Here is a 70767-nt window from a genome sequence, read left to right as displayed (position 1 = left end):
AACTCAGTCTCCTTCGTGCTGCTTTCGCAGTTGTAATCGTCTTTGTTACGTGTGAAATAATAGTAGGTGTGCTCTGTCATCGTCACCTTGTGGACATCAGAATCCGGACACAGAGCAGTTGCTTTCGCAGCCTCCCGTCGAGATTTCTTTTAAGTTATTGGAGGATGTAGCCATTAGAATCGAAGCCTTGTGGACTAATAAAGTACGATCGAGATAGCAAATGGAAATACTCGTCTTCTCGGCAAAATTGGCGGCCATCCTCTTAATTTCCATCGATCGGTCTAGTTCACGTCGTTGAAGTACTGTCTCGAGGAATGACATGTCGCCTACTCTTGCCGAATTTGCCCGCGACCGACACCTGCCTCGTCCTCCGTATCCTTCACCGTCGCAGCCTCCGACCTCCGCGTCCACGCCACCAGCCCACCACTCGGCCCACCTCACTCACAGTTCGAGCTGATCTGGCCCTTTGCGTCGCCCTCCACCGCTGTCCACTGCCCACTGGAGTAGCATCGAACCGCAAGGCCGCCGAAGATTGTTGAAGCTAACCACATACCAAAGTGGCCGCATGAACAAGGAGGAGACGGTGGTAGCCTTCCCCTCCCTCTACAGTAGAGAGTGGGCGAAAAGCGAGAGTCTTCGTTCCGGTGCCGTTTCTCCCGAGTTCTCCCTCCTCTCTGGTAGCTTCCCAGTACCGATGAGGGTAGGGAACCCAGATCTGCGTCCAGCTGCTTGTATAGTCTAGCTTCTAGCTGTATTAGGCTAGTTTAGTTAGTTGAATAAATGAGCTAGCCATCGAGCCGCGGGCTCACCTGCAGTGGTGGTGCTCTCTTTCGATGATTCCTGGTCATCGAGAGGTCCAGGCCCTGCTCGCGCGTGCGATCGTGCCTTTTGTTCTACTCGACGGGCACCTCGTCGGAGCGGTGCTGTTGTTCGTGTCTGGCCTGATCCGACGTCTCCTTGCCGGCGCTGTCGGCTGGGTCCCGGTCCTCAGTGCGACGACCTGCTTTGAGTTTGATCCCCTCAGCTTCTCTTCCGACTACGGCAGTGTTTGCTCCGGCAAGTTGCTACGGAGGGGTTTAGGTAGCTAAGGCTTAGGTTTCCTTATGATGTCGGCGTCATTTGGGGTGATTTTGTTCCTCCTTAGCTTCTCCGGCGATGGCAGCGATGACAGCGTCTTCTTTGGTGTTGGACGAGAGAGGTCTACCTTTTAGTGGAAGGTATGGAGCTAGCTTTGCTTGGCCTCTTTGCGAAGGGGTCTGAGCTTCCTGTCCGGATCGACAACGTTCTTGTTGAAGACGCCGGTTCTCTCTCCTGCGTCGTCGCGTGCTCGACGGCGTAGAATCTCTTTTTACCCGACGAGGTTTTTCGGAGCGTTTAGCGGTCTTTACACATCTCTGTGGCGGCTGTCAAAAACCTAATGGCCTTCAATTGCCCCTTCTCGTCGGTGTGATTTGTCGCTTCGGTTCTCCCGATCATGTTTGGCGACGATAGATCGGAGAAGAAGCTTGGATGTCTGTAGCAGGCTCTATATTTTTCTTCGTTTTATCCTTATCAGGTACTGTTGTCCTGATATGTATATGGTGCTTTTGTTGTAATGGATATCACCCCTTCTAATAAAACTTACAAAAGTGGCCGGTGGCCTCGGTGCGGAATTGGATGGTCATTGCCCGGGCGCAGGGGTCCCGTCCATCGGGCCACACGGCACGAATCGATCTGTGCATGAAACCAGCGGTGAAGCCAAGCCACATTGAGTCGAGGCATCAGGTTAGAAATAAGTTTTAGCACTAAGTAACTTATTTTGATCATCTAAAATAACTAAAATTGACAATGTCATTTCGAAATTATACATATGTGCGTCAGTACGGATTTCTTTCTAGCTTCGCCCGTGCATGAAACACAAACACGCGCACTGCTACGCCGGCCCGGCCTGCCCCGTCGTCTATTTGACTATAGTTCCTCTTCCTTTTCACAACACGCGCGCGCACTAGCTACGGACCTGAGCACATTAATTTCATGGCTCCACCTAGGTACGTGCTGACGAGCGGTACAGAGCATCATAAGGCGTCACTATGTGAAAAAAATATATATAGGCAACTAGCGTAATCGTTATTATTGACAAATTCTGTAGTCGTCACTCTGAAAAATTATAGGCGACGAGCGTAATCGTTATTATTGATAAGTTCTGTAGTCATCACTCTGAAGACGTCACCGATCAATGTCGTTATTGATGACGGGTAAAGATATATCATCAATAAAATTATATGTGATAAGTTATAATTTGACTCGTCACATATTTTTAGACATGAAAAAATCAAAAAACAACCCGAGCCACCTAAATACAAGGACCCATCGTTTATGCCCAACAAACCATACTATTTTTTAAACTGTTTTTAGTCTTTACGTTTTGTGGGAATAGAACCTATAACCTCCCCTCGCGTGCGAACATACTTATCACCTCAGCTATCATGTTATTGTGATAGAAATAGAATATTTTGTCCTTTTAACCTTCATTATCGAAGATTATATGTGACGGGTCACAGTTATGACATGTCACTGATGACTATTTTTGCCGAATTTTGGGTACTAAATGGTTTGATATTAAATTGAGTGAATTATTGATCACTGAATTGTTGATTTACGTATAAATTTTTTCTTCATCTAAAGTTGTACAAATATTTTGTGAAACGAAGTGACTTCGGTAAAACGGACATAATTTTTTCATATGGATATTTAAAAAAAAGTTACATCAGCTTCTTCCCGCTTTGTTGGGTTTAACGAATTTTTTGAGGCTAAATTTAGTTTGGAAGATTGAGTTCTCGCCCTTAAATTTCTGCACCATTTTCAGAATACGCGTTTGTGTTTATAGCCGTCATACCTTACATCAAACTTGAGCAGAAATATACAATAGTTCGTATTCTAGTGTTGCTGAGTTGAGAAAAATAAGAGAAAAAAATATTCATATCATAAGTTATTGGTGCTGCACGAGAAAAAAAAATACCATCATCAGGGAAGGTAATGACTGACCTATGACGACCTGTCACTAATAAGTTTGACAGATCACAATTTGATCCATCACTAATGACTATCTAAGAATAATCTATCTCTAATGAGTCATCATAGGTGATGAGTTACAATCATTATAGGTGACAGGTCATAACTGTGACCCGTCATCTACGACTGGCTAAGATGACCTATCATTGATGAGTTATCATTAGTGATATATCATAACTAAAAATCCGTCACATATAACTGATATAGAATAACTTGTCACTGATACATTATTAGTGATGCATTACAGCTACGAGACTCATCATATATAACTAGTATAGAATAATCCGTTACTAATAAGTCATTATTAGTAACATATCATAACTGTGACTTATCACTATTATCATAAGTGACGGATCATATTACGATCCATCACTAATTTTATATTTTTTTTATCTGTTTTTTACGTAGAGTGTTGATAACAACGTGGAAATGTAGTCATCAACATGACGCTGGTGGCAAGGGACAGCGCCCGATATCTCTCACTAAACATATGACTCATGACACTGCCGGGCAAGGCAAGCCTGCGTGCGTGCTTCCAAAGACAACGCCGTCGCCGCACGAAAGCGCCCGGAAAAGCAACGGTTCACCGCGGTTGCTTCGACGGGCGGGCAACGACGTTTGCCACCTCCAATTTGAGATGCTGATTTCCTAGTGTGATCGGCATCGATCTACTGATGAAATCATCACACAAACTACTCATGGCTGTGGCCATTGCGCATATAATACTAGCTAGTGAAAATCATCTGACTTTTACTAGGAAAAATCATACATACATGCATGAAGCATGCGTACGTCTCGGTGGAAGACGGACAGGTAGTTCACAGTTTCACACGATCGAATCAGCGCTAGCTTCTCGTCCTAAAAAGAAAAGCTAGGTTTCATGTGATGTGTTTTGGTATGATGAAGATTAGTGTCACAGAGGTCATCAGGTTTGGTTTCTACCGGGTTCTTTGGAGAGCCAAGTTTTTCCAGAAATTCACTACCGCAACAAACATTCTAACACCGTGTGTTTGTTTGACATGTTCTAGTAAAACAAATAATTAAGGACGTCGACGCTATTAGAGGGCACGGTGTTGCTTCCTCAAGAATCAAGATGGTTGGGTAAGGACCGGTCGGTGCAGCAGTCTGCAACTCTGCATGCAGTATGCACGCCAACTTGTAGCCTGACCCTTGAGATGTCTAAGGACCAATTCATGTGGACGATGTTCGGAAGATGTAGCAGCTTGGGTCGTCGGCTGCTCTGCGCGGAAACGGAAATGTATGAGACATTGTCATGACCGGCAACAGTTTGTGAATGCACCGCATCTGATCAGTATCGTCGTTACTTCGCTGAGTACATCTTCGAACGTAGAGGCTGAGATATGAAGTATTCCATTATCTAAAAAGTATTGTCGGTACTTGTCTACAGCTTTAGTTCTTTTAATGTCAGTTTGTCATGGACCAAAAACAACTATTTAGGCCAGTTTGGAACGATCCATCCTAACCCAATTCACGTGTGGACTGAGAATTTAGCTCAGATCCCCGGCCCATCCACGTTGATTGAGCCAGGATTGGGTGCATCCGTACATGCTCTACCAATGGGTGTTTAGAGGATGTATTTATGAAAAAATCGGATTTTTTTTCTCAACTGTGCTGTCACATGTGTTTAGGTGAAGTATAAGGTGCTTATTTATATACAAATATTTATATTAATATTAATTAAATAGTTAATCATATTTAAGTATGTATAATATTTATTTATATTAAAAATTATAATTTTTATGTATGTAACACTAAGCACCTAGCTATAAACACTATCATTGTTCATGCGCTTAAGAGAACCGTCCCGTCGGATGGTGGTAGCACTTGAAACCGCGTTTACGCTTTAAAAAAAAATTACCCGCTTGCCGCTTGAGTTCCAATTTCCAAAAGCCTAAACCCCATTCGCGATGAGCTGACGATCGAGTGACTGATCAACGCCTCGACCAGCGTGACGCGGCCTGTCGCTGACGGCGAGCGGGGGATGGAGGCGAGGCGGGTCTCGGCGAACCCCCGGCTTTCGTGCGCGAGGCAGGTGCACGCGAGGAAGCGGCCTCGCGGCCGAGGCCGGACGCGTCGGCGAACAGCGCGCGGAAGCTGCAGCGGAGGGAGATCGCCGCGGGGCCCGGCCGCGCCTTCGCCGCGACCTTCACGAGGGAGCGGTTCCGCAACATCCAGCTCCAGGTCCTTGTGCATTTTAGCACTAGTGTATTGGACGACTGTGGTAGCTTAACTAGGAAGGGAAGGTAATCGTTAGAACTGTGCATTTCTAGGTGTTCTTGCAATATTTGGTCACCCCACCCCTTGTGATAATATGTTGCATTCATTAGAGGAAACATGTTCTGTAAAATCTCTATAGAATAACTTAGTCTCAGTGGGATGGATTTCTAAGCTGCAACTGGTGTGGTGGAGCATGAGGATTCGCTTTCAACTTTCAGTACCCCAATCTTGGAAAAGGTTGAGAATCGGCAGGCTCTGTCGTCATGACTAATAATCTTTAGGACCATATTTTTTGTAAACTACATTTGATGGTTTATTTGAACAGGTGACTCCAGCTATCCAGTACCTGCTCAGTTTGGGTATATGACGTAGCCACTTAGTTTTACCAAGCTTGACTGCTGAGTTGCCTGGCCAAAATAAAGGCAGGGGACCTTTGCACACAAAAGAAGACATTCAAGTTCCAAAGTACACCTTCGGAGCATCACAGCCTTGTACTATGACGAAGAGTGTGAGGAGATATACACTGGCAACGCACAAGGCCTTTTTCATGTGTGTTCAAGCTGACACCCTTGCAACAGTCGCCAATATGTTTGTGTACAGTATCCATCTTCAGCCTAAGTTGTCACTTACGATGTATTTTGGAATGATAAGTGTAGCTTCCTAAGATTTTTGTCATAGGTTTCGCCTCAGATGTGAGGTTAGTTAAAAGTGTAAGGGCCTACTGAAAAGAGTGTGTTGGGATCCAAAACTCTAGGATATAATACAAATTTGAACTAATTCTTGAAATTTCCCGGAGTGAACCCCTCTTCCAAGTAGGCCCCTAAAGCTATGATGTGGTTGTAATCTGAGTTATCATGTTGCGGTGCCTGTCATTTGGCATTTTTGCTCCCGCGTGTTAAAAATCAAATGATCAACTGCCGTCATGACTGTTTACTCGCCCGTGGGCATCAAACGCCCGTTCAGGAGGGATGCCTCCTGAACGGGCACCTTTGTACTATGTATATATTCAATATCAATCAATGAGAAATGAAAAGTTTGAATCTGTGTTTTTTCCACTATCTACTTTGCAATCCAAATTACTTTTAACACGTTACCACACACTTGATTTCCACTGAGTGATCAACAAAGAAGCACTGGAGGCACGAAGGCCTCCATCACAGGTGAGAGCAATGGCAAGATGGACTTTACCTTCGATTGCTTCTGCACTTCTTCGTGTCCTGCGCCAAGATCGTCGTCGCCGACCCTACTTTGGTCGTCGCCATCATGGCCCTCACACGGGTGGTCAATGGCGTCACCACCGCACTCCTCTGGATCGCAGGCACCATGGCCGCTGCTCCCACTGACATGGTGGCTGTGACCCACGCATGCCTCACCATTCTCCGGTGGTGAGGCACCACGCCAGCCCGGGCCACCTGTCTCCGACTCCGACCGCGGCCAACCATGGTGACCTCACTCCTCCTCGTGCCCTCGGCTTTTGCCCAATTTATGGCCTTGTGTCATTTTCCTTCTTACCAACCGTGAGTACGACCACCCTTTTGCCACCGGAGGTTGACATCTCCGTCGATGTTGTCTCTGCGCCATCGTCCCCAACACCTGTGCCGACTGCTCCGACGGCGCCAGGACCGAGTTGCCCTTGCTGTCTTGCCTCCACCACGGTGTGTTGCATCAGCAGCGGTGCACCTGCTCCTGCGCGATTCCCGCCGGTGACCCGTGACTTCATGCCGACACCCTCAGTTAACCCCAAAGGCATGATGGCGGCTCATCGAGGACTGCCCCCTACTTCTACACCTCCATGGTGGTCGGATGCTCCTCTCCTCCACGAGGTGTTGGCTCGACCCACACCCCACCTCCTGCGCAGGCGAAGGGACCTCAACGACGTCCTCTACTCTGGCTCACCGCCTCCTCTGTCGCTTCACGACAGCGGTGGCGAACCGCCAGCCCAGCCTTCGCCTGGGATCTTGAACCTCGCCGTCCTCGGGCTTCCGCTTCGGGCCCCACATCGATGGCAGCATAAGCGACCCGACCTCCTCCTCCGACGGGGAGGAGTACACCCTGCGCTAACGGTGAGGCAGCGCGATGGCGTGGTGGTGAAGCAAAGGAGGTGGTGCGGCAACGTGGCGAGCGAGGCGTGACGGGCGGGCGGGGTGAAACCCTAACCACCGAGCTGCGCTACCCTTAAACGTCACGCTTCGCCCCTCCTCCGAGCCGGCTGAAAGGCCGCGCCGACCCAGGCCCATGCTATGGCCTGCTTCCCTCTCCTCGCCCGGCCGCACGGGCCGAAAGGCCTACTGGGCCTCGGCCTAGGTTGCCTGGCCCCCATGAGCCAGCGCCAGCTACAGAGGCCATAGCCCATTTTGCAAAAAAAAAACCCAGGTTCTCACAATTTGCAAGATGGTCCAACTACTAGTAGTGTGTATTATATACTTTTTATGTTTAGACCCTTGATGTTTACTATAATTACATTCAGTATTGTTTGCTGTTGTAATTTAACATTTCAAATCCTTTTTTTTTTAAGAATATTGGGCACTATTCAATGTGTTTGCTTCATGCAATCCCTATAACATGCAATTTTGTTGTTTGACCACTTTAATTTTGCAATTGAGATTCATTTTCTTGCAAGATTATACAATAATTCACCTTAATTAGGCCCAAATAATTTTTATGCCAAAAAGTGCTTAATTCAAGCAGAATTACAATGCAAAATAAAATTAAGTGATTATCTCGATTTAATATTTGTGAAACACAAGGTAATGGAGATATAGATCTACTGCATATTTGTAGATTTTTCACCATTACTGTGAGGTCAACATTTTATCATCTTGACAAAATAACTATCTTCAATGTGCTCTTCCAAATATTATACTTAGCATAACACAAGGTAATAGGAACATAGACATCTAACAAGTATACCTCCTACTACTGCGAGATCTACACCATATTCGGTGATTATCTTCAACATGTTAGTTACATATTTGAGATCTACACTATGTAATTCAAGTCTCAACTAGATTTTACATATTTTGCATCATTACTACAACAATATCATGATGAATTTAAATTAGTCAATAGTAAATTAATCAAATCTATGGTTTAAATCCATATAGGTCAAGATGACCAACAAAGAGTTTGATATATTCGCACTCGATGGTCACAACTATCCGACATGGGCAATAGACATCAAGGTTAGCCTTGCGTCACACAAAATGGTAGCGACACTCCAACCTCCCCAAAAGGGAGATCCACCACTCACAGATCAAGTTAAATATGATGCATTATACATAATAAGGTACCATATCCATTCGAATCTCAAATTTGAGTATCTGATGAAAGAAAATCCGAGCACATTGTGGCTAGCTCTCAAAACAAGATATGAATAGCAGAAGATAGTCATTATGCCTGATGCAAGTTATGAATAGGCTCATCTCTGACTCTAGGATTTCAAATCCGTCAGAGATTACAATCATGTTGTTCATAAAATATGTTTCAAGTTACGTTTTTGCAAAAAAGAACCAACAGAAATGAAAAAGATAGAGAAAACTTTATCTACTATGCTTCACACTGATAGGATCTTACAACACAATGTCGTGCAAGAGAATAACAAGTTTATTCTGACTTGATACATGTATTACTTAAGGCTGAAAAACATGATAAACTCCTTCTAAGGAATCATCGTCAGCGTCTAATAGGCGCTGCTCCATTTTCTAAAGTACATTCTAATATCCAGGATAACAATAAGTTCGATAACTCTTCTAGAAGCCAACCAATGAACTTTAAAGGTAAGCACAGACGCAACAAGAAGCAGAAGCCATGTGCACTGGAACAGGGGAAAGACATATCTAAACCCATATTTAACAAATATAATGTTTTCCGCAAGTGTGGCTGCTACAAGCACACTACTAAGAAATATCAAACCCCGAGACATTTAATTGATCTCTACTTACAATCCGTGAGACGTAACCAACCTGCTCAAGGACAAGGATATGAAACACACTTCAATCTACAAACTGAAACCGCCAAGAAGACTAGTTGTTCACAACAAGTTTCACAAGAACCAAGTAACAACTAGACTCTTTAGCTGCCAGAAGAACTCATGAGAACGGAAAACATGATCGTTGAATTTGCTTCGCATGACATGTTTGGAGACCTTATTTAGTCTCACAATTTCGAAGATACTATGTTATCTACATCTATTAGTTGTTGTAATAATAAGTTGTCATCAGTATGTATTATATGTCATAATACCATATCAGCACTTATGAAACTAAATAAAGTTTGTATATATTCTATATATTTGGTAAAGAATTTCATATTAAATTCTTGAATTCTATATAAAGATTTCTACGAGAGTCAATCCAATAGAGGAGGAAACGTACCTTATGGACAGTTGCACCATAAATTCTATACTTAGGGAAACAAAATATTTTCAAATTCTTACTAAGAGACAAGAAAATATTTTGACAATCGTTGGACGTGATGCAGTGATTACTGGCTCAGGTCGTGCCATAATTACTCTACCTATGGGTACTCAAGTTATAATCGATGATACTTTATTGTATATTGATTCATTATCAGAATGGTTTTCATATTGAAACCCATGATGACAACAAAGAGAAATATCTTATCTTAACGAAAAACAATGGATATGAAAAATAAGTACTTGAGAAAATTCCCCCTTTATTGTTAGGATTGTACTATGCATACATCAAACCAGTAGCAGATATTACGTACAAGGTAGTTTTTCATAATGTCAATGCATTCCAAACTTGGTATGATCGTCTTGGCCATCCCGGCATAGGGATGATACGAAAAATTATTAGCAATTCCATTAGTCATGATTTAAGTGATGCTAAATTCCCTCAATATTTGGATTTTATGTGCACTGTATATGGTACAAGGAAGCTAATTTTAAGGCTATCTTACCTTAAAATTCAAGTAGAACCACCCAAATATTTTGAACGCATTCAAAGCGATATATGTGGTCCTATCCAATCATTAACTGGATCATTTAGGTATTTCATGGTTCTAATAGATGCATCTACATGATGGTCTCATGTGTGTCACTTCTCCAAGCGAAACCATGCATTTGCCAAAATAACGTCTCAAATTGTTACATTACGAGCACATTATCCTGAACATCGAAATCAATCAATTCAAATGGACAATGCTGCAGAATTCTTCTCACGTGCCTTCAATGACTATTGTATGGCCCTAGAAATTCAAGTTCAGCATTCTGTCCCATATGCCCATACTCAAAATGGTTTGGCAGAATCACTTATTAAGAGAATTAAGCTCATTGCACGACCCTTATTACAGAATTGTAACTTACCAACTTTTTGTTGGGGTCATGCAGTTTTACACGTTGCTGATTTAATTCGATTGTGACCTACTGCATATCATAGTAGTTCCCCTCTATAATTAGTATGTGAAAATCCATCAAGTATTTCCCGACTACGTAAATTCAGTTACGCTACATACGTACCGATCTCACCACCGTAGCGTACATCTATGAGCCCACACATGAAATTAGGGATCTGCATGGGGTATAAATCTATGTCGATCATTAAATACCTCGAGTCCCTCATAGGGGACCTATTCACGGCCCGATATGCTAATTGTATATTTAATGAGGACCATTTTCCGGTATTAGCGGAGATTTCAAGTATCAGAAAGAATGCCAGAAAATCAATTGGAATGTCCAAGGCATTTCCACCTCAGATCCATGTACTCAAGAATCTGAACTCCAAGTTCAGAAAATCATCAATTTGCAATATACTGCAAATAACCTGCTAGATGCATTTATTAACTACAAAGGCGTCACAAAATCCTATAATCCTACCAAAATGTGCCTAAAAGAGTGGAGGTACCAATAAAAATCACTCAACTCCCTGTTCAAAATAAGAGAGGGAGAAATACAGCCACAAAGGAGGATACAATTTCTTGCAAGCTTCGTAATCCTATATGGTGGAACAACTATTTCATGGAAGTCTTCCAAACAAACTCTAGTGGCTACATTCACCAATCATTCTGAAATAATTGTATTATATGAGGCATCACGTGAATACGTGTGGCTTCGCAGAATGATAAACCACATACAACAGTCATGTGATATTGGTTTCATTGAATTACATACCATTATCTACGAAGATAATGTTGTTTGTGTTGCTCAATGCAAACAGGTTATATAAAGAGCAATATCACTAAGCATATTGCCCCTAAATTATTTTATCCTCATGAGTTACAACAAAGTGGGGAGATAAACATCGTGCAAATTAAATCTTGTGATAATCTCGTAGATTTATTCACAAAGTTCTTACCAACTTCGAGATTTCAAAAATATATCCATGGTACTTGTATACGACGACTTCGAGATTTGCAAGAATTAATGGAAGTATCCTCCTGAATTTAGCATGTTCATACATCATATTGCATTCTTTTCTCATTATGAGTTTTACTTAGAAAGTTTCTCACAAAATATTTTTAATGAGGCAATATCTACATAAGATCATATATCATACCTCTTATTTTCCCTACCGAGGTTTTTAAATGAGGTATATAAGACATATCTATTGTTCTCTAAACTCGCTTATGGGTTTTTTCCTTTTATAAGGTTTTCTATATGAGTTAACAAAGAGATAATAATCAATATATGTTGTATCATTTTCTACTTATTTTTCCACTAGATTTAAAAAAAATAAGTTTTAACAACATATTACTATTACTCTCTTTATATTTTTCTCATAGAATTTTTGGAGTTCTCATGATATATATCTATAGAGAAAGAAATCAAATGATCAACTGCCGTCATGACGGTTTACTCGCTCGTTGGCATTAGAGGCCCGTTCGGGAGAGATGCACATCCCTCACGAACGGGCACCTTTGTACTTTATATATATTCAATATCAATCAATGAGAAATAAAGGGTTTTAATTTGTGTTTGTCCACTATCTACTTTGCAATCCAAATTACTCTTAACACCGTGAATAAGACTTCATTATCAATCTTTCACCTCCATTATAATCAGTGAAATTTAGGATGGGACAAATAAGCACCACCTGGTGTCGAGAAGACGTTGAATCAGCGTTGCGCGTGTACAATGTCGCTAGAACGGGTGATTCATTGCATGACAAGGCCAACAGGATCAAGTACTCAAATGGAATTCTTATGAATTGCTATCTCAAGAAAATTTTGCTCCCAAGCTCATAGCTGAGTAAAAATGGTTAGAGGTGACAAATGGACTCATGGGTTTGAGTACACATAGGTTCTGCGTCTGACGGGTTCAAGTTCCATTTTTCACTCACGGGCTAGTCAGTTCAGGCTCGGGTTTTAATTTTTATCAGTGGGTGCCTATTGAGTCGCCCAAAATACTAGGTTGCAGTGTAGCCCGCTCAGTCAGCCAAAACCCCAAACAGCCGACGGCCTAGTAGCTGTCCGCATGACACACCCATCCCACATCCCACTAGCTGTGTCCGCATGGTGCACAACCACAAGACCACAACTCAGAAGTCTTCCATGCTCCAACCCCATTCGGCCAGGCCGCCACCGCCACCATCCTCCACGCACTACCACCGTCGTCGCCCCTAACCCCTGTTCGGCCAGGTTGCCACCGCTGCCATTCCTCCACGAGTTGCCTCCTCTGTCACCCCCGTCCTCATTCGGCCAGGCCACTGCTGTCATTCCTCCAGGACAGGGACGGAGCTTGTGCCCGACCAACCTGGGCCATGCCCCCCCCCCCAGCTTTTTGCAAAAAAAAAATGTAGATATGCAATTTCTCTGACTGTTCCTCTCTGCGTGTGACCGTGCTCCGTCCGTCACTGCATGCGAGACTGCCGGCGGCGGATGGCACCCTTCTTGACTGGTGGCTACTCCTCCAAGTTCGAGGTTCCAGATCAACAGGACGGCAGATCCCGCCCCCTGGCCTCCCCTGCAGGCTCCTTCGCTCCTGCTCGGGTGCTCAGCCTCCCCTGCAGGCTGCGTCAACTGGATCGGCAACGTCATGGGCTAGTTGAGGTATGATTCTGATTTCTGAGGTACCCTGTCTGAAATCCAAGCTTCAGAGATCAAAAGCTAGTTAGTACTTGTTGATGCTCATGGGCCTTGCATACCTTTTCAACTGCAAATTTGCACTTGCACTAGATGCTGAAACTGGCAGTACGGTACTACTAATTTAGCTATTGTCTGGTAATTCAATTTTAATTTGCTTTTCTTGAATGAACACTATAAATTAAATTGGTATCATTGTACTTCACAATCCATATGTATGTTGCTTTGCTTCATGTGATTGCGAAGAAATTGATGTCTCCATTAGTCTTTCCCTGCATGTTTCTTCTTCTGATATTTAGTTCTTCAGATTGGGGCATTTGCTAATTCGAACATATAGTCAATTGTAATGTATTATGTAGGTAACTATGGTTAAGGATAAAACCATTGATTCATTTTACAAAAGAAAAGAAGTTGAATCGGCTGATGAAGATATCACAATTCATCCTTCACCTTTGTTGTTAGTAGAAGTGGAACCTCAGACTCAGAGAGAACAAGATGAAGGGTAAGGAACAAATGAAGTCACATTTCGAGGTATTGAATTCTTGAAGCGGGATCCTGGATTACGCCCACAAATTTGGCAATATCCACTTAACCAAAGAGATGATGTGGTGCAGGCATATTTGAAGTTAGGTCCTATGCAACCCCTATTGTAGAAATATAAACCATCTGGAGTACATGGGCATCAGCGCCGCTTTCAGTATAATTGGTTTAGTCTTTTCCCATCATGGTTAGAGTACTCAGAGAGCAATCATCATGCATATTGTTTCTTTTGCTTCCTGCGCAGTACGAATAAAAACAAAAGAGGTGGTTCTGATGTCTTCACAGTACCTGGTTTTGATAGTTGGAAGAAGGTCAATGATGGAAAAAAATGTTCATTATTAACCCATGTAGGATATGATCCTTGCTCTGTACACAATAATGCAGTCACAGAATGCCGAGCTTTATTGAATCAACCAGGCCATATAGAAAATGTCCTAGCAGTGAAGAGCAAGAAAGCGATAGAAGAAAATCGTTTACGACTTAAAACATCAGTTGCAGTTGTCAAGTGGCTCACAAATCAGTCTTGTGCTTTTAGAGGTAATGATGAGACACCTCAATCAAGGAATACAGGTAACTTTCTTGAAATGGTAAAGCTTCTTGCAGAATTCAATCCTGAGATTGGAAAGGTTGTATTGGAGAATGCTCCATACAATTCAAAGTACACATCACCAGAGATTCAGAAGGAGCTACTAAGTATTTTCGCAAGCGCAGTTAGGAAACACATCCGCGAGGAAATAGGGGATTCTAAGTTCTCTATTCTGGTTGATGAAACTTGTGATGCGGCAAAAAGAGAGCAAATGGCACTAGTTTTCAGATTTGTTGATAAAGATGGTATTTTGCAAGAGCGATTCTTTGACTTGATACATGTGACAAACACCAAAGCTTTAACACTTAAAGAGGAGTTGTGCTCTGTATTGTCCGACCATTCTTTTGATGTTCAAAATCTTCGTGGTCAAGGATATGATGGGGCTAGCAACATGAGAGGAGAGTTGAATGGATTACAAGCCTTTTTTTCTCAAAGAATGTCCTTATGCATATTATGTTCATTGCTACGCCCATCGTTTGCAACTTGCACTAGTTGCTGCATCCAAGGATGTGGTTCCTGTTACTCAGTCTTTTCAGAGCTGAATTTTATTATCCACACGGTTGACTCCTCCTCAAAGTGACATGATGAGCTTCATGATGCCCAATTGGTTGAACTAGCACGAGCACTAACTATTAACGACATTGAGGCTGGTCAAGGGGCAAATCAGATACGTGCACTAAAACGAGTTGGAGACACTAGGTGGGGTTCTCACCTAGGTTCTATCTGTAGCCTTCTGGATATGTTTGTTGCAGTAAGTTCTGTTCTTCATACTATAGCTGCTGATGCATCAGCTGGCTCAGTTTGTGCTGATGGAAACACTGCTTTTAGCTACTTGTCTTCTTTTGAGTTTATATTCGTCTTATGTATGATGAGAGAAATATTAGAGATAATTGAAGATCTTGGCCAAGCTTTACAAAGGAAATCACACGATATTGTAAATGTTGTTCGTCTTGTGTTCTCTACAAAAGTGCGCCTCGTTGAACTGAGATCAGATGATGGATGGGAAGATTTTTTTTTTTTTTTTTTGCAGGGTTGTGGAGTTTTGTGTTAATCATTGCATTGAGATTCCAGACATGCAGGAAACTTACATCATGCGTGGTGGTCATGCCCTTCGTTAGCCTGATCAGCTTACTAAAGAGATTTATTATCGAGTAGAAATATTTCGGGCAACACTTGATACCCAACTACAAGAACTAGGTCTCAGATTTAATGAGAAAGTAATGGATCTTCTATCCACTAGTGCTACATTGATCCCAAAAAATAAATTCAGATCTTTCAAAGCTGGTGACATATGCGAAATGGTGAAGAAGTATTATCCAACTGATTTTACTCAGTCAGATAGATATGGTTTAGAGCAGCATCTAAAACATTTTGTTGTAGATGCTTCCAGAGATGAAGAATTGAAGAATGTGTCAACCTTAACTGCACTTTGCCAATGTCTTGTCAAGACAGGACGTCACACTATCTACAATTTCATTGATAGATTGCTTCGCTTACTTGTTACTCTTCCGGTTTCCACGGCTAGCGCTAGGCGTGCATTTTCTAGTTTGAAGACCATTAAGACAAGGCTACGTAACAAGATGGAGGATGACATTCTTACCAATAGCTTGCTAGTACACATTGAGGGTCACATTGCAGATAAGTATAGCTATGAAGATATCATGAAGGATTTCAAGGATGGAAAACGTCGAAGAGCTGATTTGTAGTGGCTATCAGGTCGAGATCATGGTTAGTTGTAATTTTGGTATATATATATATATATATATATAATACTACATTTTAGAGTTATTTCTAGGTATTTTAATCTATTAATCTCACTCGAATACGTATTTTGAACCAATTATGAGAAATGTCAATATGCTACTCTCTTATGGCTATAAATTGTGCTATATATTAGTTTAATAGTGTGGCACTTAAATATTTTCGAATTTACTTTCTCTTTGGCCCCCTTGAAATTTTGGTCAAGCTCCGTCACTGCATCAGGAGTCATTGCCACCATCACCCCTAACCCCCATGCGGCCAGGCCGTCGCCCCCTAACCCCTATTTGGCCAGACCGCCACCATCTCTATTCCTCCACACACAGCCGTCACCCCTAACCCCCGTTCGGCCACAGCCATTCCACCACACAGTCACCAATCTCCTCTTAACCTCCTCCGGTCCTCCCTTTCTGGTGATGCACCAACTGATCCAACAGAACATGAACTGTTGTGTTTGAACTCGATGAGTATGATTTCGCACGCCAATTTTCACACGTTTGCTATTTTGGGCTCGGGTCACGTTAAAGCTATTGGGTTTCAAGTCAGACATGATTTTACTCCACCAGACCTGACCTATTGCCACCCCTAAAAATGGCTATCGGACGAGTCAATACAGGAGACAATGCCAAGTTATGAATAGAGCATCTAGATGCAAGTCAAATGCACTTCTCTCAATGTATCGTTTGAGTTTATCAGCGTGCTTGCTAACATAATTATTGAATGACATGGCGATCACTGATCCATCCTCAACTGTAGCAACAAAATTGGACCCTGCAATTTCGACTTCAGACTATGTTTAGTTGTCAGCGACTTCAATGAGGGTTGGCTCGTAGTCAGCAGGAGCCTCAAAGCCATGGAGGTTCATCACGGTTGCAGCAACGTTGGCGAGCCCAGGGGTCTGGATGTCAGACCGGAATTTCACTCCAGGATGCAGACCAGGGCCACCAATGGCAACCGGGACCTGCAAGTTTTGCAGAGGCATTAAAATATAAACCTCGTGCACTTTACAGGGAGACTATCAGGGGCCTAGGATCGTACTCACCGGCTGAAGAGTATGCGAGGTGAGAATCTGGATACCACCACTCTTGTCGAGCATCGGCTGACCAGACTTGTTCCTTTTCACCATGTCCTCCGCATTTCCATGATCAGCAGTTACAAGATAAATACCACCAACTTGCTCCACAGCATCCAAAATAATCTGTTCCAAAGAGGAGCCAGTGACTGAACTAGGTAAGGCACATAAAAATACTATTGTAATTAAGATACATATCAAAGTGCAAATGGCAAGTAAACAACTCAAATGCAAGTAGCAAGTGCCCTTTCCCAACAATGTAATTGTTCACACAATGCAGGTGATGAAGACGAAAGACAGAACATAGTAAATGTGTGTTGTTTGTTCTCACCTTGACAGCTTCATCAGCGGCCTTGCAAGCAACAACAGTGGCCTCGATATCACCAGTGTGACCCACCATGTCACCATTTGGCAGGTTGACACGTACCTGTAAGAACAATATGCTGAGCAATGCGCAAACAGTTATAAACTCATCTACAAATTTCGAAATTGTTTACCTGGTCGAACTTTCCGCTGAGGATAGCGTCCCTGGCTTTCTCTGCAATTTCAAGCGCCTTCATCTTGGGTTTAACATTGAATGTGATACCACTATCACTAGGAATTTCCACATACTCTTCCTTGGTTTCATCAAAGCATCCTGAACGGTTACCGTTCCAGAAAAATGTGACATGACCGAACTTCACTGTCTCACTGTTACACACGAACCAATATTAAAACTGCCAAAAGGTAGCATTATGCAAATCATGCATAGAAAAATGCACCATTTTATCGGCCAAACTTAGTACAAGAAAAAGGGCAGCAACTATATCTCATTATCAAGAATTTGAACGACCTCCTATGCAGCAAGAAGATTATGCCTTCGAAAAGGAACCTAGCCTCTATGAATGGCAAACTTAAAAACAGAAATACATAATAGTATGTGCCTAAAGGTAACAAACAACTCCATGTGACTTCTATGGACACAGTTAGGTTTTGTTCATCTCATGCCCTATTTATTTAGAAATTAGAATAAATTGCATTCTCGTAATATGGATATTGATCCAACAACAGGGGATAAAAATGCAGCACAAGGAAATGGAGATAAGTAGCAGCAATATCTTTCAAGAAGGTACAGTAACCCTGACTGGTACATGCAAAATTTTACTAAGTATGCTTCATATGAGATCAATAGTAATGAATGAGCGAAATAACTAAGGCTATTGAGTATTGACCAGTATCCATGGTACGGAGATGAATGAATGTGATGAACCAAGTGCTTTGATATCTAATCTAAGTTCTCAAAAAGTGCTTTCACATCTAAAGAGTATGGAGAATAAGGTTGTCTTGCCTGCAAGCAAAAGTGCGGATGCCATTTTTCACCAAGTATTCGCCAGATGTCCTCTCTATCTCCGGTGGGGAAACAAGGTAACGGCTTGGAAGCTTCAACTCGCCATCATACTGAAGCATCCCAGCATATCGGATGTTTGGGACACGAACACGGTCAAATTTGTCAAAATCCGCATACTCTAGTGCTTTGGCAAGCATAACCATGCGATCAGCTCGGAAGTTGAAAGTGACAACTGCATCACCATCAATTATAGGCCCAACTGCATTGCCACTCTCATCAACTATCACAAATGGGGGCAAATACTGATCATTTGCATTGGGCTCTGCTCTTAGTGTTTTCACTGCTTCAACTGCACTCTTGAATTTGTAGGGTGCTTCTCCAAGCACCTGAGCATCCCACCCACGTTTGACCACAGTCCAGTCATTCTGGGGAGTATTAAATAGTACAAAACTGTAACCCAGTGTTAAACAATAAACATTGATGGCTGACTGCAATGAAGGAGAGTTTACCTCATAACGGTCCATGGTAACATACATCCTTCCACCACCAGATGCGATCCTTGCATCAACACCCTTCTCTCGGAGCTGCGAAAGATCATTCTCTAGTGTCTCAACGAAACCAACACTGCTGCCATCCAAAACATCACGCCCATCGGTAAGAATGTGAACACGAATTCTTTTTGCTCCCCTCTCACTGGCACCTTTCAGAAGTAACTGAACATAGTACAAAAAATAGAAGAGCAAATCACTTCAAAGCTCTACAGAGTAAATCACTTGTGAAATAATTAAAGATAAATCAAAGAAAGCTTTGCAAACCTGCACTTGATCAAGCCTGGAGTGGACACCTCCATCACTCAACAACCCAATAAGGTGAAGAGTACCATTATCTAAAGATTCTTTGATGTACTTAAACCCCTCCCCTTCATAAATTTTTCCAGAAGCAAGAGCAGAATCCACAAGCTTAGCGCTATGGAAAGAAGACAAGCAGCATTAAGTTAGGTTTAGTGTGACAGACTGATGGTTATATTATACAACACAATGACAATTGTGAAAACGTATACAACTGAGATAAATAATGCAGTAAGTACAGTTTCTATTTTCTGGATTGCTTTGAATATGAAGCATAATGTGACAAAAAGTACACTGCCCTAGCAAAAGAAAGCACAAACCAGCACCCGCAAGAGATGTGTCTTAGTTAGAAATTGCTCAAAGTAAAATTAGTAAAATTGTTGATGTATCAAACTATCGATGAAACTAGTCACTAATGAAAATAAGTATAGGAAGTTTCAGGCTCCACTCTGGTTAACAAGTACAAGTTGGTATAACACTCAGTACGTGTCCGGTTTCCACTTATACTTGAGCCACACACATTTTTGGACGTTTATGGATTATCATAATTCTTGATAGCTTCATCAATTGTTGAGCTTGACATATTTGGGCAAAAAAATATATACTTGTGGGCATCCATGCCCCAATGTGGTCTCGAAATCTAACAACATACCCTTGAGCGAAAATGCGACCAGCACCAAGAGCGTTGTGGCCAACTTCACTGTTACCCATGTCATCATCAGATGGCAGACCCACAGCCGTTCCATGGGCCTTCACTAGTCTCCATTTCTCTGGAGCACCCTATTGTTGCAAAAAAGGGGTAAGCTCAAGCATAATCATTGTAAACCTACAATTTGAATTATGCAGACAGAACAATATTCTACAAGTTGTCAAAAGAAATGCGTACAAGTTTCATGCAAGATCCAAGTTATTTATGTTAAACCTAAGTACAGACACATCAATTAAATGAGCAACCGAACAGAAACACTTCCTAATGCATCACTAACTTCACAGTGCACAACCATTTTCAGAGAGTTCTACACAAAGAAACTCAGAGTACTACTGCCTAACGATGCAAAGACAGGTCAATGCATAAATAATCACATCAGATTCATCTCCAGAAGCAATCTGGATCTCGAATGGAATCTACACATTGTTGTTGACCTTAATACAGTGAAAAGTACCAATAATCACATCAGATTCATCATCGCACTCAAACTGGAGCACCCCAAATTCGTAGAACTAGAGTTCCACGCGCAACATTAATTCGTAGAACTAGAGCACTCAAACTGGAGCACCCCATTTTCTATGCAATCGCAAACATCAACCCTAATCTACAAAAAATAATTGTATATATGCAATCACAATAACTGAATAAACACAAAAGATTGTTGTCTTTGCAATACAGGGTCAAGCAGAAGGGCGGGTGCAAAGAAAAGCATACATACATTCTTGAGCGAGTCCATGACGGGCGTCTGGGCGACATGGATGCAGTTGTACTTGTCGGGGTTGGCCTCGCCCCACCCGTCCAGCACGACGACGGCCACCGTCTTCCCCTTGGGAAGCTTCGAGTGGTCGGGCAGCGTCCACGAGAAACCCGAGCTCGCCATCGCCGACGAACTAGAGACCTACCAAATCATGCACCGCACCACACAACGCAACAACAAGTTAGACGGCACAGCAAATCCGCAGCAGAACCAAACAGATCTGCACCTGGCCTCAGAATTCGCCACACGGCATCGTTAACCAGCGCGAATCTTTAGATCGGTTAATGAGCATGGTCAATTGGAAACAAGACGACCGGCACAATAAATCTAGTTCGTAATCGGGTGGGTTTAACCAATCAGATATTTTGTTCAAATAAGAAAAAAAAAATCAGATCTAGAGGAGTATCCGATCTGACGAACGAATTGAAACAACCAAACATCGAAAAATCGAAGACTATGCCACATGAATGAGGAATCGGAGATGGCTTTACCTTCTCCTCTTGCTTTTGCCTTGCCTAACACGAACACTTGGCGAGAAATGGGACGGTGGAAGCAGCAGCCGCTCGGGCGATGCCAGGCGGCGGCGATATTAATAAGGAAGCGACGGACGTGGGTCCGAATACGATTATTCTATTAAAGATGGTGCGTCGAATTAATTTTACACCTGGACGGCGAGATCTGCGCTCTGGAGGAACGAGATGGGTCATCCGACGGCTGAGGTTCGTGGCGAAAGGTGACTTTACTACGAGCGGCTTCGCCCGATTTGTGGATCCAAACGGCGGAGATCCGCCAGTTTTGTATCCTGCCCCTGGTATTGGACGGTCACGATGGTGGGCGGCTATCGCAGGGGTAGGTCCGGTGGGATCCAATTCCTATGGCTTGAGTGGAGTGAATGTATAGTGTCCTAATATTAGTACTGTAGCAAATGTATTGTTTATGAGAGTACTGTAGTGCCGTAGTGATGGTACTGTATCACTAAATTGGATACATCAGTTTACCTTCTAACGGCTCGTAGCGAAGTGAAGTGAGACCATCTTCATCCGGTCCGATATGGTCTATTTGTCGTCATTAGATAGATTTAAAATAAAAAAATAACTGAAGGTTCACCTTCATCCAATTAAATTAAAAATAAATAAATTAAGGACATATTTATTTTTATTCTAACAATTTAGATTTTAATTACCATAATCTAGAATCTTGATTGTTATAATCTAGATTATACAATCTAAAACAAACAGCTCTATATTACCCTCTCTCCTCTTCCCCTACAGACTCGCTCTTTATAAGCTCTTTTGTCGGCGTCTTTGTATGACTGCATGTGAGAAAATAAAAGAATGAGGTTAAGAAAGAAGAGAATGTTATTATGTAATAATATGGTGGGTAAATATGTGTCACGATCTGTTAAAAATAGATTTTTTTCTGGATTGTGGATTACGACATAATCAAACCCATGTGAAGTGTAGAATCGTCATATTTATATTATATTTTGATTTTAGAAGTTAGAATCAATAATTAAAATAAAAAACAAACCTTAATTGATGACTCAGGACTACTCATTAAATTAGCGTGCCTACACCGCGCTTGTTTTTTTTTCATACTCATTAAATACCAATTTATATCAACTGACAGAACAGTAGTCCACCGAACGGAGGGCCACGGATGCAGGTTTGAACGACGAGCTAGAGCAAAAGGGGGAAGAAAGTCTGTGAACGGCGGGCGGAGCTTTTGAAGTTCGCTCGGCCGCCGGCGGACGGTCAATAACGATGACCTGGCCGGCGGACCCGAGAGCCAAACCGAGCCCCGCGTCATTGCCATTGCGGCCGGAACGGTCCACGCCAATACGCCATATACGCCCAATGGCTGTGGTGGCATTGCTCGTGACGCACACGGACCGAACGGACGAAGACCGCCTTGTTCTTGGGGGACTGGGGTCGTGGTCGTAGCTCTCGAAGCTCCGACGGAGTCCTTGCCTTTTTCGGGTGTTTTTCTTTCCTGATGGGGTCCTCATTGAACAGCGAAAACTTCAAGGCAGAATAAACTGCAAGGCGTACTTAAAAGAAACTCTACAAGCTTTGGGCCTTCGGCTCGGCCTGTCTACTAATCCTTCCTGGACACAATGCAAGATCCGCTGGGGTTTCCTTCGGAAAAACAGTCTCATTGGGCCTAAATACAGGGGGCCCTTTCTGACAGACCAGCATGAGGCAAATGTTGAGATTCACTTGGCCTTTCTGCGAACGTAAACAAAAGCCTCCATACAGGTGGGCTTCTTTCATGGGCCTCATCAGACCATCCATCAAGACGAGATGGATTGTCGATTACTCCTTCCAATGTCTCCAGGCTGCTCACGCTTCGTCGGAGTCCATTCCAGTCCGTACGATTTTCTGAAGCCCTGCGATACATGCAACTCGTGACACGTAACCGAGAGATCAGAGCATGACATAACAGACCCTAGTCTCTTTAAATCCCTGTAAACCTGGCGTCCAGTTTTCGCTTCAGCTAACCTGCCCTGGACACTGTGATGCAAGAACTGCGACAAGATCGAGTAAGACCTGCATCCGGCGCGCTAGCCCGGTTAGGAAGGATGGTGCTCCTCGCCCTCTAGCCAGCCGTGTTTGAGTCCGAGCGCTCGTATGGGTATGTACGGAGCAGATACGTACGGAGCAGTCTCGTTTGATCCTATCTAAAAAAGATTATAAAAATAAATCTCACTGTAAAAAAAATCGAGTAAGATCAAATACTGCACATGACATACATGTAAACACAGAAGAGAGGAAGCCACGATCTCTCTTTGCAGGTTCAAGATACAGGGTGTGTATCTGCTTATCTTTCGGCGTCAGGGTCGGGCATGCATCGTCATCCTTGGCTGGACGCCTGGACCGACTCATCACCTGGTATCTGGAAAGCGGCAAGGCACCAACCCTGCCTTTTTTTCAGCTCTCAAGTTCCACCGGAATTTCTCGCCCCAGATGTGTGCGTCTCTCCAGGATGGCAGGGTCCCTGGCTAGCAACGCCCCGGTTGTCCTGTCTCGCCAGCCCACATGCAAAAGCAAACAAAAATGTTTCCGCAAGTGTGAGATGCTCCATATCTCTGTTTACCGCCGGAGTAGAAGAAGACGCAGATGCTGTCTCTTTTCCTTTGGTTTTCTATCATGACGTGCCCAAAAATAGCACTCGAGTAGACGAAGACGCAAAGACGAAGATTGGAATAGTTTCACAAGGGACAAGATGCTATCTTGAGAAGGCAATAACAGTACCAAAAGAAATGTTATTTTGTACTCTTTTGCTTCTTTCTTCAGATATGTGCATCTCCGTCTCTCTTTACAAGATTCATCGATGGATTCTGGTGTGAAGACCAAACAGATTCAAGAGGGACTTCATGTGATGCACCAAAAAACAAGCAACTCAATTGGCCAGGCGATTGGGGCAAGCTGGAACAGGATTTGCTCCCATGCCGACGCTGATTGAATTCACCATTCACAAATTCACAACCCCAAGAAAGGGGCAAAAAGTTGACTAGATTGGGCTAAAATTGTTGGAGTATATATCTACGAGGACCAGCTCCCGAGGAAAGACGGCCTCCCAAACATCTGATCGAGCACCACCACCACGGCCATGGCGAGCGACACGTCGACACCCGGCTGCACCACCAGCCGGAACACGTCCGTGCCGACCGCCTCCTTGGGCTGGACCTCCGCCACCGCCCGGCGCTGGCCGTCGTACACCACGCAGCGCCGCCTCGCGTACGACCCCTCCACCTCGTAGGACGCCCCGGCGCCTCCCGCGCACGGCGCCACGCGCGCCACCGACTTGCCGCCGCCGCGCTTGACGGCGTGGACCGGCCGGCGCGCCTCCTCACCCGCGTAGACGAGCCACTGCTCGCCGGCCAGGCTCAGGCGCTTGCGGCGCACGGTGAAGGCCGGGCGGCCGACGGGGTCCATGAGGACGACCTCGGCGCCCGCCGGCTCGGCGTCGTAGCTGTCGACGCGGTAGGCGAGGTTACCCTTGGCGTCGAACACCGTGAACCCCTTGCAGTTGAACAGCAGCGACTTGCGCCACACCGTCAGCGTCGTCGCCTCCTCGGTCGCTGGCCCCGCCGCCGCTGCCGCTGCCTCGCCCGGCGACGGCATCACGTTGGGGTGGACCTTCGCCATGCGTAGGTGGCCGGCTAGCTCGATCGGCTGGCGGAAGGAGCTAGTTGGAGGCTCTCAGGTGGTTGCTGGGTAGCAGTCAGGCTTAGCTAGCTAGCCAGGTAACTAGGTCTTGTTGGCTTTGAAGCTGTATATATACACAGGCAAGTGAACAAGCATGTTGCTCTGACGTGTGTGGGGCAGGGTGACGGCATGGGATGCTGGCTAACGGCCTCCGAATAATGGCGTCGCGCTTTAGCCAAAGCAAGAGCTAGCAACCGGCAACGGGTGCATGCGTGCACAGTGGCGGACACAGTGATGAAGTGTAAGGTTCTCTTCTTTCTTCTTCTCTATCTTCTCTCTTCTTCTTCCTCCATCTTTCATCTTCTCCTCCACCTCTTTTTTCTCAATAACGTTCCACCCCAGCCAATAGGGAAAAATACAAGTTTTTTATTTTCTAAATCATTGAATTGATTCAAAACTAAAAAAATAAATTAAGTTAAGAAAAAAATAAACTAAACGCTGATAAGGGGCCTGAGCCTGCGGTCCATCCTTGTGCATGCATGATTCGGATACTGTTGCAAATCCGTTGGGGTAGAGCACGAGAAACAGTCTAATTAAAAGCGACGAGACATAAAAATGTTATAAATTTTATTTGGAAGCGAGCATATCAACTTGAAACAGTTCGGCGAGCGATCATGCATGATCAGTTTGATCGAAAGCGGATTTCAGCCAATGCCGAACGTTTTGTGCGTGCTACATGTGGTGGTAGATTACGTCGATCTATCAGAGTTGTGTGTGTGTGTTTTTGCAGTTTATCTTGGGCGATACATAACACGATTACTCTCAGCGAATGTAGACGTACTGCCGGCTTGATTTAGACGCCGTTTATTCATTATGCCTGCAGATTGCAGCTGCACCGTAGAAATTAATTGGACTGGGTGGGGCCGGGTCGGACACGCGGCAGGAGGCCAAGCTTTGGGCGGGTAGAAGTTAGCTAGAACTACAGAGGCGGCGCGCGGTTGGGGGCGGGGCGGCTGGCTGATCGAGACGCTCTCCTTAATTTTTTTCTCTGTATCTCTGACGGGCTGATCGATCGAGAGATGCGCAGTGGTAATGCAGTTCCTAGCCCTACGTCTGGTCGCCTGAAACTTATTAATTGTAAACGACTGATTACTACTAGCTTATTCTATTGGTGTATGATGAAGAGCACGGTGTTAATCTCTACTGGATAAGCGCAGGGACTAAGCATGATTATTAACAAAGCGGGATAGTGGATAAGGACAATGGTGTTACCATGTGGTATGTGAGTTATAATGGTGTTACCATGTGGTATGTGAGTTATCTTCTATATATGGTATGGTTAAGGACAAGGAGTACCGAACATTAGTTTCGGCTGTATTCGAGATACATGTCTCTGGCCATTTTAGCTTGCAGCAGCCAGACTACGTGGGAGCAGGTTTAGTTCGTTCGAGGGAAATTGAACTATATTTTCAACTAAGTTCAGAGCCATCTGCACGTACGCTACTGGTTGGTCTCATCCGTGATAAACTAGTTAAGCTGCATTGTCTTCATACCAATTACGTTACTCTTGTCAAATGTCATAAGGCTAGATAGATTAGTGCAGGCATAAACAACGTTACTCTTGTCATTAGGCTGGATAGATTAGTGCAGGCATAAACAACGTTACTCTTGTCATTAGGCTGGATAGATTAGCGCAGGCATAAACAACGTTACTCTTGTCATTAGGCTAGATAGATTAGTGCAGGCATAAAAAAAGGCGGATGCTAATAACCAGGTGACTAATTTTTCTTAAAAAAATCAACAGGCGCCCTTACTCCGTCGGTTTGGAATCCAATAATAAATCTTCTTTCTTCAACCTCCGTCTTTAGTGTCGTTGCGAACAATGGCAGAGGCGAGCTGACAGGAACACGAACAAGGCAACCAGAAAGAGAGACAGGGTGTTTCTGTGGTGTGTGCATTCCACCGTTCAGTTTCTTCTTCTCTTTATTCTCGGGTTACCAACTAACCTCAGCTAAACATGGATGTTGGACCGAGTTAAACGGCTGCGCCATCCCACAACCACTCACGCCATAACTCCTTACATGCAGCCAACGATCATGTCAACGTGCCATCCCACGCTTAAATCTCAGCTGCCTGAAACTACGCCTAAACTAACTGAAAGGAAGAACTCGTCAGTGTTGTGTACAGGCACACAATCATGACTCATTATTTGCTAACTGAACTTATCTAAACAAAAGTGATGCGACAAGATTAATATGGCTAACAATTCACCCCCTTAATCCTGTTGCATCGGCCTCACCTCTTCAACTCCGAGCTTCAGTCTCATTTCAACAAACTTGACGCGCCCAAGTCCTTTGGTGAGAATATCAGCCAACTGAAGTTCAGTCCTGACATGATTGACATCCATCTTGCCTGTCTCAAGGCATTCTCTGATAAAATGATGTCGTACCTCTATATGCTTGCTTCTGTCGTGGAAGACCGGATTCATGCACAATGCTATGGCCGATTTGTTGTCCACTCGAAGTTGAAACTTGGCCGGTTCAGTGCCCCTGATTTCAGCGAGCACTCTTGTGAGCCAGAGCCCTTGACAGGCTGTGGCTGATGCCGCAACATATTCGGCCTCACACGAAGACAAAGCAACAACTTTCTGTTTCTGTGAAGCCCACGAGATAACGCTTGAGCCTAGGAAGAATAATATACCAGTAGTGCTCTTGCGTTCATCCACATCGCCAGCGTGATCGCTGTCACTGAAGCCAACCACCACCGGTTCGCCTGATCCAGCCCGGTACACACACCCGTAGCTGATTGTGCCTCGCACATAGCGCAAAATTTTCTTCACCAGAGCCCAGTGTTGAGTTCCCGGCGCCTCCATGAAGCGGCTCGCGATCCCTACTGCATACGCAATGTCTGGCCGGGAGTTCACGAGGTAGCGCAAGCTCCCGATCACGCTACGATAGAGTGTAGCGTCGACTGGATCACCACCGTTGCGCTTCCCAACCTTGCTTCTGGTTTCTGCTGGAGTATGACACGGGTTGCAGCTGCCCATGCCTGCTGAGTCAAGAATTTTCCTTGCGTAGCTTCCCTGATAGATGGAAATCTTCCCAGCTTCCTGTTGTACTTCAATGCCAAGGTAGTATGACAGAAGACCCAGGTCACTCATACGGAACAACTCCTGCATCTGTGTCTTGAAAGCTTCGATCTCAACAGCATTGGTGCCAGTGATTACCAAATCGTCAACATAGACACCTACCAGCAAATATGAAACTGCATCTCCTCTCCTGTACAAGGCATGTTCCAAGGGGCACTTCTCGAAGCCGAGCGACACCAGAGATGTGTCCAGCTTGGCATTCCACGCTCGCGGTGCTTGTCGAAGACCATATAATGCCTTCTTCAAACGCAGCACCTTGTCCTCATTTCCGGCGTTGATGAAACCCACCGGCTGCTGAACATAAACCTCCTCTGCAAGATCTCCATTTAGGAATACGCTCTTGACATCCATATGGTGCACTTGCCATTGATTGTGAGCAGCAAGAGCCAGCAGCAGTCTAACTGTCTCCATGCGTGCAACTGGGGCGAAAACCTCATCGAAGTCAATCCCATAGCGCTGGGCATAGCCCTTTGCCACTAACCTGGCCTTGTGTTTCACAATTTTCCCGGCGGGATCCTTCTTGACTTTATATACCCATTTCAGACCGATTGCTCGGTGGCCAGGTGGAAGAGCTGTCAGTTCCCATGTCTGATTTTCAACAATCGAACTCATCTCCTCATCCATTGCCTTCTTCCAAGCCGGTGTACTGAGAGCCTCATCGACAGTGGCAGGTTCTTCAGCAGCGAGGAAACTGCAGTCATAATCCTCATCAGTGTATTTTGGGTTGAGCTTCACAATACCGTCCCTTGCCCGCGTTTGCATCGGATGGCCTTGGGCCGGAACTTCCTCACCCCCTAGTGCAGGACCATCCTCTTCAGTGTCTGACTCTGCCCCATCATCTGGGGTGGAACACTGAGAGTCACTGCTGCCCGGAACTGCTGCTGCTTCTCTGTCAGGTGTGCGCGACTGAGCTACAGGTGCTAGTTCAGGAAATGATCCACGCACCTGTTCTTCATCATAGTTGTAGACGACAACGAATTCCCTTGACTGCTCCAGCTCTTTTCCAGTTGCTGCCCAGTCCCACTGCCGCTCTTCCTCGAAGATCACATCTCTTGTAATGTGAAGACGCTTCGTGGCTGGATTGTATACGCGATATGCTTTCGCGCCATCCTCATACCCGACGAGTACCATGGCCACTGATCTGTCATCCAGCTTCTTCACACCAGGCCCTACGACCTTGACATGAGCCACACAGCCAAAAGTCCGCAGATAGCTCACATTCGGCTTTTTCTTGTGCCAGACCTCATATGGTGTGACGCCCTGCAAAGCACGCGTCGGTGATCGATTCAGAACATGGATAGCTACCTTGATCGCCTCAGCCCAGAACACTGTCGGCACTGCCATACTCTTCATCATGCATCTGGCCATCTCTACAACCGTCTGATTCCGACGTTCTACAACACCATTTTGTTGCGGTGAGTAGGGGGCTGTGGTGTGTCGGCGCAGACCATGCTCGCTGCAGAATTCAGTGAACTCAGTTGATATAAATTCACCGCCGCGATCGGTTCTGAATGTCTTCATTCTGAGACCAGACTCATTTTCAGCCAATGCTTTGATCCTTTTGAAAAACTTCAGTGCTTCATCTTTGCTTTTCAGCATTTCCACCCACATGTATCTGCTCGCGTCGTCGACGACGAGAAGGAAGTACCTGTTGCCAGCCAGTGTTGCAGGGGTGATGGGGCCGCAGAGATCCCCGTGGGTGAGTTCCAAGCGCTCTTCCGCCCGATACTTCGCGGCGCGAGGGAATGGCGCACGGTGCTGTTTGCCGAGGGCACATCCCTCGTAGAACTGCTCGTGGCGGTTGATCACCGGCACGCCTCTCACCATGTCCTTGACAGTGAGATCGTGGAGACCGCGAAAATGCAGATGGCCGTAGCGCGCATGCCAGCGCCACGCCATGTCTCTAGCCTGCGCCAGCAGGCACACTGGCTTCGCCGGAGTCAAGGTCACGGAGTACAGCCTGTTGCGCATCCGCTTGACCTTGGCGAGCAGAGTACGCCGTCGATCATACAGCAACATCTCATCTGCTTCAATGACGGTTTTGACACCCACCTCTGCCAGCTGTCCTAGCGAGATGATGCTGCTCTTCAGCCGAGGAATGTAATAGACCTCGGTCAGGACCTTGTGCTCATTGTTCCTGCACGCGAACAAAACAGATCCGCGCCCCTGGATATCAACCATAGAACCATCACCGAACTTGACCGTACCTTTGATGCGTTCGTCAATTTCGGTGAATCCTGCTCGATTCCCGGTCATATGATTGCTGGCACCGGTGTCCAGGAACCAGCGACCATCGGCTGTGGCCGTGGGCACGACTCGCTCTTCGTTCAAGAAGACATGCTGTTCCCTGGCGTCGCCGAACTGCACGATCTGGGCTCCTGGAGCGGGCGCCGCGGGCGCCGCGGACGCGGCTTGGACAACAGTAATGGCGTCGCCCGCAACAGCCAGCAGCAATGCCGCTGACCCCTCCTCCTGTCCTTGCGACAGATGAGCCTCCTCGCGCTTGCCCTGGTCACCGCGTTCGCGCTTGGCCTTGCGGCATTCGCGCGCCCAGTGACCCTCGATGCCACAGTAGTTGCATTTTCCACTGCGACGCGGCGGCTTGCCACCCCCGTCGCCTTTTCCGCCTCCACCATGGCCTGATGAGCGGCCTTGGGGCTTCTTGCCCTTGTCTTGTTGTTTGCCACAGCCGCCGAACGAGCCCTCTCCAGGTTTGCGGCTTGCCTGGCGAGCGCGCCATTCCTCCTCGGTGAGAAGTAATCGACCGCCCGCGTCTTGCTCCGGTTCGCCACGCCCATCGGATGCTGCGAGACGCCCGCTCAGCTCCTCTATGGACATGTCCTTGAGGTCCAGGAGCGTCTCGATGGAGCACGCCATTTGCCCGTACCGTGACGGCACGACGCGCAGGAACTTCTGGACAGCATCGAGCTCCGTCGTACTGTCGCCCAGCGATTGCAGCTCGCTGACTATGCCAGAGATGCGGAGGGCGAAGTCCTCGACTGCCTCCCCGCTCCTGAACGCAAGGTTGTCGAAGTCCTTGCGGAGCTTCTGGCGGCACGCCTCGCGGACACGGTCTACGCCGATGCGCATCGTCTTGATCGTGTCCCAGGCCGCCTTCGCGTTGTCCTTGGCGGCGAGCACCTGCACCATCTCCGGTGGGACGGAGCGCAGGATGGCGCTCAGCGCCTGTCGCTCCTGCCGCTCCGCCGCGTCGCCTGTGTCGACAGCCTCCCAGAGACCGGCGCCCTGGAGCTGCACCCGCATCAGGATGGCCCACTCCGTGTAGTTGGTCTTCGTGAGCGTCGGGTACGTGACAGCACCGCCGCCATTTCCCTCCCTCACGATCTCCCGCACCACGATCTCACCACCCCCGCCCCTTCTGACCCTGCTCCATCCGCGGCTCGGCGAGCGCACGCGACTGGGAGTCTTGCTCCCCGAGGGCGACTTGGATGCGGATGCTGGCGGTGGAGTCCCCGTCATGATCTCCTAGGTTGCAGTGTCAGGCTCTGATACCAATTGTCGTTGCGAACAATGGCAGAGGCGAGCTGACAGGAACACGAACAAGGCAACCAGAAAGAGAGACAGGGTGTTTCTGTGGTGTGTGCATTCCACCGTTCAGTTTCTTCTTCTCTTTATTCTCGGGTTACCAACTAACCTCAGCTAAACATGGATGTTGGACCGAGTTAAACGGCTGCGCCATCCCACAACCACTCACGCCATAACTCCTTACATGCAGCCAACGATCATGTCAACGTGCCATCCCACGCTTAAATCTCAGCTGCCTGAAACTACGCCTAAACTAACTGAAAGGAAGAACTCGTCAGTGTTGTGTACAGGCACACAATCATGACTCATTATTTGCTAACTGAACTTATCTAAACAAAAGTGATGCGACAAGATTAATATGGCTAACATTTAGCATTCAGCTCCCCTCACCGTCCGTCCACATCTATCTATGACGGTACTCCCATCGCGAGATCCTTTACCGCCACACTAACCCGATGTCCTTGCCTCCGCCGCCTCAACACTAGCCCACCAGCCACCCTACGCCACCTTATCGTCCTGCCCTCATGCTTGTCTCCTCCATCGGGTTAGTATGTTTCCTGGGCATCCTTCTAAGCCCAGAAATCACACTGACAACTATGCCCGGAAAGCACATCGACAACCCCGAAAAATCCCCTCCCCTCCACTCCCTAAACCTTGTTGGCCGCCATCGCTTGATCGCTACTCTTAAATTTCAATACCTAAAATTTAGAAAGCATATAAACAAAAGGTTAGAGTTACCTAATCAAACATGTGCAGTGCAACTATACAACGCATGGAGTTGAGGGATGTGAGCAGCGGTGATGTTATTCGATATATATACAACTCAGGAATTGATGGGTTTTCAGTCAACATACTGTTGGATAAAATTGCAATTTCAAATTTAATTTAATTTCTAAATATAATAGGAATAGAAACATATCGACTATTATTATCATACTGCAATAGTTTATCTTACATATATCTCTCTAATATATTCCAGAACAAAAATAGTAGGAAAACATGTATGCTAAATATGACGGATCGCACTGAACGTACCATGTCGATAGCGTGAGATGCAAAATCTCTCGTAATAGTGATACAACAAACAACAACTAATGTGATGTAGAGGAAGCAGACCATGATGATGTAGAGGAAATAGAACCTTATTTGTCGTCTCCCGGTGTAGGATTCCAAGAGCGACGGGTTTCAAAGACCTGCTCTTCCATTCATCAGTTCATGGAGGCTGCACCTGTACCCGATTTCGATGGGGGAGCGAGCGTGTTCTGTTAGTCATCTCATCCACACATGTTAAATTGGTGGAGGAGATAATTTCTTATAAGTTGATATCTCTCCACCTCTACTAGCAAGATGATACTAAAAGATACATTTTATTAAATCTTTATAATTCATTTGAAATTAAATAAATATAATAGGTCAAACCTATATATTCTAACACATAACACTTGCAGAGGCAAGATTTCCGCAATTTTATTGTTCACCCAGTATTTTAGGATATCCTCCTCTACACCTGGCGCTAGAGTCTCAGCAGCTGGGTTTTATACTGAGTGATATCGTTTTTTAATTACTTGCTGATTGCTAGAATCCAAATTTTCCCTGTAGTATGGCTTGACTCCCAAATGATAACTTTTTTTTTTATTACTCTTGCCTCATGCTCTTCCAAGTGCAGTCGTTTTCATAAAAATCGTTTAAACATGGGTTAACTTAGAGTTGTTACGTTTGCACCACCGTGGATTAGTAGCTCATTTTTAACCGATAAATTGCCGCGGATCAAGGTTGGAATGCATGTTAAGTTACGCTCGCACCAACAATGAAGAGCGTTTTGCTATGATGAACTGGTTCTTCTCCTCCTCCGGCCCGGTCCCTTGCAGCATGTAGTGAGCGTGATCGGGACGGAGATACCAACTTATAGCCAGCATATTGACGTGCTATCCACCCATCGAAGGGTGAACAATCAGGCCTCTCCTCCGTTGATAGGATGCTCGACGCTTAAGATGAGCAACAGTGCTGACGGAGACCGGTTCGTGCCCACAGGCTAGCACAATGATTTTGTCCATAATTTCAGGCCCAATCAAACGAATTATATGGATCGATGGATCGTATACACGATGTAAGGGGTGTGTTAGAAGAATCTAATCATACTATCGTGTATTTCAAGATGTCAAGGCTGAGAATTGGATATACAAATAACGATGGATAAGTATCCGTTTTTTCCCTTACGAGAGAAAATTAGTGAGCTTACCAATAATTTGTAGGTACAAATTAACCTTCTCAATCCTTTTGTTCTCACACTTTTCTATTATTCTATTATGCAATAGCGTGATATATTAATTATAGTAATGCGCAAATTAAGGCTCCTGTATATATATTTTTACCCCAAATTCGAGTATTCTACTTACTACTACATCTTAATAGGTGTTGTTTTCATAGTAGTATCTTATGAGTTGAAAACATGAAATATGGTGTAGTTTTGTACACGGAACCTAAAATGTTTACACACAGCATGCCATTATGACCAACCAAGATGAAAAGTTAGATGTTTTTCTTTGTTACGGGAATTTTCAGCGTGTTCGCCATTCTCCTCGGATACCATGCAACGTTAACTTTTTTTTGCAGCAAAATAATAACAGATAGATACTGCCACCTGCCTCAACAAAGATCTTGTTTTAAAACGAATGCTTGTTCTAATTTAAGCAGACACATCTACCCACTAATCTTGCTTTTTAAAGCACAAATCCAGGTCCTAAAATGCAGCTGCTACTTTGTATATGTTACAAAAACTAGCCCTTGCTGGCCATTACCGGCACATGTAGACCCTTTGCTCGAGTATCAGTATCAACACTCCTCATTTCAAACCTTTTGGAAAAGATGTCTGTAGTTTTGAAACGACTAGCGTCATTTCGGATATATCACTCGGTACGCTCGTCCCCACACTAAGCTTTTTGCTACTCTAAAAAAAAGCGTTTTGCTCAAAAACCAACGCGCGCGCGTAATAAGACGCCCTCCTCGCCACTGCAGGCCCGTCCCATGCATCCGACACGATGATGGCGCGAGGTCGCAAAGGTCACTCTCGCTTTGGATCACCAGTCTGCATAGAGTACGCTCGAAACCGACGTGGGAGACGGGGAGGAGACACGGCGATTAGTGCGCACTGCACAGCCTAATCGCATTGCATGATCACAACTACTAATTGTGTCCTCCTGTCTGGCTCTGGCGGCCCTCCCTCTCGAGAGGGATCATAGCTGTTTGGTTCTCATCTCCGGAAGCTAAATTAAAATTCGATCATATCACAATTATATTAAAATTTAGTTATGTTAAAATGTGTTTGGTTTGAGATAAATCAAAATCTAGTTGGCTAAAAATCTAGTGGCTATTTTGTACGTTAAAATCTTGTCTGATTTTGTTATATAAAAAATTTAACATGCCAAAAATTTTAAAGCGTGACTAAATTTTAATTTTAAAGTAAAAAACAAATTTCGTAACTATAACTAAATTTTGATTTAGTTTCTTGAAGGTGAGAATCAAACAGCCCCAAATGCCCTTAAGACTATCTACAATTATATTCCCTTTATTTCGTTACCTTCTCTGTTCTCATTTCTTTTATTTTCTCCCATTTCCAACAGCTTCCTTTCGAAAGGAATTGCAAAGAAAAATGAGAGAGAATACCGTTCTGAAAAGAATGATCCTGAAAATCCCGTCGTGGAAAAAATCGTGAAGATAAACCGTTATAACGCTGAAGTTAAAAAAATCTTTTAATACAGAAATATCACCCCTAAAGAAAAACTGTTAGAGCTAGTCTAATCAAGTGCCCACCAATCTCTGCTTCCCGCCCACTGATCAGCGCTGACAACAAGGCCTCCGCTCCGACATAGTCGCTCTCCGCGACCGAACCGACCGCCGCACGGGACGATCCGCCGTTGGGGTCGCGCGCACATTGCTGCACATTGCGCTGCTCCCCTCCCCCACTTTGGAACTGGGAATGGGAACTCCTCCAGTCTTTGCTCTTGCTTGCGTGCCGCAAGATCGCCATGCAGATGCAGCAGACCTGTACACTGGTGCTGGTACAGTGTACAGCTGATATGATGACGGGAGTAGAGTACTGGTATCCCCGTGATCGCAAGGCATTCGGCGCGTCGCTGCTCTGCTCACCACAGGCTGTTGGCCCCAGCTGTGTCAGCTCAGGGAGGAGAAAGACAAGCCATGTGGGAGCTGAACAATGATGCGAGCAGGGTTTGGCGATCCAAGAAAGTATGCAGTAGTGGCGCCGGATAGATGGATAGGACACGCAGCAGGGCATTTGCTGGTGGCCTTTTTTTTAATGAATTGTGGGTGGTAGCAGCTGGGGACAAGTAGTGCTCGCTCTGTATTTTTTTTTTTCTTGGGACAAGTGGTGTGATCTTTTTGTTCTCAGTTTTCCAACACTATTCGTTTGGGATGTAAGAGTGTGATATAGGGTTAATCTTGATTCTTGAGGGGCTCGATAAAAGTGCTGAAGTACTATTACCAAGGTGACTAGATCTGCCCTTCGAAACGCACAGATAACAGCAGATTTCAAGTTACTGAATCTTGACAAATTGGTTCGACTACCAAATCAAGGAATACCTCTTGTATCAAACATTGTAACTCCGCAAGATTGTTGTCAGACTTCGATTTTAGATTTCACTATACCTTTGTATCAGTCTTTAAATTAGTAACTGGTACGCATAGAATACAGTAAAATAACATCAAATTTGGATAACAGTAGATTTCAAGTTACTGAATCTTGAAATTTTGGTTCTACTACCAAATCAATGAATACCTCTTGTATCAAACATTGTAACTCTGCACGATTGTTGTTGGATTCGGATTTTAGGTTTTACTGTATCTCTTATATCAGTTCCTAAATTAGTAGATGGTACGCATATAGTACAACGGTCTTATACCTGGGATGCAATACATGTAACAAAACAACCTTAGTTTTTTATTCATCATATCCATCCTGAGTGAACTAAAACTTCAACTCTTCATCCGAATGCAGCAAGACTTAGTTAAAAAAAGTACTTAGAGGGTTTTGTATCAAACAAGGATTCAAGCTATACGGCTATAGTTTGAGCATAAAATCAGTTTTATATGCAAGATGAATTAGATGTAACCCATAATTCAAAGTGGTTAAATAAAATTAGTTAATCGTTATTAAGGGGTTTGTCGACCCTAGGAGAATTATTTGTTCCCCGAGCTATTCATTTCCCACCGTTCCTACCTTTTAAGCTGGTCGACACATAATGCTAACTAGTTCAACGGCTCCACGCTGGTGTTCTTTCAAAACACGGGCTCACGCAACCTACTCACACGTTAAAAGATGGGTACACACATCCAAATTAAGCTAACTATTGTGTGGCCATAACTTGATATGTCCATGGCTGCGGACACCTCCGGCAAAGCCATATCGCTTCTCTCTTTATTTCTTCTCCGCAGCCTGTACGCGAATGCGAGATGCAATTGCCTGCGTTGCTACGCGCATGCGCGGCCTCCCTGCCCGTGCCGCCGCTTCGCTTGCCAAGTACCCACGTAACGCTTGACCGCACACGCGCCTGCCACTGAAACGTTAAGCTTGGCTGGCACCGCCTATACCCATCGCGGTGCGCACAGCGCCACAGCCCCGGCGGCGTCACTGACCTACAATGGAAACTGCTAATCAATATCGTATGGTATATGGAAATATGGATTTTGTATGTGCTTGGAGTTGCATCTTTTTCAAAAGAAGAATAATATATGTTTTGTATTGCTAAAAAAAAACTCTAATCGATCTAGATCGTTATAATCTGAATCTATAAGGATCAATGGTATAGATCATACTCTTTGTCTGTCGATTAACGTGGTAATTTATAAAACTTGAGAACAAGGAGGTGGCTTTTTTAACTTTGTTTTACCAAGAAAATAGGTAAAGCTTTCTCCATCAGAAAAAAGGACTTGAGAAGTGACTCATTTTAACTTTGTTTTACTAAGCTAATAGATAAAGCTTCCTCCATCTGGAAAAATAGATGGGCCTAATAGCTGTGTAAGAACGACAGTCCCTACCAAAATAGCGTGATTCTGGGGACGAAACAGAGTGGCAGCGGCAAAGCGTCGCCGGGCTCCCAGGCTCACAGTCCCTACCAAAATAGCCCAATAGATGCTGAGCCAGCAAGAGAGGAAGGCCATCTGAGTGGGTCGGCCACGAGTTTCACTAATCAATTGCCCAACGATATAGCTCCCATTGGTTCTCTCTGGAAAAAGCTCCATCTCTACTTGAGCAAAAAGTTTCTTTTTTATGGATTTGCATCATGGAATTTCATGACATTTTGAGCAGATCAAACCATGAGGTTATGGTCGAACCTCTGCGGTACCATGCGCGCATAATGTTGCAAAGTCGAGGAACTCACATCTCTCATTGACCTTATTACGTTCCTATCGAAAGAGCAATATCTCGCATGGGTGATTGGGAACCGGCTTTTGGTGGGGTAGTGGGGTTGTCTTCACGTATCATGGTTTAAATAATGGTGCCACCGGTGGTGAAGCTAGAGCGAAATAGGGGGTGTAGAATCTTATCTACATATAGTTTTACGCTCGATATCAACATGTGTGACCTGCTGTGAGTGTAGAAGTTTGAGCTGTGGAGGATGCGATAAAGGTAAAATTCTGAGTGTTAGCATTGATTTTTGATTTTTGTGTGAGTGCATCTCCAGCTCTCCATGTACCTTTGCCCCTGAGTGCCACTTTATTTATACAAACACGAGTATAGTGTGCTCTTGATGGTGCATATGTGGTGTGAGTATAGTGTGTGTTTGCACAAACTATTTTTTCCTCTCTTTTTTCGTGGATCATCTGCGTAAAACCATCTAGCTACCTCCTAGTCACTGATGCGAGTTTCATTCTTTTTATCCCGATTGCAAGGAAGACGCACACACCGACCGTGCACGAAACATGATCATTAACGGGGAAATTTATTGTTCCTACACACTGATTTGATCTAAAAAATTCTATCAGAAGGCTTTGTAGTTCTCAAATAATGAATAATCTGACTGATTTATTTGGTTCAGAACTTGATCACTGTGAAAACTGATAAGCAGAAGCTAGCTGATCAGTAAACAATGCCCATCCGGTCACGTTTCATGGCAGGGCAACAAGCAGCTACAAAAGCCGTTACGCACTAGCCATAACGTGTCCGATCGAAAATACAGCAGTGTACACTACAGAAACCGTAAGCCCCCTGAATCAAAATGGCGAAGTACCTACATGCCTTAAAGCTAGGAACGTACAATCCTCAGAAGCCCACGGTGCCAGAGCCAGACCACCTTTTATTGGCCGCCGATGACGCCGCGCTCGTCCGGTACGCCCCGGACGCCGCCGACGGCCGCTGGTTGGCGTTGCTCACGTACTGGAGCACCGGGTCGCTGCTCGCGGCCGGCGCAGGGGCGGCGGGTGTCGGCGCCCCGGCCACCACGTACTGCTGCACCACCAGCACCGACACTGTCATCGAGAAGTCGGACGACACGAGCATGTCCCCTATGGGGCCCAGCTCCGGGTTCTCCATCCACTCCTCCAGCGCCGACGTCATCGGCGACCCGGCCTCGCCGGGGCGCCTCCCGACGATGTACAGCTCGTGCAGGTTGCTGTCAATGGTCCGGATGGCCGTCACCGTCTCCTCGCTGTTGGCCACCACCTTGAGGGAGTACGAGATGCCGTCGTTGCCGTGGTTACGCGCCCGGAACTCGTTGAGGTAATCCTCGTCCATCTCCAGTTCGCTCTTGCCCTCTGGGTTGATGGTGATCGCGCGCGAGTCCGTGTCGGACGCGGCCGACGACCGGTAGGTCGTGCTGGATGCGGAACGCACCTTGTAGTCCGGCGGGAGGAACCGTACGACGGTGAGGGTGACGCCGGGGTGCTCGACCATGCGCCACGCGTAGGCGAGCGCCTCGCGGTCGTCGGGCCCGCCGAAGAAGAAGAGCGCCACGCGGTGCTCGGAGGCCATGCGCGCCGCGGCGGCGCTGAGGCCGCGGTCGACGAGGATGGCGACGGAGCACGGGGAGGTGGAGAGGAGGCTCTCGTTAAACCCACGGATGTTCGGGTTGATCGGCTCCATGGCGCCGTCCACCGTCTGTTGTTTGTGGAAGGGGACCACGATGAGCGAGACGTGTTTGTCCTCGGCGAGCACGGACACGTCCTCGTGCATGGTTTGGTACGGCGAGACCGCCGCGAGCGTCTGGATGGAGACGCCACCTGTGTCACACAAACATCGTGCTCTGCATCAGCTTAAACACCAAATATTGTTTTTTGATCCTTGTGAAATTGTGCTAATTTCATGCAAGTGTTCACGCTCACTGACCAGTGTGCCTCTCGTAATTCTCGAAGGCGTTGAAGATATGCTCCGTCACGGCGGGTAGTGAGGACGCCGAGCTGCTCCGGCTCTGCTTTGAGGCAGAGGCGGCAGCTGCGGCGAGCATGTTGGAGGCGCGGCCTGTGAGCTCGACGAGGTGGAGCGCGTAGATGAAGATCGGGGAGCGCTTGTTCGGGTTCGAGAGCTCGAGCAGCGAGAGCACGGACGGCACGTTGCGGGTGGTGTGCACGCAGGCCAGCATGCGGAGCTCGCTGTCATGCCTGATGCGCTGCAGGTTCCGCCGCTTGTACCCGACGAGGCGCCGCGACGGCCGGTACACGCCCGTCACCACCGGCGTCACCAGCGTCGTCATCGCCACCGACACCAGCACCATCACCGCAAACGACTCGTCATCCAACACCTACAACACGCATGGCTTATCGGACAATCTCATTCGTTATGGCTGGCACAGTACTAATAACCAAGAAGTAATAGTAAGGCAGATGCTATTTATCAGACGTCTAAAACCGGCCACTTTCTTAGTCGATGATTATAATCGTATGATTTTTAATCTAATGACTGTCCTCTTTCTTCTTCCTACTGGTGCCTTCTTTTTCCTCCCACATGCCTCGCCCCGCTCCCCCCAGGCACTTCTAGCCCTCTCCGGTGGCGTTCCGCTGGATCCACGTCTATCACCCCCGCAGCGCTAACCACTTTATTTCCACACTCCTCACTGCTAATCCCGCCCACCGCTAATAGCACCGGTATTGCAACCATCAGCTCGCCGCACCGCCGGTCCAGCCGCCGCCGCCATCCTCCCTCTAAATCCAACACCCTGAACCATCCACAAAATACCCCTCTCCCTTAATCCGGCGGCGGTGGCGCCTGAAATCTCGCGCCAAAATGTAGTAAGGGTGAATTAGTAAAGTATTAACCTCTTTGTCTCTTCCAATGTTGAGCACGATCATTTCGACGAGTCCTCTGGTGTTCATGAGGAATCCGAGGGCGATGCCCTCGCGGAACGGCATGGTGTACAGTGCGGCGATGATGATGGTGCCCATGATCTTGGCAAAGCTAGCCATGATGAACACGAGCACGAGTAGGCCGACGGTGATCGGGTCGCGTATTTTCCGGACGTTGGTCCGCAGGCCGCTGATGGCGAAGAAGAGCGGCAGGAGCAGCCCGGTGACGAAGTCCTCGAGCTTCTCGATCAGCGCCACGCCGAGCGGGCCGCTCGGAATGACCAACCCGTAGACGAAGGCGCCGAAGACCGAGTGTATGCCGATTGCATCGGTGCACACGCCGGCAAGCATGACTCCGGTGAGGATGAGGGAGACCTGCATGTCGCTGACGCCCTCACCCTCTGGGATGCGGCGGATGAGCCACCACATGCCGGGCCGCACGGCGTAGAAGCAGAAGAGCACGAAGAGCACCCCGGAGAGTAGCACCCACAGGGAGGACAGCGCCGTGCTGTTCACCTCCGAGATGGCTATGGCGAGCGCGAGCAGGATCCACGCGCACATGTCGTTGACGATGGCGGCGGACATGGCGATCCGGCCGAGCTCCGTATTGAGCAGCTTGATCTCGGCGAGGATGCGGGCGAGCACCGGGAACGCCGTGACTGAGAGCGCGACGCCGAGGAAGAGCAGGAAGGAGGCCTGGTGCACGTTCCGCGACACCTGGTGCCGGAATATGAAGGACGTGGCGATGCCGATGCAGAATGGCAGCGCCATGCCCGCCACTGCGACGGACAACGCCTTCTTCCCCGACCGCCGGATCACGTCGATGTCCATCTCCACGCCGACCATGAAGAGGAAGTATAGGAGACCGAGATGCGCCACCGTCTCCAGCGTTAGCAGGCTGCGATGTGGGAACACCATGGTCGCCCATGTCTCCAGCTGCCCCATCACCGACGGTCCCAGCACCACGCCGGCCTACGTACACGAAGCAGCTCAGGACGCTAGCTGCAGGGGCAATACGTACACGAAGCAGAGTGCGCACGTACGAGGATCTCAGCGATGACGCGGGGCTGGCGGAAGGGCTTGAGGAGGAGGACGAGGAGGCGGGTGGTGACGACGATGACGGCCATCTGGAGGATGAAGAGCGGGAGGGAGAACTCGAGCGGGTTGACGCCCTGCCAGATGCCGTTGGTGGTGATCATCATGGGCGAGTAGCACACCACCGTGCTGGACGCCTTGGGCCGCGTCACGTTGCTGATCTGCGCCGTCACGTTCATCGGAAGCCCGTCGGACATCCCGGTCGCGGTCGGCATGGCGTCCATCCTGGCGCATGGCACGGCGAACGGAGCCCTCTCGCCGGTCACCGGAGCGCCCTGGTCGATCTGTTGTTTCTGTGCGTCGCTAGTTCCGTTGCAGGGAGGCTCGAGGCGCACTTCGACGCTTACAGACGGTGGGAGGAATGGGTCAAACGGGAGAAACAGAGGCACGGAGCGCTTGCGACGTTCTAGTGTCGCTTGACCGGTTGCCCGGGGAATTTGGGAGTCCTAGAGCGTGTCTGATCCTGATTGGTCGGCAGGTTCTGGAAATTGTTTTCGCAGGCCAACATGGGCTGCATGAAGCGGCAAAGCTTTTGCCAACAAAGGACCGACCCTGGTAGCCCGTGACCCAGATTTGAGGACACAGCCCAGTGTCACCAGCAAAGAATTTATGCGACGGTCCAAGATTGTGTACAATAAAATTTGTTTTTTATTATAGTATCTATCATATTTTTGGCTGAAAATTATGTATAATAAAATTTGTCTTTTTAGTTCTTATTGTATAGATTATATTTTTGGCTGAAATATTTTTGAGAGATAGATCATACTATCCTCTGCATCACTATTTTTTTTTCAGAATTTTCATGACTATTTTGATATTATTTTGAATTTTAAGAGCAATAGACCATTGTGTTTTTTTATTTTTTAGCACGTCCTCTGTTGAAAGAGAGACGTGTTAATTTTATTAAACCTATCATAACCTGTTGGAAGGGCAATATGCTTCTAACATAAGTAATATATTTTTGTAATTTTTTCAAACAGATATTTAATTTTTCATTTTTAATTTTCGAAATATAAAAATAAGAAATCTCCGCAGATCCCTGCTACAAGGTCTGAACGTACTACGTTCTTGGTGGCCAAACCGGAGTTAAAGGCAGCCCACGGTGTCTGTACTTTTTCTGGCCGCCTGCGATGAAGGGCATGTTTGGAAGTCTAGTTTTTAGTCTAAAATCCATGTAAGCTATAGGTCTTAAAAAAATTTCAGACTAAACTAGAAATTAGTGTTTCGAAGTCTGGTCAGCACGTTTCTTTTACCATCGCTTTTAGTCTAATCTGTTAGATGGAAAAAATCGTATTGTGAGATTTGGAAAAAAAAAACACGATAAGTATCAGGTTCGCTCCCATACTCGGTGCCCTTAGCGGCAACTCGCTCCTGTGCTTGGTGCCTTTGGCGGTGACCGAACCTTCACGACGGTAACCTCTCCTTTCCTCCAGTTTTGAGCTCCAATTGGATGCTCACTTCTGAAATTTCAGTGCTTATGCAATGCTTGTTCTTGAATCTTGATGTGATGCAATGGTAAGCAAATACCCTGTACAGCTCTTTTTCAGTTATCCAAACAAAGATTACAGGGGAGAAAAAATACCTTACATTCTAGGTGTTTGCTTGTGCACAAGAAAATACAGGTGTAACACAGTTACATGGAAAAGGGATTACAGGACTTCTAAATAGGGCAGAAACGTTCTGAAACCAGCGTTTGGGCTATCAACCGCAGGTGTCCGCTCTCGGTCCAGGCTTAGACAGTTCCTGCCATCGTCGATGCGAAGGTCGGAACCCGTCACAAGTCACAACCCGTGGACTTTCGGTCTCTGCCAAGTGCCGACCGACGCTCTCTCCTGTCTGACGGGACGCTCCCGCCGCTACCACCGTACCAGCACCCGTCCTCCCACATGTGTATCTTAGTTTTTTTAGTGAAAGCATTGACGATTTTTTATGAATGAAGAAAATTGATTTAATTTATAAGTGAAATCGGGTTCGAAAATCTCATAAATATGCGATTTTTTTAAAAAAATATATAGACAAACTCGAGACAAAAATACAACTTCAAATCAAAACAGACGCTCATACCAGAAGGCACAACCAGATAAACCGACAAGTCTAACCCAACTCAACTCGTACGCTAAACAACCAAACGACTATCTTCCTCATAACTCAGTCAGTGGAGCTTTGCTCCCATGTCATCACAACTCAGCCAGTGGAGCCCCGCTCCCACACTGCTACAACATAACTCGGTCAACGGAGCCTTACTCCAACGTTGCACCTCTCTGTCACACAAGTCAACATCACGTCGTTTTGGAGGAGTGCACATTATCATAAATTGTTGCCGAGAAACGTCCAAACCAGTGAAGAGCCATTGTGAATCGAGGACATAGAAGTAAACCTACAGAAGAACTCGATGACTCAAAGTACATCTAGTGCCAAAGCCGAAACCGACCACACCGTCACAAAGTCGATGACCACCATGGCGCGAGAACTGGATCTTTAAAGCGACGCCCCCAAGGAGGACGCGACATCGAGTCATCGTCGTTGCTCATCTGATTGCCCGAACAAGGGTTTCACCTAGAAACTCCAGGGGATGAGAATGTGGAGACGCCCTGACAACGCCTCTAAGGAGGAGAACGGCGTCCGATGGCGTCGCCTTCATCAATGCCGGCCAAAAAACAAGGCAAGACTTTTGCCAGCGGCTCCCACATCCCGTCCCACGCGCACGGCCAACCCACGCAAAGGCCACGCCGCCTCCTCGCAGCCACGCCATCCCACGACAACCCAACCCCAAGAAGCTCCACATGGGTCCAACCTGCAGAAGAGGAGGAGGTCGGACAAGAGGAGGAGCAACACCAACACTATGGAGCTGAGACTAGCACAGTGCTACCTACACTGAATGCTACTTAGAGCAGTGGAAGGAGCTGTGACCACCGCCGATAGCGCCACACAAGTGGACCTGCCCTAGGCAACCGGTCAACGCCCATCAGAACCAGCACCAACGCCAGAGCACACCACGGTTGGCCATGTGAGTGGCCGTGCTACAGGGCAGCGGGTGCTGGCAATGCTATTGGGCGGCTAGCTGTGCCGCTAGGTGTCATAATGTTAGATGCCGTATTCTAAAAATCTTTCTAAATAGTATTTTATAAAATTTACTTTTCATTAATTTCTCTTGACTCGCCTAGAACTTCTCCTGCAATCTTTGATTTACTGTCCCTTCTATCATTGCAGCAAACAAAGGCTACCTCACGGCCGCAGCGCTCTGCACAGCGCCCTAGCTCCAAGGGAACAAAGTTCCGAAAGCCAAGAGAAAAAAAGAAGCAGGCTATGGATCTGGCCTTCTACCATTGCAGCGATCTGGCCTTCTTCAAGATTCACCATTTGTAAGTAAAATCCTACCTAAATCCACTACTAATTTTCATTTTATTAAGTCCTCTTCCGAAATAAAATACCCTATACCGCTTTCTCCGACGATTTCTTTGCCAAACTCAGATACTAGCTTCGCAACGTAGCCGTTCGCCGAAACCCCGCCTGCTCCAGCGATCAAGCGTGGCGGGGGAGAGAGAGAGAAAGAGAGAGAGATAAGGAGGGAGAGAGAAGCCGTTCGCCCCGAGATCCCACCTGCTCCAGCGGTCAAGCGTAACAGGGGCAAAAGGAAGAGAGAGAGCTTGATCTGGCACTGGGAAAGTAAAGATGAGGCAATGGTTGCCTCTGTTTTTTCTCCCACTAGATTTTTAAACTGAGCTCGGTGTTAGGTGAAAACCGGTCTACAAATACATCTTACTTCCATGAAAAAAAAAAGAAAAAACATTGAACCCCTTCTTACCACTGTACTATTCATCAGTCATCCTCATGATAGCCGAGCCTATGAGAATTTATTTGTCATGCAGCATAGCAAGGGGCCTATAGTTTGACTATATGTCTCTAATTATTCATATACCTATTAAATCTATAATAGCACCTAGAGCTGATCACAGATTGTATTTAGTTTTCATCAATCACCATCAGGATTAGCTGAAACTATGCTCCGAGTATAGGTTCCTGATTTCACCAAAGACAAAATAAAAGATCATATTACCACTATGATATTACTAAATAGAATTTAGCTTAGAGACACCAAGGACTTTAATCTTAATTTCCATTTGTTGTCTATGTTTGTACCCCCATAGCTGTTATTTCCTAATAAAACACATTTCATTTACTATCTTTGCAGGAGCTCTTCTCCTTATTTGCAACAAAAAACAAAAGGTTGGATAGAAGACAACACACCCCACTCTGTGTTATTTCGTGGAGAACTACGGGGAGCCAGAGGTGGACGCATAGAATATAGGCGTATATTTATACATTGTAGGTTTTAAAGATGTGTAGATGGATATATTGAGTATGATCTGAATTCATATATTATAACTTATATTTAGTGTTGAGGCTAAAAAAATAGGTGCAAGACCTACCTATCACAATCATATAGTATTATTTTTCTTGGCACAGCTCAATTCTCATTACTCATCACGTGTACGGCAACAATGTTTCTAGAGTATACCATGCCTGAACCATGGGAGCAGGTATGCTCACGGGAATTTTCTTGCATAACTGACGCGGACGTACACAATCACTAAGGACGCTAAAGTTTAGATCCCTTGTCGTCGCTGGTCTTGTCTGGTTAGGTAAAAAATCACATATTTAATTGTCTTATTCTCTGTTTGATTATCTGCACTTTTCAGAATTTGCTTCGATAATCCGGATGAGCCAAAACGGCTCTCTGACAACGGGCAAGACTAGACTTGCCGAGCGAGGTGAGACGAGGCTGGACGAACAAGCCAACCAAACACGTCCGAACATGTGGCTGCAACTGTGCAACACTAACATGGTTCTCTGTCTCTCTTGAGTGAGTTCCACTATCCTCTCTTGTGCACAGGATCTGAGTACGAGGTTTGATCGAGCAATCTTGCCACGCCGCTCTCGCTCGACGAGCGAGGCGTGAGTGACGGATCGGAGAAGAAGGCCTCAACGACGAGAGCTAATGACCTGCCGTCGGTGGCAGTTGTGGTAAGAAGACAACCGTCCGTCCATCTCTGGTCTCTCCTTGAACACAAGGCGGACCCATCCTGGAAAACCTTTTTTTAAAAAAAAAACCATAAATCTTCTTTTCTGCTCCCACCTGTGGCGGTGGACAACTGGCCAGAGCCACGGTCCACGCGAGTCCCGTCGTCGCTCCTCGTGCGCGCCACCACCTCTTTTAAATCTCGAGCCTCTCAACTCTCAACGCGAGGCCGAGCCACAACCACTAGGAATCCAAAAACCCACGAAAGCGAAGAGCGCAGAAGCAAGCGACGAAGCCACCTGGCAAATCCCAGCTGAATCTAACCCAGGTGCTGATCCTAAGCGCTTGTCGTAGCTTCTCGTTACTGCAGCGCTGCCGATCTTCGCGGGAGAAGAGAGATTGAGAGACGAGGCGCGTCTCGTAACACGGGTGGGTTGGGAGTGCAGGTTTTCGGGAGGCCTGCTTCGGTGTTGGCGCCTAATCTCGGAGGCCTGTGCTCGTTTCGCTTCTCCGCCCTCTGTTGATCCACTGGAGCGGATGGTGGAGGGATGGATGGGAATTTCGGGCCCCAGGAGCGGATTCTGTGGCCGGCGTCGGTTCTTGCCGGCGTCCTCATGTGCGGCGCTGTAAGCTCCCCTTCCCTTTTCTTGTTTGGCTTGGCTTAGCTCAACTAAAGTTCTCCGCTCGATCTCAGCAATTTGCAACATTGGTTGTGCCTGTTGCTCTTGTGCTGTCTGGGGTCCCTAAACCTGAAATCTTCCAATCTTGGTTGATGAAGAAGAGATTAGCATCATTCTCTTTTTCTAGTAAAGTCAATGTAGATAGTATCAGCGCTGAACCGCTGGTCATTGATGCCTATAGGGCTATAGGTGGATTCCTAAAACAAAACAAAACAAAAATTGCATGTAGGTGTCAGTCGCTGTCTTCTACAATGTGAGACTGGTAATGCTAGGCGCAATACAAATATGTCGACAATTCCACCGTGCTGAACAGATAGCGTCGAATAGTTTTCTAGAAGAGTTCTTTTCGGTTTTAAACAAGATCAGAAACTTCGGCGAAAAATCTCTATATATTTCTTTTTGCGTAATTTAGATTCCTCTAGTTAGTTTAATGTGAGCCGTTAGTTTCAGGGAAAGTTTCCTTATCTGCAGATTTGATGTCAAACCTTATTGTTTTGCACTGCAGACTTCTATAGTCTGCCCTTGTTCTTTTTTTTTCTTTTTTGTCATGGTCTATGTTGGCGCTCACTTAGGATATGATCAAGCCAAACTTTTTTATGACGTCAATTTTGTGCGCAAGGTGGTATATTTCTTAAATTAAACATATGCCCCTATGGGAGTTTTTTTTTCGCATGATCCTACAATAATCACTCAAGGTAATACGTGTCTTTTGATTTATTTAACCAAGGTGAGCATATTTCCCCCCCCACCCCCACCCAAAAAAAGATGAACAATTCCTATAACTTGTTGGGTTTTACATAAAACCAGTTTGACGAAAGTTCCAGGAGGCAGATAAATTCCATGCAATCAGCAAAAAAAGATGAAGATGTATCCCTGAGGCCTTAACTTTGAACATTATTGTCGAAATAGTGTGCTGTGTTTTTTTTAAAACAAATGGCAGGGTGGTAAAATTAAGGAGACCCTTCTTTGCATGAAATGCATCCTTCCTTCTCATCAAATGAGTAGACAAAGAAACAAATGCTATTGGTTATGCGAACAAGGGAGTATGACCTAGTTTACATTCCACGTCTTCAATGTTGACTACTTTTTGGCTCTTATTTATGTCAACTACAATCTTCGAATTTAAACTTTTCTCCAGTTCTGAAGTTCTCAGCTTAAACAAGAGTACATATTGAACCAAATAAATTTATAATACATTGTATCCTGCTACAGACACTATGACTCTCACTGTTTGCCCTTGTAGGTATATGAAATAACTCGAAAGGTTAGCTCCCGATGCTTCATGGGCTACCATAAAGTAAAGTCACATGCAAAAGGTTGAGTGGAACAATAGGTAAGATATACGTGAACACAACTTTTGTTATAGCTACTCTGATTATTCTGTGATTTTATTTTTATTTTGTTTAGTCTGACTATATGATGCCACCCAGGGGCGGATCCAGGGCCCGTGCTGGGGGCTGCAGTACGGGTTCAGCCTAAAAAACTTAAGAGCAAAAGGCCCAGCACCCCATCCTAATATGGACTGGATCCGCCACTGATGCCACCTATAGGGGTTTCTCTACGTTCCATGCATTGGTTGCCGCTGCCATTTCTTTATCCTTTTTCGTGATCTCTGATCTCTTTAATGAAGACGTCCATAATGGCATAATAATTGATAGAAAATCATGGTTATCTGATGCCATGTTTGGGGTAGGCTGTGCATTACAAGTTTTCAACTCCATTCCTCCCTCTACTTGGAGACAGTCATTTTGTTCTGAACATTTTGTTCCTCATATACTGCATATCTTTCAGAACAAACTGAACAAGAAAACGTAAAATGAAATCTTTGGTTTTGTAATATGTTTACAATAAAGTAATTCCTTTACTATGTTGTGCTTCTTTACGCCATGCCCCTTATCATGGGCATGACATACAAATAACAATTGCTATTGCGTCCATATTTGTAGAATACATTGCATTAATTTCCTGCATAATTCGACAGGTCTCGATTGGCCAGACTTGGTGATGATCCTTTGGTATTTTCCTTCTTTAGGTGGAAAGGAGTATGTAAGTATCACACTATTATAACCCACGCTCCAGCTCTTAACAGAATTCATCTGTTGTGGTTTCCTCCAGAGTACACCATGATACTAGATGATGGAGAGTATCATTGTTGTGATCCAATCGTCCATTTTAGTAGGTATTATTGTAATTATCTTGATACCCTTAGGGGTAATTACGTCATTGACTAACCGGACTTCGGACTTTCGCCACCCATCATCGACCGACCGACGGAGGGTGAAAACCCTAATAAATGAAATGAACAGAATAAGTGAAAGTTTATCCAAAGAATAAACTAATATTTTGATCTTCCCTAATTAAACATATAACTTACAAGTTTATCATAATTTTTTTTCCAATCCTACCCTTATGATACCCATGATACTCTTTAATGATACCTATAATACTGATGGGCGATAGAGTATCATTGGACCAATCTAAGCTACCGGATGAAGAAAATAGACGGTATGCACTCATTTAGATGTACTATAAAAGTCCTCTTTTTCTAATATTGGTGTTTCAGCTCTTTCATCATGGACTCTCCCTGTATGCAATTAGTCTTGCTTTGTTGAGTGGCAAAGCACACGTGTATATACTCATGGTCACTGAAGTCACCACTCCCTTTGTGAACCTTAGATGGTAATATCCTTTGTTGTTAACTGTGCTTATTAAGAGCTGATGCTACCATGCATTCTTTCTGAAGTTATAATGATCTGTGGAGGTATTTGGATGTTGCTGGTCTCAGAAGACTTGTAAACTTTACGTATACAATGGACTGGCTCTGTTTGCTGGATGGCTGGTATAGCAGCTGGTCTCACGACTCATAATGCCATATAATTCATGAAGCTTGTCTCTAAAGTCTAAACGTTAGTGCTGTCAGCTGTGTTTACTATGTCCACTGTTTCTGCTGTCTACGCACACCAGATCACAATTTTTTGTGTCTGTTGGTTGTGGGGGGGGGGGGGGGAGGTATTGATCAGATTTAATAAAAAAAAATATGTTCCTTTTTGGTGGAACAGAGACTTTCGTCATTACAAATCAAATGAAATGTCAAATTTGTGCTGGAAGAGCAGCTTCCCTGCTATGCTTCTGAGTTGTTTTGAACCCAGGGGTATACAAACTTATAAGGGCATGTTTGGATTTTTGAAGAGGGGGCTGGTCTAGGAACTTTTAGGATCTAGATCAAATTAATCATAAGGATTTGTATGCTGATCCCCCCCCCCCCCTTCCAAACAAACCCTATCATTTTCTTTCAATGTCCATTTTTGCTCTGGTGATTTGGTGAATATACAATTAACACATCTTTTATTTGCTTGCAGGTTGCTCGGATAATCTTATTCATGTATCTGTTCAGCCATATGTATTTTCATTTTGATCAGGTATGTATGGCATTACCATTTTTTATCCCGAGTGCACATTGTATTACCAAGTTAACCATCAACGGAAACCATTTATTTCTGTAATGTAGAATTTTAGACTTATATTTGTGTGATCAGTATAATTTTTTTATTAAGTTTAAAGGTAGTTCCTCGATACTCTATATTTTTTTTTTGCTGATATTGTGCAACCTCTTCAAAGAGAAAATGTGAAAATCACACTGAAATATCAGGAAGCTGTAGTTGTTTTTGGGTTTGATTCAGACAGTTTGGTTTACGCCACTGAAAAGTTTGCAATTATAGAGTTTTGATTATTGCATCGTTGAAATCGCCCAGACATTTGTTAGTAGCTTCATCTCGTCAAGTTGCTTGGGAGATGCATCGATGGCAATCGCATTGGGATTCTTCTCAGGCGAAGAAGGAGAGGCGTCATTTACAGAAGGGCTGGTGCCCATGGGGCGATATTGCTGTGCAGCGGCATGCTCTTGGGCAAAGAAATGTGAGAGGTTGATGCAGAAGATTGGCGGTGAAAGGATGAAGAATAGCTACAATTCAGATTCGTATGGATAAATAGCTTGAAACTTAACATTTTTTTAAATACTCTTGTTACTGTGGTGCCTTGTTCAACGTGAAAGACAGGATGATGGGGTCGTATGAATCTTTACACGCCCATCCGAGTGCATTAAATGCGCATATACCAGCAGTTCAAATTTCGAATATTTCTTTTTATCTCTACTCTGAGACAGGTGTCGAGAAGTTGAGTTTTCGAACCTTTCTTGAGGCTCGAGTGTGGGCAATGGTAGGACGCTCGATCTAATTGCGTTTCCACTTGATACTCAGAATATGACTTTCCTTGCTTGATTCTTTCTACTACAAACTTGATTCACCTTACTCGACCAAGTTTGGACCTAGCAGTACTCGAACCTCCATGCTGAGCAGAGTTAGGAAAGTACTGTTGAATATCTAATTATGTGGTATATATGTATAAAAAGTATACCGTATATGGACAGGGTACATCATACACATCCTTAACAAATTCGGATATTATAGACCCAAATCTGCGGGACCTGGTATACTCGAGGATTTCAAGAACCTAAACTAAAAAGGTCTCAATCGAGTTAACCGACTCGAAAACGACTAGTATCCAGATGGGATTTGACTGTCTTTCCTTGGCTGATAAGATAAAAGACTCCATATTAACTACTGCTAGACTCAAGACAGCACCAGGATCCTTATATAAGGCAGGGATCTAGATCCCCAGAGGGGGGGGGGACTTAACAGACCAACGCATACGCAACTTGACGCAAGCAGCAACAAGACTATAGCCATCGGAGATACTCGGCGACTTCAAACTTAGAATAGTTTAGATCTGATATGTTCTATTGTAATAGGTCTAGGTACATTATTTGTACTCGAGATAATTCATATGCAGCATCATTCATACATGGCGTAAGGTATTACTCTACATCGGGGACCTGAACTTGTCAAGATCTTGTATCTTGTTTACTACTCGATTCCTGATTCCGAAGGTACCCTAGTTCAATTACGGATATATTGTCGAGAACTAATCTTCGACACTTACATAGTTAAACTAAACCTGAATATAAAATCAAAAGAGAAACACCAAAATTGAATTAGGAGATATATGCATGTACATACATAACAACGAGCAATAAGTTTTAGTTTTGTCTGAAGGACTTATTGGATATATAGATCATCATCAGATAAACTTATATAACTCCTACTACAATGATTCTAGAGGGCTAGCTTCTCGAACTCGTATGCATGCATCCGCAGCCGGCTGATAATCTTTCTCCTCGCGTCGTGTTTCCATCCTGGCACACGACCGGCTAATAATCTTGAGCTCCCTTTTGATTATTCCTCGGAAGCGAAAGTGAAGCGGACGAGAAGAATAAACGGAGGATAGAAAAGGGAACGGGAAAACTCTCTTTCCTCCTTTTGTTTCTCCGTGTAAGCACCGTGCGCGCGCTCGCGGGGCATCGACGTGAAGTGGACCGATGATCTATGCGGGGAGGTAGGACGGCGGCATCGGCAGGCCGACGACGTTGCCGCAGCGGAGGCTGGTCTCGGGCATGTTGTACTCGTCCCTGAGCGACCGCGCCGGAGAGATCACGCTGATGTACAGCTGCTCGCCGAGATAGTGCCTCTCCCAGATGTTGGACCGCACGTTCCACATGCCCGCGTTGTCGAACGTCAGCATCACCGCCGTCCATGACCTCGGGTACACCTGGATCGTGTGCCGGCTCACCGTGTCGAGGAGGTTGTACGTCTTCCGGCTCTGCGGCGTCCACGTCCCCGGCCCCATGCTGCACGTACGGCGCACCCATGCATCGGTCAGAGATCAAACGCTACCTAGCTTGCCGTGTTGAGCCTTTGCATCGGAGCACTTACCCAGCGGCGAAGAAGGCGTAGCCATCGATGTGGAAGCTGTCGATGCTCTTCTCGGGGTTCTCGAAGACCACCTCGATGAATGTACGGAACTCGGCGCTGACGACGTTGGGGGCGAGCTTGATGGGTGTGCTCGAGGCGGGCGGAACGTCGCCGATGAGGTTGTACTGGAACACCCCGGCGGTGGCGTTGAAGTACTCGGCGAGCTTGAGGGGCGTGTCGGCGTCGACGTGCGACACGCCGTTGAAGGCATACCGTTCCTTGCCGTTGACCTTGCCGCGGCTCGTCGAGAGCTTGATGGTGCGTGTGATGTTGATCTGGCCGTAGTGGTACGATCCCTGCGGGTTGGGCCGCGCCGCACTCGCTGTCAGGTTCCAACGGAAGGACCTCCACTGGTTGATCGACCAGGCCCACCCGCTCGGGCTCTCCGGCAGCTTGGGCGACGGCGGGGTGTTGGAGCCGGCGTAGCGCATCACGGCGGTGATGGTGCTGACCTCCTTGATGAACCGGGTGGACACCACCAGGAAGTAATCGCCGGGTTTCTGGTCGGCGGTGACGAGGAAGGACAGGCACTGGCCGATGTGGACGTCGAGCGAGTCGTAGGTGTTCTGCACGGTGTGGGAGCCCTCCATCTCGACGAGCTTGAGAATGTGGCTCTGGATGCGGATGTTGAGGGACGCCTTGATGCCGACGTTGCAGACGCGGAAGCGGTAGGTCTTGCCGGTCTCCACGTTGTACATGGGCGGGTTCGAGGCGTCCTTCTCGTTCTTGCCGTTGATGATGAGGCCGGCGGGGCGGCCGATGCTCTTGCCGGAGTCGAGATTCTTGGCAAGGACGGCGTGGTCCTTGGTGTACCAGTCGCCGACGAGGACAGGGAAGTCGTCGGCCGGACGGTCGAAGGGGACGGGGATCAGGTCACGGCTGTGCACGCTGATGAGCCCGTAGCCTCCCGCCGAGCGCTGCATGCCGATGCTGGGGAAGTAGAAGAAGCTGCCAATCTGGTCCTTGGGCTGCCAGTGGTACGTGAAGTTGGTGTTCGGCTGGATCGGGCACATGGTGCCCGGCATGCCGTCCTGCCACGAGTTCTTCCTCTGCTGGATTCCGTGCCTGCAATGTATACGCATGCCATCGATCGACGCAGAACGGTCATCGAATCCAACGAACAACAACGTCCCCGTTCAACTATCTCTTGTTGTCTCATGTACGCGCATGCAGGCACGAGAACTGAATGATCACGTACCAGGTGAAGAGGAGCGGATGGTCGAGCATGTTGAAGACATTGATGACGATGTTGTTGTTGGAGGTGCAGTTGATGGTGGGGCCCGGGAACATGTTGTTGATGAGGATGACCTTCTGGGGCGCCCCCATAATGGTCTTCGTCCCGTATGTCACCTTCCACTCGAAGAAATGGTACGGGTCCTCGGCGCACACCACGGCGACGAGCGCCAGCACGAGCAGCGCGGCGGCGGCGCCGCGCATCGTCATGGGTCGGACCATACCTCTCGTTCGCGTTGCGGGGCCTCTCCTGTCCGCGCGCCCTCCGGATGGCAGCAGTCAAGTGATGGTGGTGTGCTTTCGATCCGGCCGGTGGCGGGAGCGGGCAGAATGAGTGGGGACGTGAAGGCGGGAGCCGAAGGCTTATATGAGTCGAGTGGCCATTGGAAGGAGCGGTGCGCGCGCTGTCCGTGGCGCGGCGGTTTGCTCCCAACGGCAAATGCCAAGCCCGGCTTTCCCGCGCATCCGCTCGATCCGGCACCGCCTCTACCGGTCGTTCAATTCTTGACCCGTTCTTGCATGCCTCGGTGCGGTGCGGTGATGTGACCTGGGACCCTGTGTCCTGTCGTGTTGATCGCCATGCGGCCATACAGGTCAGGGGTGGTCGTTATCTCAAGTACCGATCACCCCAAGCCTGGAATTGCCATCAGGCCCGTACGGGAGGCATGTGCAGGATATGCTTCTGTACAGGGGGTCTAATTTTTTTAAGTAGTATACTTAATAGTCTAACCATCAAATTAGATGAGTAATCTATTGCATTAGCAATAAAAAAATGTAATGTATTATCTCCTAGAAGTTGTGCGTGATATCCGTCGGGGCCTGAGGATTGCACAACGGTGAGAGTAGAAAACAAAAGTGTTACAGTGCAATAGAACGCTAGGGAGACCTAGAAGTGCATCTCTAGAGAGAAGGATGAGATAATCACCTTACCACGGACTGGATGCGGACAAACAAAATCATTTTGTGCTGTATGAGTAAGATAGTATCTCTTCAACTTGGAGCTATCAACAAATTTTTAAAAGATAAAGCAACCAAGTGAATAGGATTTGAATTGTGATTTGTGACATCAAACGTACATGCTAAGGATATACATAACAACGACTGAGATCATCTGCATTGGAGAAGCCAATGCAGAGAAGCTACAGTCCTCTGCATTAAGGTGAACGTGCACCGTCCGATAAAAAACGGAGAGCCCAGATCTGTAGCTATAGTAACATGTGAACAGTAAAATGAGGCGCTACAGTATGGCGCATCACTGTTATTACAGTACTTACTACAGTAATATTAATTAATTAATGCAGACTATTGTAGCGGTGAACTTATTATACTGTTTATACAGTGATTCTCTACATTAATCGTAATTAAGACAGAGGATCCAGATCCACATAACAAAGGTGTTTTTCTGTTTCTTAACATACCATTTTCTTATTTTGACAAGAGATATTTTTCAGTTTTTTAATAAGTATTTTTTTTATTTTATAACTTGTGTTCTCCGACTTTTCTGATTTATAATGTTTGGTTTTCTATTTTATAATAAGGATTTTTTGGTTACAATATGAAAATTTTATGGGTTTCCCACCCACAGATTTGTTTGGTCACTCCAACATAAGTTTCCTGTTTTTTAATTGTGTTTTCCTGTTATTTAATGTGTCTTTTTTCTATTTTATAATGTGTGTTTTTTCTGTTTTTCCCACCCGCGAGCCTGTTGGGACACTTTGACAAATTGAATTGGTTCGGACATGGACGCGTCGAATATTATTTAAGGTGTAATGCGCTAAATAGGGTAGACACACACACACACACACACACACACATATATATATATATATATATATATATATATATATATATATATATATATATATATATATAGGAAAACTAGTATGTACTCCTGGGTGTATGTACTCCCACCTCTGATATACCACTTTTACACGTGTGTTATACTTCTTTATCACTTTAAATATACTTCATTAGTAATTACAAGATACTACAATACAAATCCCACGAATTTTTTTTATGAAATTCCATGATTTTTATCATAATTTGCGTATATACTTCTTTTATGTATAAAAAAGAGTATATAGCAAAAATGAAAGGCTAACATTGAATTTTTTTTCATACAACTTATATTGAAGTATCTTAGAATTAGTATTAGAGTATACTAAAAATGATAAAAGAGTATAAAGTGTTTGTTTAGGTGGTATATTGCATGTGGGAGTACATACTCCTAGGAGTATAGAATAGGTGTCATATATATATATATATATATATATATATATATATATATATATATGTGTGTGTGTGTGTGTGTGTTTGCCTACATAATAAAAGAATAAAATTGCAAAAAAAAGGCTACACCTGCGCTTTTTGCCCCGGCGAGGCTAGCGCGCATGTTCTCCTGGTCCAAACACATACATATAAAATAGATGAGATAATTTCTTATACGTTGGTCTCTCTCCACCTTCACTAATAAGATGAGACAAATAATACATCCTAAGTTCACTTAATTACATCTTTTAAGATTTATTGAAAATTACTCAAATATAATGGCATTTCTAACAACTTCGCGCGCGCGCACTTTCCATCCACTTATCCGGCGCCCGGCGCGGGCTTCAATCCACAGGCTTTCTGATCTTAAAAAAAATCCACAGGCTTTCCTGGAACACAAACCCTCGAGATCCCCTATCTGCCTATGCATTTGCGGCTGCTACAGAGTAGCAGTACGCACTTCTTCGTTAACGTAACGCCCGGCCGGCGACATGGCCTGCCCCGCCCGCCGCACTGTCTCCTTGCAGCGTGACGCCGATGCCCATGGCGTCCCAAGCTTGGGGCCATGCATCACTGCTGTGCTGATCGGTGATCACTGCTGCTATATACTGCTCATCATTTTTCTTCCCGGCCTTTGAACCGAATGGTACTGCTCATCATGAGCTGTGACCGTGTGGTCGTTCGGAAGTTGGAACAGGCCAACCCAACCTAACGGCCTCCTTGATGAGGAGAAGAGCAGCAATCAACCAGGACAAGTGCCGACCGTCGGGTTGACTCGGCGGAGACGCTATGCTCACGAAGGAACACGTAGCACTACGAGTTACAGCAGCCACCATTTCCATGCATGCATGGATCATCGGTTAAACGAAGGGGACGGATCGAGATAAGGGAGATAGTGCAGATGTGCGGCGTGGATGGGTTGTTCGTGGATGTGTTAATTCCAGTCGTACGTGGTCTCAAGTATGGTTTATTATGAACATTTATTTATATTAATATTCATGTTAGAAAAGTAGATAAGAGATATGTCGCTTTGTTTTCAGCTGGATTGTTGAAAAAGCCAGACTTTTCATTGGAGAGAGGGGTGTAGCGAACAGACATCGTGATGGTGGTTGATTACTCAGTTACTTGTTCTAATCGTGCAACTAAGCGTAATGCTCCAACTTTGATGTCGAGCAATATTGTCACAAGAACTTTCACGAGCGCTGGTATGATAGAAAAACCGTTTCGCCTTATATACGTTCCTTCCCTCGTTCTTAACTTGCTCAGAACATCGAGGCGATTTTGATTTCTGAACAAATAATAGTGCTGGTACTGAATATAATTACTGAATGTATGTAGTATGCGATGAACTGATGACTCGAAACTGTCATGCCACATCTTTACAGTTTTTTCTCGTAAGTACTCCCTCCGTAAATATATTTTTTATGAAAAGAATCAAATTTTATATACTTTTATTAATATTTAATTAAATTATAAGAATATCTAATGTATATAAAATATATAACTAGGTTCATAATTTAAAAAAAAATTGTCTATTATTTTTAAACGGAGGAGTAATATCTTTTGGATTGGAGAGGCGGTGCCGCAACTGAAAGGGGTCGGGTGCGCCTGATGCGGGCGCGTGGCCGTGCGCGGGAAACGAGACGGTTCACGGGCCGCCGGCTCGGCCTGGTCACTAACACCCGGCACAGTTACGGCCTGTTTAGACGGGAGCCCACACTAGCCAACAGAAGCAGCCCGGCCCAGACTACCCGCACGGTCGGCAGAGGGAGGGAAGCCGGAGGCGGAAAGGGAGAGTGGAGTGGAGAGGAAGGCGAAGGCCGCAACGCCGTCGGCGAAGGCGCGCGAGGCAGGAGTGGCGAGCCTGCAGAATCGCAGCGGGCGCATGGACACGGCCCGCCGCACCACAACCGGCCACGTCTCCGGCTCCGGCACTGAATCGCCGTGTCCACGTCCACAGCCTGCAGAATCGCCGCCTGCGCGGTAGGTTTTCCTGCATTTCCCCTCCTCTCGTCTCGCGCCCATTAAATCCCTGCCCTAGTTCGCCAACAGTTTCGAATTCAAGCGCCTGCACAATAGGATTCTGCGTTTCTGGCAACTGTTAGTAAATACTAGGAGTTTAGATCGATGCTTTTGCGGATGCTTTTTTTATTTCGACGAACCAACTGGGGAACATTTCCATTTCGTTGACGACGCTTGGTTAATACCGCAAGAGGTGAGTTCCCGTCCACCGTGGGTTCACCAGATGCTAATCCAGTTATGGTTATGGAAATTCGGCGCAGTTGCAGTTGTAGGATAATTGTGCTCAATATATGGATCAAGTAAACTAGTGTGTGACACAACAAAATGCGCAGGGAAAATCAGCAAACTGAGCAGTTTCTCTACGGTTCGCAGTGTTGAGTCTCAGGGTGGGGCGGTTCTTCCACTATGCTGCTGCTGCTGTTGGAGCGAGCCGTGACCACTGGTCCGCTGTACGGGTGCGAGTTCGCACCACCCCCTGTTTGCTCAAATTCCGTGACGGATGAGCTGCCCGAGCTCAGCCCCTCGCTGTGCAGCATCGTCTCGATTTCCTTCACCACGGAGCTCATCGTGGGCCGCCTCGAGGCCGACTCCTCCACGCACTCCATGGCCAGCTGCACAAACCTCCTGAACCCCGTGGTATGTGTGGTGTCGTGGATGGCTGGGTCGACGATGCCTTGCAGACCGTAGTAGTCGTGATCGTTAGGGTCTATGGCCATCCTGAATTCCCGGACAATGTACCTGCCCTTCGATATGGGAAGCCTGCCACTTAGTATCTCTAGCATGACGACACCAAAGCTGTACACGTCACTCTTCTCTGAGAGCTGTTGCGTCATGTAGTACTCAGGGTCCAAATAGCCCTAGAGATGAAAGTGACCATCAACGACAAGAGTAACCAACAGAGCTAACCAAAACATTAGTAATAATTGATGAAGTAATGTAACCGAAGAAACTACCAGTGTTCCTTTGACTTGAGTGGAAACGTGGCCCTTTTCGGTGTCTGCAACTAGCTTTGACAGACCAAAATCAGCAACTTTTGCTTTAAAGTTGTCATCCAAAAGGATATTTGTGGACTTGACATCTCTGTGGATAATAGGTGGATCGGCGAGCTCATGAAGATATGCTAGTCCTCTGGCTGAGCCTAGAGCAATCCTGAGCCTCTTCTTCCAATCCAGGTAAATCCCCTTTGCTGCATAATATATATAATTCTTATAGTAAAACAGGAAAGGATCAGGGAAGCACATAACAGCTTTAGATATGTAACTAGGTTCTGTGTACATACCTTGTAAGTTGTGCCTTAATGTCCCATTGGAAACATATTCATATACCAGCATCTGCTCTCCTTGTTCGTAGCAAAATCCTATCAGACTTACCAGGTTCCTGTGATGAACTCTGGATAGCAGCTCAATCTCATTCTTGAACTCCGTTGCACCTTGCTTTGATCCATACTCTGCTCGTTTTATTGCCACACTTGTTCCATCTGCTAGAATTCCCTTGTAAACCTTTCACATGAGGAGGTGGATCCCTATATTAGCTATCTGTGTAAAACCCCTTAAAAGAACATTGATAAATACTATATATATATAGCTGTTTACCTTTCCATAACCTCCTGATCCAATTTCATAATTTTCTGCAAAATTGTTGGTGCAATTCTTCAGTTCATCAAAAGAAAAAAACCTTGCTCCTTTCAGCTGTGGAGCACCTCCGCTGTCTTTTTGAGCAATTCCCCATGAAGCTAAAGTTTGAATATGCATGAAGTAAATAATCAGCGAAGTTTTATGAACCTATAGTACTTTGACTTTTTCTCTGGGTTATTACTGCTCACATGCATTTGATAACTATATTTTTGTTGTTAGACACATTTGTTGTAACAGTTTGTAAGCTTCAAAAACTTGGGCATGTAACAACAGGCTTGAAAACATGGGGCTTGGTTTGACACCTAGTTAGTATACACAACCTCTGTCAGTTCTAGTAGTATATTTCTGCCATATCTCTAGATTAGGCTATTAGGCTACCATATAGTTAACTACCTTGAATTCTGCTTAATGGCACCGCTAATAATACAATACATATTTTTGTATATGAAGTGAAATTGTATGCACTGTACAATGTTAACACAATAAGCTGTATTTGTTATACAGCTGGAAGTCTGTAACAGCTCTAGCAGATGGCTGATACTTTGTACTGTTACGATAATTTCTCATCAAATAAATGGCCTATATGTTTATCTTTTTCTCTTGATTAATGAGAGATTTCGAAGAATTAATTATTTTTCTATTTTATGAATTTTATTGAGGTGCCTTTAATCTCACTAGTTTGCCATAGACATATATAGATTTGTCGAAAAAAATAAAGCATTTTAAAAGGCGTCATCATGGCAAACACACCCCGATAATATAATGTTTTGCTTAAAAAAAAACTCCATCTGATTGCAAATGTAGGTCGTTTTAGCCTCATCAACTATTCTCTAAATATAAGTCATTCTCAAACTTCTATGCACTTTTTTCTCTTTTGTTCTCTTCTTGCCATTGTTTAATAAATGCTATCACTCTCACAGATGAATGAGTTATCTTTTTCAATGCAGAATAAATAAGGGGCAACAAGGTCATTTGATCTACTTTCTTAATCTTTGTGTATAAGTCTAAAACGACCTACATTTGCAATCGTAGGGAGTATTCGGCAGCTTTAATAGCTACATAGTTGTCAATCATATTCTTTTGGAACCTCACCGAAAGGATTTGTTCGTCCTGACAATTCCTTTGCCCTTCTCTTTTGTAATAAAGAAAATGTTGCCCCAGAAGTTAGGCCAATCAGAAGAAGACCGCATGCTACTGCAATTCCAGCTACAGCACCTGTACTTACTCGCGATTTTCCACTGCCAGCATCTCCTGAGAAAGGACATCCCATGTATTTCATACTTATATGCAGACATAATTTTACATGATGGGATTTAGTTATTTGAATACCTGCAAAGTGGACATATGGATCTGCAACGAAGTAATACGGTCCAAAACCTTGTGGTGGCTTATAAATTTGGTTGCTAAGATTAAAGCCAATCCTCGTCAGTTCTAACAGGTTGAAGGATATTCCAGCCAATGGAAATAGCCTCACTTGGACTTGGATGTAGCCATCACTGTTGAAGTGGACATCAGAAAGGAAAACTGAACCGGGGCGCAGTCCCAGCTCTGTCCAGAGGCTAGTCTCCAATTGCTGAAAGTGCTCATTGTTGTTCAAGTCTGCGAACAACGGTGCCCTGAAAAAAATCTTACCCGTGTAGGGATAGGCACAGCCGCAATTCGCAGGGTCTAGACTTTGATCACTGGAACATGAAGTTGAGCCGCATCTGGTTACACTAGTAATGTATGGTATCGCATTATCTTGCTGGACGCTGCAAAAGAGGCTATTGGAGAAATCGGAATCCAAGCACACAGGATTCCCCACAAGTCTGCCGATAGAGGAAAAGGCAATTCTAGTGAGTAAATGGAGAAGCGAAGCAATACATCGTCTTTGGGTTTAGAGCATGCAGGTACTCACACCAGTGTTCTGTTGTAGCTTCGTGTTATATTGGCTGCAACTATACGATTGTTTAGGAGATTCACACTCTGTAGTTGTTGGGTGATGTTACCAGTCATGTCAAGTGTCCCATTGAATGCATTATTGCTTAGTATACTGTGATCAGTAACAAAAATAAGCAAACATGATAAACTTCTATACTCATTATAATTTATTTTGTTATATGATGCCAGAAAATTACACTTGCTGCAGTTCGGGCAAGGTAAAGAGCCTGTTGGGAACCTGACCATACAGTCCTCCAGAAGCTATTGCTCTGCATAATGGGGTTTTAAGGTAACATGGTTTGGCCGAAGGAGAAAAAATAGTGCTGACAGACAATATGAGATGATCTTAAACAACTCACACTGAAGTAAGTGTTTTCATTGTCAGCAACCAAGTTGGTATGACAGACGGATCAAATGAACTGTTGCTTAAATCACTGGGTGTAAAAAGAAGCATTCATTGGTACCCGTCATAGTGTTCTATATCGGAATTCGGAAGACAGTGCAGAAAAGAAGCAAGACATACACCACGTTAAGTTTTGTCAGGGTACTGAGATCTGGCATTGTTCCACGCAGCTGGTTGTCTGCTAAATTCCTGCAGAAGATAATTATGCCAAATGAGATACATTGGAAGCTCATAATTCAGGTAAATGTCTTACTCATTTGACTGTGGGAGGTCACAATTCACACATCACTTACAGTCCATTTAGGTTGACTAGGTTGCTGATGTTGGTCGGAACTGTTCCTGTGAATTTGTTCTTATCTAATCTGCTGTTGAAGATCCAAAGGAGTCAACACTAGCGACGAGAACATGGTTGGAAGAAAGAGAAATGCCAAGATACCTACAGAATCTGGAGGGTAGTGATGCTACCAAGTTCAGCAGGGATAGGACCAAACAATTGATTGTTGTCAAATAATCTGATGAAGATAAACAAAGTGGTCAGTATAGTACTATAACATGTTCCATTATATAAGCGTTGCTAACAATAGAAATCGGTACTGTCTTACATGTGTTCAAGTCTCATGCTTGGGCTGAAGAGGCCATTGAGAGTACCAGTTAATTGATTTTTGTTGAAATGGCTATTGATTGATTGGAACAGAGGATCAATGTGGTAGGAATGCAAGTAAAAGCACGCATATTGATAAGCCATTCTCGATTCAGAGGAATGAAGAAATGTACGAGGAGCTTACAAATGTTTGGCGTTAGTAAGCAGGTCAAGTCCCGGGGAAGTAGTTGATGAAATTGGAATAGGACCAGAAAGCTGGTTTTCTGCCAAGTCTAGCCAGAAGAGGTTGGTGAGTAGGCCAATTGAAGCAGGAATTCTGCCTGTAAAGCTGTTTGAGTTTAGTGCCCTGCAGAGTATATTTCATGGCTAGTTCATTTCAACAGTATAGTCAAAGAAGCAGCAGAACTATGACAAGAATACCGAGTTGTGATTAAGGTCTCATATCAGTCTAGTAGTTCTTACAAGAATGAGAGCTGCACCAAGTTTCCTAACTCTTGGGGGATGCCTCCTGTGAAGCTGCAGCCAGCCAAGATTCTGAAAATCACAATGAATTAGGTCAACTTCATTTATTCGTTAAGTGTTATATGACTCGTTATGAAATATAAGAAGTTGCCCTTAGGGTCAGTGCGTACAGTGTTGTAAGCTGCCTGAGGTTGCCGATTGAAATGGGCAGTGGGCCACTAAGGCCAATGTTGGAGGAGAGGTCCCTGCAAGCACCCTAACATATGAGCGAAAGAGGTGTCTTATGGACGGAAATTAGCCAGTGCTTTTTCTATGCTACTCATCAATACCTGGAGGTTGTGCTGACACTTTAAGCTGAATTCTTTTCTGTTATTTTTAACTATTTAGTGCACACAGGAAATACATGTTACACAATTGAATTAGGAAACTTATCCATAAAATCTAGACGCATGCATAGAATGGAGTTGCTGCAGGAACCAGTTACTTGAATGCTTTTAATATGCATTGAATACAGGGCTTGGGTGGAAGGGACTAGCTTCCAATTTCAGCCCCCAATCCAATGAACGGATGGATGGTCAGGATTCTCGTATCCGCAAGCTAAAATCTTTCTGTATATATCATAAATTTGAAGCCATGTTTTCTGTATTAGTATAGATATATAATGTGACCTTTTTAAGACTTGCAAACCTACCTTTCACTAACTGCACGGAAACAAAGAAATCATGGGCTCATGACATGTTTTTTCTCAGGTAGTCAAATTCTGAGCTGGCTCTTCTGATATGTCTAACAATTGAAACCAGAGAAAATATGATCTTATATTATTAATGATAATTTATAAACTTCAAATATTTATTGCGGAAGTGACTTACAGGTAAACAAGCTCGCTGAGCTGGCCTATACTGTTGCTTAATGTGCCTTGAAGGTTGATGCTTGATAGCCTCCTGGAAACATGGATCTCAAAGTTGACTGGATGAAAAGTGAAAGTAAAACTAGTAAAACATTATTAGTCGGTACTCACAGTGATGTCACTCGCCCATTGTTGCACATAACCCCATCCCATTGTGCACCACAGGGATCATTTGATGCTTTCCAACCTGATGGGAAATTCTGCCACCCTCTCATTAGAGACTGAAGCGCAGCCACTGACAATTTGTATCCGTATTATTATTATTAATCGGGCAATTTGCATAGCACAAAATTGAATTAAATTCTCATTTGCGTGATTCCATAGTCTTCCTCCTATTGTTAGCTGCTCTTAATTTGCTACTTCACAAAATAAAATTAGAAAGGCCACCAACTTGAGAAAGAAAGAAGAATGATACTTACTGAGTCATTTGATATGGTGCTTATGATAGTAATATTCCATTGAATATATACTTGAAGATAAATATACACTAAAACATGAAGGTTTTTTTGTCTTTAGAGAGAACAATCTTTTTTCTTGAACACAAGTGTGGCATGTAAAAGGTTTTTCATCTAACATATTTGTGTGTCTTGTCACCTTCAAGATGACTATACCTTTGCAAGGAGCCTAGTCTAAGAAGTAAGAAGAGAAAGTTTCAGAAACCAGGTTTATTATAGTTACCATCTTGAGGATCTGTATTACAGAATCCTGCAGGAAGACTGGTCAAAAACATGAACAGCAGCAGAGGCATCGACGGTGCCTTCATTCTGAGAGCTAAAAGCACACCGAATGACAGAGTACCGCAAAGCTGGTTGTGAATACTTCTTCTCAAGAAGCCAAAGGGAGTACACAGGGCCTTGCTCTAAGGTGAACAACTGAATACCGAAGCCTTGCTCTTTTAATGAATGTTTCCATGAGCAGGAATAGGTCAGCATAATCTGCTCTTGCTTGCATAATCCTCATGAGACTTGCACCAGCTGCAAATTTTGTTGTCAAACTGGAGAGATAACCAAGGAAATGGAAAAGCATGTAAAACAACAGAGTTGCATAAGGATTACTGACTCTTCCATGGATCCCTATTCCCTAAATAGGCTGTTGTCTGAGGACCCTCTCAGGTAAAGGTTTTCTTTGATCTTTGGTGGCTTGGTGCAAGTCACAGATGTTGTCTCAACAACATGTTTCTTTAAACTTGAATTTGGATGTGCTAGTGACAACTGGTGCCTGTCTGTAGTTAGTTAAATTATTGTAGACTGTTCATGCTTACAGGTCGTAACTTAATGGTGTTTCATCAAGTATTTTTTGTTATTTCATAATAATTTTTGCATGTCAAGTTGTTGGTATTGTTCTTTTCTTTGATCCAGTGTATGCTGCGGTGGACTGAAATAACAATGTCAATGCTTTGGAATCTCTAATAGTGACATAGTTACTTCCATTGTTTTGCAAGGACTTCCTTGTTTTACCCATCGTCTTAATTCAACTTTATTTAGTGGGTTTTTTTTTGTATCATTAGCTAATGAGCATGCATACCTTTGAATTATCCCATTTTCCCAAATGGCTGCAAATGGGACTCAATTAAGTACAGTTGACACTTTTCATTACAGTTGTTTCCTGCTATTTCCAAAACAGAAGTGTAGAAAATATGCATGACAGTAGAAACATAGTAATGGTTGTGAGTTATCTTTGTTACTGGTAATATAATCAAAAGAAAGATTTCTGTGTACACAGGGCAATACCTCTTCTAAGGCCTTATTTGTTTAGGTTTTTTTATGGCTTCTCGCCGCTAAAAGCTGGAAGTCCAAGCAAACAGGTGGGTTTTAGAAGCGGTTCTCCCGAGCCAGTCCAAAAGCCAAGTTTGTATCGAAAGCAAGAAGCAAGTCCCAGCCGGCTCCTTTGGCTTTTGCGGGCGGCTGAAACGAGAGTACCCCTAAACTTTGAACTTTGGTGCTATTTACCCGCAAATGTCATTACATAAATAGTTCACCTGCCTATCATTTTATTATGGGAAAAATGCAAAAAACCCCTCAAAAGTCATTTGGATTTTGACTTTCCTCCCTAAAAGTTGTTTTGTTGCAAAAAAACTCCCAAAGGTTTGGTTTTGTTGCAAAAACACCTCCAAAAATTCAAAAAAATTTAAAAAAATCACAAAAAATTCTAAAAAAACTAGAGACAATTCTAAGACCTTTTGTGAAATTTGTTTTAAAAAATAATATCCTTTGCATCATATTTCATGGAGAGTAAGTTTGAAAAAAAAAGAAAAATGTGCAGCTTATTTATTAATTCGAGTTAAATGCATAGTTAATTATTTACTAATCCAAAAATCATGAAACAAATTTTTTTAGTCTTCTTACATGATCCTCTATTTTGTAAAAATACATGAAATCTTGAAATAGTTATTGTAACGTGCAGGATTGAGTAAATGTGTTGCAGATTAGTGAAATCACTTTTATTAGTTTACTTAAACAATTATTTGTGTAGGAAAAATAATGGTAGACATGACAAAGTTAATATAATATGAGTTAATAAATGAGTTGCACATTTTTCTTTTTTTTTAAACTTGCTCTCCATGAAATATGATGCAAAGTATATTATTTTTGAAAACAAATTTCACAGAAGATTTTAGAATTGTCTCTAGTTTTTTTTAGAATTTTTTATGATTATTTTATTTTTTCGAATTTTTGATGGATGAAGTGGCGCCAAGCTTCCGGCGTCCTCTGCGACAAGAGAGTACCACAGAAGCTAAAAGGCAGGTTCTATAGGACAGCAATTAGACCTGCGATGTTGTATGGCGCAGAATGTTGGCCAACTAAAAGGCAACATGTCCAACGGTTGAGTGTAGCGGAGATGCGCATGCTGAGATTGATGTGTGGCCACACAAGAAAGGATCGGGTTCGGAATGATGACATACGTGATAGAGTTGATGTAGCACCAATTGAAGAGAAGCTTGTCCAACATCGTTTGAGATGGTTTAGGCATATACAACGTAGGCCCTCAGAAGAGCCTGTACATAGCGGAAGAATAAAGCGTGCGGATAATGTCAAGAGAGGTCGAGATAGACCAAACTTGATATGTGAGGAGTCTGTAAAGAGGGATCTGAAAGACTGGAATATCACCAAAGAACTAGCCATGGACAGGGGTACGTGGAAGTTAGCTATCCACGTGCCAGAGCCATAACTAGACTTGCAAGATCTTATGGGTTTCATCTCTAGCCTACCCCAACTTATTTGGGACTGAAAGGCTTTGTTGTTGTTGTTGTTGAGATGTTCTTCAACGAAGTCAAACTTTTGAGGGTTTTTTTTAAAAAACAATTTTTAGAAAAAGTAAAAATCCAAGTGACTTTTAGGAATTTTGCATTTTTCCCTTTTTATCATCCACTCGGACTGGGCATTGCCTGCGACTCACGACCTTGCGACTCCTGGGAGGTGACCTCGCAAGGGTGGATACGGTCGCTGTCGCCCGCTCGTCCAAGCAGGGGCGGATCCACCACCCTTGGTTCTTGGCATCTTTCTGTCCTTTTTAGATTTCCTTGGATTCCATATAGGCAAGCCATTCATTTGCTCTGATAACTGCCTAGCTGTATCCTCTTCTTGGTTTCTTGATTTTGGGGTTCTTGGCTCCCCAATCTTGCCCCTCGTTCTTTGCCTGAAGATTGCAATCTTATCGAGCTTTTCTTTGAATTCTTCATCTTGTTGTTGGGAGCCATGGATGAGAGGATGCCACCGCCCCCGTTGTTCCAGTACTCAGCATCCGGAATCCATTCTTCCCCTCAATGCTGTTCTGCTGCTATAGCGATCTGCCAATTTGGGGATTTTGGGGGATCGCCTGCTAATGATGGATTTGTGGCTCTGTTGTTGACTGTTGAGAGCTAGCTAGCAGGAATAAGTCAGCATTTTGTCTTCCATTGGACGCTGATAGATGTAGAGTTCATGCTCAAAGTGCTTATTTCTTTTTAAGCTTGATCGTTAATAAATTGTTCTGCAGCTTGTTGTACAGATGGATCCGATGTATATGTATGGTTTTTGACTATTTCTGCAAGCACATGTCTGATTTTTATGTGAATACAAAGACAAAAAGACTAGGTCTGCTACGAAATGCAAAATTACCATGGTTTGGAGAAAGATTTTTTTCAGTAATGACAGTTCCTATTACAAATGAAAGTTCTTACATGGGCATATAGATGCAGGATGAAAAAGAAGTGATTGTTGTCGAACATTCGAGAGTGCTAGTTGCTGAATTCTGAACGGGCATCAGCCAGTACATGAAAAATGAAAGCATAATTTCCTCTCTCTAGTGATCCTATCAGCTTCGTGCATACATATTTTCCTGATAGCTTTCAGGAGAAAATTCAGGGACCAATTTGTTTCTCTTCCCTCTTCTATATAATGAAAATCAACTGGATGTTATCCTGATGGATATGGTCTCTTCACTACGACTTGATGCTTGAATGGGACGCGGACATTCTGCTCTTGTAGTTCTTGTGGATGCTGTATTACTTGTTTAGCACCAAACTCTGTATGCTCATAGAGGTTTGATGGAACTTCCCAGTGTCAAATAATTTTAGTCGCCTATATTCCTTGTCTGTGTTTTCAGCTATTCATTCAGCATATAAGGAAATCTCTTTCTGCATACAAACTTTTCCATTTTGCTATTAGGTTATATGCTTTTCCTACCAGCGCATAGAATGATCGTGTAATTATGAATATTAACTAAAATTGCTTTTCCTACTAGCACCTGCAGTTGTCTTGCATATAGATGATGCTAATGTTGATTCAGAGGCTATTGCAATTACGTTGGCATATCTTTATTCTTTACAGGCAACCTCCCAAGCTTAATGATATCAATCCATTTCGGCCTTTTGGGTGCTTACAGCTGCATCATTTCTGGATCTTCAGGTCTACTTGACCTATTTTAATTATTTATTGATAAATTGTGCCTCATTTAGTTGCTATTATTTTGACTCACGGATGGTCAATTGCATGACTTATGTACGATATGTACAGATTTTATTATTTCCGATAAATGGATGGTTAACTATTTATATTTCCAATAATATACTAGTTATATATATATTAGCATTCTCCACAAAGATTATCAATAGTCACAAACAGTTTGCAAAAATAAATATATTCACTCCAAATAGTTAAGGGCATTACAGACATTGCACACTTTTTAGCATGAAAGCTACCGGCCAAGCCATATAAAAACAGGGTTGCCAAAAGATACAATTTTTACATAAGCAACTTTTGAAAAAACAGCTTCTCTAGAGCCATTAGCTAAAGGCAGCTTTTGAAAAAGCCACAGCCCAAACAAACAAACGCTAAACCATTTTGTTGTCAAAAAAGGGAAATTATCAATTATAATATTATTCCTCATTAGTCCTATAATGTATCCAGATATTACCTGCCACTGCCAAGTACTTCATGGCCTCTCTCCAATAGTATCTTAGACTTTTATTTATTATTTCTTGATCCCACTGGCCAATCAGAGGCCATTAGCTTGTTCAAAAAGTGATAACATCTTGATGTAAGATTGTTTGTAGAAGAACTAATGGATTTACATCTGATAACTATATTAATTACAACATAAACCGGGAGAA

At 44.8% G+C, this 70767-nt stretch overlaps 6 protein-coding genes and 1 pseudogene across 6 annotated transcripts; 1 reads left to right on the top strand and 6 right to left on the bottom strand.

The window, feature by feature from the left end:
- Positions 1-16843: 16843 nt before the first annotated feature.
- On the bottom strand, positions 16844-21559 carry LOC133923138 (2,3-bisphosphoglycerate-independent phosphoglycerate mutase). Its single transcript, XM_062368582.1, has 10 exons — positions 21418-21559; positions 20888-21067; positions 20113-20240; positions 19428-19578; positions 19122-19325; positions 18613-19037; positions 17783-17975; positions 17617-17712; positions 17256-17411; positions 16844-17174 (listed from the first exon to the last, which is right to left on the bottom strand). The coding sequence occupies exons 2-10, from the start codon at positions 21047-21049 to the stop codon at positions 17010-17012; spliced, it is 1680 nt and encodes a 559-aa protein (XP_062224566.1). The 5' UTR covers positions 21050-21067; positions 21418-21559; the 3' UTR covers positions 16844-17009.
- Positions 21560-24177: 2618 nt separating this feature from the next.
- LOC133890177 (protein LURP-one-related 8-like) lies at positions 24178-25167 on the bottom strand. The gene has a single exon (XM_062330643.1). The coding sequence runs from the start codon at positions 25075-25077 to the stop codon at positions 24472-24474; it is 606 nt and encodes a 201-aa protein (XP_062186627.1). The 5' UTR covers positions 25078-25167; the 3' UTR covers positions 24178-24471.
- Positions 25168-39050: 13883 nt separating this feature from the next.
- LOC133885442 (cation/H(+) antiporter 15-like) lies at positions 39051-44620 on the bottom strand. Its single transcript, XM_062325162.1, has 5 exons — positions 44592-44620; positions 42109-42502; positions 41039-42037; positions 40113-40524; positions 39051-40006 (listed from the first exon to the last, which is right to left on the bottom strand). The coding sequence occupies exons 1-5, from the start codon at positions 44618-44620 to the stop codon at positions 39051-39053; spliced, it is 2790 nt and encodes a 929-aa protein (XP_062181146.1).
- A 3108-nt stretch (positions 44621-47728) lies between these two features.
- On the top strand, positions 47729-51846 carry LOC133885434 (uncharacterized; annotated as a pseudogene).
- Positions 51847-53264: 1418 nt separating this feature from the next.
- LOC133890171 (L-ascorbate oxidase homolog) lies at positions 53265-55173 on the bottom strand. The gene is made up of 3 exons (XM_062330632.1): positions 54926-55173; positions 53689-54792; positions 53265-53603 (listed from the first exon to the last, which is right to left on the bottom strand). The coding sequence occupies exons 1-3, from the start codon at positions 55168-55170 to the stop codon at positions 53300-53302; spliced, it is 1653 nt and encodes a 550-aa protein (XP_062186616.1). The 5' UTR covers positions 55171-55173; the 3' UTR covers positions 53265-53299.
- Positions 55174-59609: 4436 nt separating this feature from the next.
- Positions 59610-60083, bottom strand: LOC133885423 (probable leucine-rich repeat receptor-like protein kinase At5g49770). Its single transcript, XM_062325141.1, has one exon. It carries the CDS (start codon positions 60081-60083, stop codon positions 59610-59612), a length of 474 nt encoding a protein of 157 aa, XP_062181125.1.
- A 24-nt stretch (positions 60084-60107) lies between these two features.
- Positions 60108-65925, bottom strand: LOC133885414 (probable leucine-rich repeat receptor-like protein kinase At5g49770). Its single transcript, XM_062325128.1, has 13 exons — positions 65856-65925; positions 65140-65236; positions 64441-64515; positions 64271-64342; positions 63993-64154; positions 63810-63881; positions 63648-63719; positions 63501-63569; positions 63328-63396; positions 62214-62500; positions 60843-60982; positions 60530-60749; positions 60108-60436 (listed from the first exon to the last, which is right to left on the bottom strand). The coding sequence occupies exons 1-13, from the start codon at positions 65923-65925 to the stop codon at positions 60108-60110; spliced, it is 1734 nt and encodes a 577-aa protein (XP_062181112.1).
- Positions 65926-70767: the final 4842 nt, after the last annotated feature.

The sequence above is a fragment of the Phragmites australis genome, chromosome 1, assembly GCF_958298935.1.
Source record: "Phragmites australis chromosome 1, lpPhrAust1.1, whole genome shotgun sequence".
Taxonomy (NCBI): domain Eukaryota; kingdom Viridiplantae; phylum Streptophyta; class Magnoliopsida; order Poales; family Poaceae; genus Phragmites; species Phragmites australis.
This window is presented reverse-complemented; position numbering and strand designations above follow the sequence as displayed.

What these genes read in the sequence shown, in the direction of transcription:
- LOC133923138 (XM_062368582.1), bottom strand. Translation starts at nt 21,049, where the DNA reads ATGGCGAGCTCGGGTTTCTCGTGGACGCTGCCCGACCACTCGAAGCTT. An exon ending in CCAGGCTTGATCAAGTGCAG is followed by an intron (nt 19,326 to 19,427) that starts GTTTGCAAAGCT and finishes TACTATGTTCAG; the next exon opens with TTACTTCTGAAAGGTGCCAG. An exon ending in TTACCATGGACCGTTATGAG is followed by an intron (nt 19,038 to 19,121) that starts GTAAACTCTCCT and finishes AATACTCCCCAG; the next exon opens with AATGACTGGACTGTGGTCAA.
- LOC133890177 (XM_062330643.1), bottom strand. Translation starts at nt 25,077, where the DNA reads ATGGCGAAGGTCCACCCCAACGTGATGCCGTCGCCGGGCGAGGCAGCG.
- LOC133885442 (XM_062325162.1), bottom strand. Translation starts at nt 44,620, where the DNA reads ATGGTGGTCATCGACTTTGTGACGGTGTG. An exon ending in ACATTGGAAGAGACAAAGAG is followed by an intron (nt 40,525 to 41,038) that starts GTTAATACTTTA and finishes TGCGTGTTGTAG; the next exon opens with GTGTTGGATGACGAGTCGTT. An exon ending in GAATTACGAGAGGCACACTG is followed by an intron (nt 40,007 to 40,112) that starts GTCAGTGAGCGT and finishes TGTGTGACACAG; the next exon opens with GTGGCGTCTCCATCCAGACG.
- LOC133890171 (XM_062330632.1), bottom strand. Translation starts at nt 55,170, where the DNA reads ATGACGATGCGCGGCGCCGCCGCCGCGCTGCTCGTGCTGGCGCTCGTC. An exon ending in CATCCGCTCCTCTTCACCTG is followed by an intron (nt 54,793 to 54,925) that starts GTACGTGATCAT and finishes TATACATTGCAG; the next exon opens with GCACGGAATCCAGCAGAGGA. An exon ending in TACGCCTTCTTCGCCGCTGG is followed by an intron (nt 53,604 to 53,688) that starts GTAAGTGCTCCG and finishes CCGTACGTGCAG; the next exon opens with CATGGGGCCGGGGACGTGGA.
- LOC133885423 (XM_062325141.1), bottom strand. Translation starts at nt 60,083, where the DNA reads ATGACGCAACAGCTCTCAGAGAAGAGTGACGTGTACAGCTTTGGTGTC.
- LOC133885414 (XM_062325128.1), bottom strand. Translation starts at nt 65,925, where the DNA reads ATGCCTCTGCTGCTGTTCATGTTTTTGACCAGTCTTCCTGCAGGATTC. An exon ending in CTTACTAACGCCAAACATTT is followed by an intron (nt 63,882 to 63,992) that starts GTAAGCTCCTCG and finishes ATCAATCAATAG; the next exon opens with CCATTTCAACAAAAATCAAT. An exon ending in ATTAAGGCACAACTTACAAG is followed by an intron (nt 60,437 to 60,529) that starts GTATGTACACAG and finishes TATATTATGCAG; the next exon opens with CAAAGGGGATTTACCTGGAT.